Source organism: Zootoca vivipara, chromosome 6 (assembly GCF_965207765.1).
Source record: "Zootoca vivipara chromosome 6, rZooViv2.hap1.1, whole genome shotgun sequence".
In the NCBI taxonomy this organism is placed as follows: domain Eukaryota; kingdom Metazoa; phylum Chordata; class Lepidosauria; order Squamata; family Lacertidae; genus Zootoca; species Zootoca vivipara.
Genome location: NC_142589.1, coordinates 16,836,484 through 16,894,259, shown reverse-complemented (window position 1 = coordinate 16,894,259; position 57,776 = coordinate 16,836,484). Strand labels below are relative to the sequence as shown.

Genomic DNA, 57,776 nt, shown 5'->3' with positions numbered 1-57,776 from the left:
GCAGGCCAGGCCAGGCCAAAGCACAAATCAAGAGCTGAAAAAGGAAGGAGGGGCTGGCACCTTGGTAAGCGGGTTTGGAGATGGCACAAACCATAGAGGCTGGACTCTGCTGCAAAGATGCTTAATTAAACTTGAGAAGACAAGACGGAGCCAGACTTGGGTCCTTTTGAGTGGGATGGAGGATTCTCCCAGGAGCAGCTACCAGCCACTGCTTGGGCAGAAGCTGAGGTTTCCAGCTCCTTCAGAACCAATGGGCATCAAAAGCATTGCTGGCAGCTGCTCTTGATACATTATTTAGGGCCTCTTTTGTGCTTGAATGGCTAGGCAGCCCTGACTCCTAAACAGGAGTTAAAAGGTCAGGTCATTTCTCCTGGGGGATGGGAGACAGGGAGGAATAGTGTTGGCCTGGTTTTTGCCCCACACTTTGGGGGAGGGGTGCTTCCACAGCACTTTATAAAGCAGAAGCAGAGAAGTCTCTGCCCACAGGTTGCTGGCATTGAGCAAGACACATGGCACAATCCTGCACATTTTCTATATGTTGAAATATGTCATAGATGTACAAGCAGGGCCTGCCTGCATTGTGGAGTATTCCTGTTCAACATGCCAGCCAGCTAGCCATGCGCCTCTTCCAGGACACTCCATTACATTTTCCTCTCCCTAGTTTCCCATCATTGACACACCCTAATCAGATGTTCAGCATCTCATGGTCACTAAGCATTCTCAGCTGACTGTTTTGAGTTGTATATTCGTTTCCTCCCCTCTTTGGTCCTTCCCTTATTTTCTCCCTGCCTACTTCTGCAAACCTTGGGGTTTCCCCGAGCAGTGAACCCCCCCCCTCGTTTTTTACTAGTCCCATTTTGGTGACATAACTATCGTAATTCAATACCCCCCCCCCATTTGCCATTTTGATGGTGCTGATTATATTGATGCAATATTTATAATGGATTGGTCTGTTGAATGGTTTAATACTGATACTGATTATTTAGTATTACTTGGTCTTACAAGCTTGTTTTGAATAGTTTTTGAATTGTGATTTGTGGTTTCCACTAAATTGCTGTGCATTGAATTTCTGTATTGGTGCTATTTTGCACCTTAAGAAAATGGAAACTGCTTTGAGCATTTTACACACAGAGAGAAGAGGGAGAGGGAGAGAGAGAGAAAGAAATAGAGAGACTGATGAACCCCTTCTGGAGAAACCACCTTCTTGACTGTTGGACCCACTACAGTCATACCTCTTGTTGCGTTTGCTTCACATTGCAGCTTTTTGGGTTGCAAACGCGGCAACCCCGGAAGTGTATACTTCCGGGTTTCGCCGCACGCACAGAAGCATTATGTGTGCTTTGCACATATGTAGAAGCACTCCATCGTGCTTGCGCAGAAGTGCCTCTCTAGTTGCAGACTTTTGAGGGTACGAACAGCACCCTGGAACGGATCGTGTCCGCAACTAGAGGTACCACTGTATTGGTCTCATCTGCTCAATTTGCCAGAGCCTGTCTTTGCACGCAGGGGAAGTCCCAAGCTCACCAAGGGTTTGAGACCCATCAGCTACCCACATCTGGTTTAGCCAGCCAGTTGAAGCTGTTCCCAGGGTGTGGCCGCTGTCGCATGCCGACAGCTTTTTGGAGCCACAGGTGAGAGCTGAGTGCAGGGTGGGGACCAAAGGTGGACAAACTACCCCAGAAACAGCATAACATGTCTCCCACCAGAAGGTGTTACCCATCCCCTAACACCCCAGGTACCATACACAGCAACAACAACAACCACAACCAGGCATTTATTTTTTTACAATGCATGGGTTCAAAGATTACATTGGAGCCCATGATTCTTCACCTGCCCTTTAAAGCTCCACCCTACTCTTCCCCTCTTTGTGACCCCATGGACCTGGTGTGCTCTGGTCCATGGGGTCACAAAGAGTCGGACAGGACTAAACAACTACTCTTCCTCTCTAGGGAAGAAATAGATGCTTTATACAGAATCTGACCACTGGTTCATCTAGTTCATTATTATTGTCGCAGAGATTCTTAAGCGGGGGGGGGGGAGCTTTTTAGCCCAAGGGCCGCATTCCCTTCTTGGCAACCACCTGAGGGCCACATGCCAGTGACCGGGAAGGCTAGAGGCAAAAGTAGGTGGAGCAATGAGTTGAATGTGTGCTCCTCTGGCGGGACAAAGGTCCCGCCCCCCACCTGCTCTATGACGCTCACATGTGACAGGGCAAAGGCTGCTCCGCTATGCCTGCGGTCTGCACTGCTGATACGCTTTCTTATTCATACTGCAGAGATCCTGCATGGGAGGGTGGGTGGCAGGGAGGAGCTGCCTCCGGCTGTAAATAGCAATGATGTGGAACTTGTGCCGCTGGGCTCTGCCTTGTGGGTGGGGATCAAAGGCAAAACAGCAGCTGCTTCTGCCACCTGCTGCCCAGTTGGAGTATAGCAGTTGTCTTTTTTATTTTTTAAAGAAAGGATAGCTTCTCAAATAAAGATGAATTTGATGTTGTCGTATGACTCTCGTTCACAAATGCCTGTGGGCTTCCCAGAGGAATCTGGTTGGCTACTGTGGAAAAAACAGTGCTGGACAAGATGGATCCAGCAGACCTCTTCTTATGTTTTAAATAAGAACATAAGATGCTCCAAAACCTTGATTACGCTGAAATCCTAACCCCACATTCCTGGGGAGTATGCCTCAGGGAAACTCAGATAGTATTTACTTCTGGTTAGGGTTGTGGGAACAGTCTGCACCACACATTAAAAGCACATTCAGTGCAGATTTAAAGTGTGTGACTTTCCCCCAAAGAGTCCGGGAAACTATAGTGTGCTAAGGGTGCAGGGAATTGTAGCTCTGGTGGGACAAGGGACAGGACTGAAGTTCCATGGATTTTGGGGGGAGAAGCAAGGTGCTTTAAATGTGTGTTGGATGTGCTTTATGGCATGAGCTGCCACAAGATTCCGGCTTCCTTTTACTACAAGACAGGTGAGGTTGCGATTGCTCCCTTATGCCACTAGGGGATGCCAATGCACAGTATTTCTTAACAGTGTGCCAGTATTTGGGTTTTCAAGGGTGGCACTTGTGAAACAATTCTGTATTTTTCTTCCAACATTTCCCCCACATCCAGAACAGAACAATCTCTACTCTGGGTCACTGAGGGGATTATACACATGAAGGTGATAGTGGTTCGTGAAAGACCCTGAGTGAGAGGAAGGGAAGATCTCCAAGGCTGGGAGATTGGAAAGAAGGAAGGGAAACTCCCAGGTGAGAGCCAGGAGGGTTCGCCCCTTTCTGTGTGAGACAAGGGTTAAGATCTACCTTTGAGAGAGGGCTTTGCATTTTTTCCTTCCATTTTCCCTTCATTCCTTTCTTTTAGTTTGTTTTTATTGTATTGTATCATGAAAAAGCTTTTTTAAAAAATTATTTGGGGGGGAGGACTAGGCACCCTGATTAGTCATTTTATCTGGGGTATTTTATCTAAACTCTTGGGCAGGGCTAAGTCAAAGCACCTAATCCTTTTTTCTTGACTCTACTTAGCAGCAAGGATTTTGAGCAAAGCCTTTCCTGCTTCTTTTAGAAACCAGGAGGCAATAAAGGTAAGGTAAGAGGTTTTATTATATTTTGCTTTCTTTTGGACTCTTCCCCCATCCCTTTTGGTTTTGGTCACCCTTTTGGTTTTGGTCAAACCGGGGAGGAGCAGCTTTTTCTTATTTGGGTAGGATTTCTAACGCATCTGTGATCTCGGCCATCTGGACCTGGCAGGGATAAAAATAGGTATAAATGAAAAGAATATTAATCTGTGAGGAGAGAGGCGATGAAAGGGGAGAGACAATCAAAGCAAAGCTATTGATGTTCAGTACATTTGCAGCCTCTCAAATATCTGTTTCTGATAGATGGCAGATGAAAACAGCATCATTTAGCATAAATACAGGGGAAATAGAATTCAACCCAGTTTTCTAGGATCCAGCAAAAAGCAGGACTCTCTCTTCTAAAGCATGATTTCTCCATTTTAATTTTTTCCCAGTTTCAACCCTCATTTCAAGGAATGAGCCCCTTTGGAGAACGGGTGGGATGTCCTTTATAAATTCCAGGAGTGAATATTCTCCAAGTACTTGTGGAAATGGGAGCAGGGAAGGACTTCAACGGTGGCCAAGCATCTGCTTTGCATGCAGAAGGCCCCAGGTTCAATCCCTGGCATCTCCAGGCTGGGCTGGGAATGTCCCCTGCCTGAACCCCTGGTGAGCTGTTGCGAGTTAATGTAGACATTACTGAGTTAGATGAACCAATGATTTGAATCACTATACAACAGCTTCCTATGTTCCTAAAGGCAGTATATAGATACACACACTAAATAAAGGTTTAATCGCCCTTGAAAGCTGTCAGCGTGTCTTGTGAGAAGTGAGTATCATTTTCATTATGCGTTGTGTGTGAAGTGCTTCCTTTTTTGAGAGTCCCGAACTTTTCTATTGGCCTAATTTGGTCTCCCCACCCTGTATTGAAAAAGTTTTAACAGTGAAAGTCTATGAAAAGTGGCTTTCCGATAGGACCATTATGGGAGACATCCTGACCTTTTCCCGTTACGGCTTCCTACAAGATTTGTCCGACCACCAAATCTTGGCTTACAACTGCCCCTAATAATGTTTCTTTCGGATTAAATCCCTTCTTAACTTGGCTCCGATGTTCTTGCCAGTCTTATGAAATAAGTGCAACTCTGCCAGGGAGTGGTTGGGAGGACTGCTCCCCCTGAAGCACACTTCCACCTGGGGCTTGTAATTCTGATGTGTTTGTAACTTTTATTGTTTTTGGTTTTTGTTGTTTATCGTTTAGTTTGTTAGTTTGTTTTCTGTATTGGTTTTAAATTCGATTTTAAGGGGAGGGGTTAATTTTAGTTTGTAATTTTCTGTCTTTGTTTGTATTGTTTTATTGTATTAGTCTGTTTTCTGTATTGGTTTTAAATTTGATTTTAAGGGGAGGGGTCAATTTTAGTTTGTAATTTTCGGTCTTTGTGTTGTTTTACTGTATTTTTTGATTTACATAGGTTTTAGGGAGGGCTTTTTAGTTGGGTGTGGGAATCTGTTAAATTTTAGTGTATTTGTAATTTTTATTGTTTTTGGTTTTATTGTGTTTTTTGTGTTTTTCTTTTTTCTGTTCTTGCTGTTTTTTACAGAGGTTTTATTTTGTTTTTAAGGGGAGGGGTCAGGGCTGCCCGGGAGGGGGTCCCAGCAAGCAAAATGGCTGGGGCAGATTCCACAGGGGGTGATGCACTGGGACAACCGATCTCAGTGGTCACGGGTAGGAGGAGGAGTTACGCTAAGACCAGACCATGTCATTACCGAGGAGGCAGACTTAGTCGTTGTCTGAGGACTATCCCTGCCTCCGGGTCTGGTCCTGACCGGACGGATATTGGAATCAGCAAGGGATACCCACATGACCTGAAGGTGCTGCTGTGCAATGCCAGGTCGATGATGAATAAGACCACTGCCATTCACGACCTGATTGTGGATGGAGGATTTGACCTGGCATGTGTGACAGAGACCTGGTTGGATGAAGCCGATGGGCCCGTTCTTGGCGCTGCTTGCCCACCAGGTTTCTCTTATGCACAGCAACCCAGGCCATCTGGGCGGGGAGGGGGGGTTGCAGTGATTTTTAGGAAGTCATTAGTTTGCACCAGGCGTCCTATTGGTAAGACTGAGTTTTCTGAGTGCATGTTCTGGAAGTTGGGCAATAGGGGCAGTACAGGATTCCTTTTGGTGTACCGACCTCCCCGCTGCACCAAGGATTCCCTGCCCGAGCTGCTTCAGGTCGTGTCGGATGTGCTCCTGGAGACACCTAGCTTGGTTGTCTTAGGGGATTTTAACATCCATGCCGATACGACCTTACAAGGTGCCGCTCGGGACTTCGTGGAAAGCATGGCCACCATGGGGCTGTCCCTGAATAAGTCTGGCCCAACTCATAGCCGCGGACATGCCTTGGACTTGGTGTTTACCTCTATGGATGTTGGTGATCTGACATTAAGTAAAAGCGAAACAAAAGAAGTGCCATGGTCAGATCACTTTCTGGTGCAACTGGACTTCTCCACAACCCTTCCCCTCTGCAGGGAGGTGGGACCGATTCGGATGGTCCGCCCCCACTACTTAATGGATCCAATTGGCTTCCAGAGAGTGGTAGGGGATGTTTTATCCCATGTCGATGGCCTTTCAGCTGATTCCCTGGTGGCCCGCTGGAATGCGGAGTTAACCAGCGCTATTGACTGTCTGGCTCCGAAGCGCCCTCTCAGATTGCATGGAGCCCGGACAGCCCCGTGGTTTTCCCCGGCGCTGAGGGCGATGAAACAGTCATTGAGACGGCTAGAGCGCCGGTGGCGGAAAACTCATTTTGAATCAGACCGGACACGGGCTAGAGCTCAACTTCGAGCCTACCAAGTGGCAATGGCGGCGGCGAAGAGGACCTTCTTCACCGTCTCCATCGCATCTGCAGAAAACAGCAGCAGGAGACTCTTCCAGGTGGTTCGCAATTTAGCGGAACCACCTGCTCCATCCGGGCCCAGTACGGGCCACATGATCTCCTGCAATGATTTTGCAAAGTTTTTTGCAGATAAAGTCGCTCAGATTCGGGAAGAGGTAGACTCCACCGTGGGAGCAGGGCCGGGGCAGGGGAGTGCTAGAGTCCTGTCTAGTCAAGTTTTGTGGGATCAATTTCAATCTGTTACCTCCGAGGATGTGGACAGGCTGCTTCGACGAGTGAAACCAACCACCTGTCTCCTTGATCCTTGCCCATCCTGGCTTATAAAAGCTAGCCGGGAAGGGCTGGGCGATGGGCTTCGCGGGTTGGTAAATGCTTCTCTCCGTGAGGGAGCCTTCCCAGACCCGCTGAAAGAGGCGGTTATTAAACCGCTTCTTAAAAAACCATCTTTAGATCCGGCCAATATGGCCAACTATCGCCCAGTCTCAAATCTTCCATTCTTGGGCAAGGTGATTGAGCGAGTGGTTGCTGAACAACTTCAGGCACGCCTGGAAGAAGCGGACCATTTGGATCCCTTCCAGTCAGGATTCAGGCCTCATCATGGGACTGAAACTGCCTTGGTCGCACTGGTCGATGATCTCCGGCGGGCTAGGGACAAAGGTAAGAGCTGTTTCCTTGTTCTGCTGGATCTCTCAGCGGCTTTTGACACCATCGACCATAACATCCTTCTGGACCGTCTAGAGGGCTTGGGAGCTGGGGGCACTGTCATGCAGTGGTTCCGCTCCTTCCTCCTGGGCCGTGTTCAGAAAGTGGTGGTGGGGGATGAGTGTTCAGACCCCTGGGCTCTCACTTGTGGGGTGCCTCAGGGTTCTGTCCTCTCCCCCATGCTTTTTAACATCTATATGCAGCCGCTGGGAGAGATCATCAGGGGGTTTGGGCTGGGTGTCCATCAGTATGCTGATGATACCCAGCTCTACCTCTCTTTTAAATCAGAACCAGTGAAGGCGGTGAAGGTCCTGTGTGAGTGCTTGGAGGCGGTTGGAGGATGGATGGCGGCTAACAGATTGAGATTGAATCCTGACAAGACAGAAGTACTGTTTGTGGGGGACAGGAGGCGGGCGGGTGTGGAGGACTCCCTGGTCCTGAATGGGGTAACTGTGCCCCTGAAAGACCAGGTGCGCAGCCTGGGAGTCATCTTAGACTCACAGCTGTCCATGGAGGCACAGGTCAACTCCGTGTCCAGGGCAGCTGTTTATCAGCTCCATCTGGTACGCAGGCTGAGTCCCTACCTGCCCACTGACTGTCTCTCCAGAGTGGTGCATGCTCTAGTTATCTCTCGCTTGGACTACTGCAATGCGCTCTACGTGGGGCTACCTTTGAAGGTGACCCGGAAACTACAACTAATCCAGAATGCGGCAGCTAGACTGGTGACTGGGAGCGGCCGCCGAGACCACATAACACCGGTCCTGAAAGACCTACATTGGCTCCCAGTACGTTTCCGAGCACAATTCAAAGTGTTGGTGTTGACCTTTAAAGCCCTAAACGGCCTCGGTCCGGTATACCTGAAGGAGCGTCTCCACCTCCATCGTTCTGCCCGGACACTGAGGTCCAGCTCCGAGGGCCTTCTGGCGGTTCCCTCACTGCGAGAAGCCAAGTTACAGGGAACCAGGCAGAGGGCCTTCTCGGTAGTGGCACCCACCCTGTGGAATGCCCTCCCACTAGAGGTCAAAGAGAACAACAATTACCAGACCTTTAGAAGGCATCTCAAGGCAGCCCTGTTTAGGGAAGCTTTTAATGTTTAATGGATTTCTGTATTTTAATGTTTGATGGATTTCTGTATTTTAGAATTTCTGTTTTGTTGGAAGCCGCCCAGAGTGGCTGGGGGAACCCGGCCAGATGGGCGGGGTATAAATAATAAATTATTATTATATTATTATTATAACTGGTACGGAATGAAGTGTTGTTTCTATTTTCAGAAAGGTTGCACTAAACCTGTCTGCCATAACTGCATTTAATCCTGTTTTAAAATACTAATAATATGCAAATATAACAGAATGAAAAGAAATGCTGGCTACCATTAACAGTAAAAATGAATCCTAATTTAAACCTATCTATTAATCAAAGCAGTCCAATTCCCCCAATTAGATACCCAAACAAAATTGCAGGAAGGGCAATAAGCATTTTAGACTATTTACTAATGATGGTTGGGGTTTAGCCTCCCAACATAGAAGCACAAGGCTCTTTGCAACCATAAAGCAATTGCAAGGTCCTTTTGTCGCCTGTCTGCTTGTCCCCCCCACATCACAGGGATCCACAAACCTGAAAGATTTTTCCAAAACAACGTTAATATTAACAACTGCTGCTGACCAAAAAGAAGATGTCACAGGGCACACCCACAACATATGCCTCAAAGAGACATTATCAGCACTGCATCACCAGCACTTATTGGAAGGTTAGATAAATAAGCACATAATAATTGCCTTGCTTGATCAAGCCAGTGGTCCATCTGCTTCAGGGATGATAAGGCCTTCAGTGGCTGCTAGCCATGATGGTTGTGCTCTGCCTCCACTGTTGGAGGTGGCAATGCTTCTGGTTACCAATTGCTGGAACCCACTGGAGGCAAGAGAGCTCGTGTGCTCAGGTCCTGCTTGCTGGTTTCCCACCAGCCACTGACCTGGTATCAACAGCAGCTCTACACTGGGTAGCTGCACTGGAATTCCCAACAATGCCTGAGAGTGATGTCTGGGGATCGTGGGAAATAAATGTGGCAGCTCAGAATCTGGGACATACATATTTTTGATGAGTGGACCAAGGCAGGCATCATCAGTGGGTTCTTTTGGGCTCCAGCAAATGCCCAGGGAGGCCACGTGCCAGCACTTCTCTGGGGCACAACCAGTACTACTTAATTATTATTGCCTCGAGGTTCAGGACTAGCACGTAACCACTCATGCTCCAGAAAGTAAGCAAGCAAGCGTCCCAAAGTTCATTACCAAGGTCATACCCTTTGGAGGTGGCTACAGAACCATTGAGCTCTCTAAAAATAGGAGTGTGCTTGTCTGCTGAGCCATTGTCCCTAATCGCCATCAATTAGGATAAGTGTTCATCAAACAGCGGAGGTCATCAACGTAGCGGGTCATCTGGTGGTCCTTGTACGAGTAATAAGTGCATTGCACTAGAAATGCATCTCTCCTTGGTTGAGGGAAGCGGGGGAGGCATCCTTCCCCTAAAAGCAGTAGATGTCCTAAAGAAATTGGCTATATAAAAATGTTTCCTCTTAGCAGTTGTAACATTGACCTTGTTGCTTGCTGGAAAGAGAAGGGCAGGAGCATGAATCAAAATTATTTTTCTAGGATGGGGAATTTGCATTAGGTCTGTTTAAATAAAATGAAAGATGCTTCATGAAGAGCTAGTACAAAGCATTTGGGAAGAAGAAGAAAAGTTTGGAATTGATATCCCGCTTTATCACTACCCTAAGGAGTCTCAAAGCGCTAACATTCTCCTTTTCCTTCCTCCCCAACAACACTCTGTGAGGTGAGTGAGGCTGAGAGACTTCAAAGAAGGGTCACCCAGCAGCTGCATGTGGAGGAGCGGAGTTACGAGTCTACCGCTCTTAACCACCACACCACACTGGCTCTCTGGGAGTCTTGATGCAGAAAAAAACACAGGCTTATACTGAGTCAAACCATTGGCTCATCTAACTCAGTACTGTTGACACTAACTGGCAGCAGCTCTCCAGAATTTCAGGCAGGGGACTGAGATTCTGGGGATTGAACTTGGGACATTCTGCATGCAAGTTACAGCCCTTCTCCAATCCAAATGGGTCCCCACCTCCACCTCCTTCATGCTCATTGACACAAGGCAAAATTGACCAGGACATTAACCTGTGTACAAGCCTACTTGAAATGAATGGGGTTTCTTTTCTATGTTTGTTCCATCCAGGCTTGCACAGAACAACAGGAGTCTCCTGCTGGATTATAATGCAAAGGCCAGGACAATCAGTAGCTCATCACGATTCCCAAAACTAAAGCAGCTACCTCATGACAGGGCCCACCTCTGGCTTTGTTGACCTGTTTTCAGTCGACTTTTCGAAATTCCAGCCAACTTTTGCGAAAGGGAAATAGCACCGGATGTTACACTAATGCAGCCTTCAGCAACTGGGTGCCCTCTAGATGCTTTGACTGCAACCCCATCAGTTAAGGCTGCAATTGGCTTTAGGCAAGATGGCCTCCCTAGGTCTCAAGCCCCCATCAGAAGTACTGTTAATATAAAAATGCCTTGCTTTCAGTTGGGATTTCCACTTTTAAAAGCCCTCTCTTGCAAACAGGCTATCTGCATTTCTGATATTACTCAAGCTTGAGGAATCTGGCTTGCACTGGGTTAGTGTTATCCCCCACACCCAACCATTTACGAACTTCCTCATTCAGATTCCTCCAAGCTGGTGCAATAGGAGCATGTGGAAACTCTTGACGGGAACACAAATACATGTTCACCTCTCCTCCCTCAAGCACCTTGCTCAAAGATACTGGTACTCTGAGCTGGAGTGACTCCTTAAATGCCAAATCTCACCCTAACCCTAAATAAATCTTTCTAATGGTTTGGTTTTTTGAGGAGTGAGCTAGTTTAAATCGAAGACCCATCCTTCTGTGCCATTTTGCGGATTTTTACCTTCCCAGACACCTGTTATTAGCCAGAGAGTATGAGTGTGTGTGTGGGGGGGGTATTTGATTGGGAGAACAGTGCAAAGGCTCAATCACCCCCTTCCTCATCACCACATTCCTCTAATGGAAATGAAGATTCCTCTACATCTGCTTTAAAGTTTGGTTTTTTTAAAACACTATGCAGCTCCCCCTCCCCATGTTATAACAGACATAGAATCATAGAGTTGGAAGGGACCACGAGGACCATTTAGTCCACCCCCTGTGCAATGCATGAATCTTCTTGCCCAGCGTGGGATTAAGAGTTGCCTAGGGGCTAAAGGCAGATCGTGTTTTTTTTTTAAGAAAGAGCTAAAGGCTAACAAGTGGGAAAGAGAAAGGAACCCGCTCAGCAGCTGATTGCAAAAGATCAGGAGGGAGATAAGAGAGCTAGCTCCCTTCCTGGCTCCTTGCCTAGGCCTCAATTGTTGTCTGCAGAGGGAGACATGTGACTGGCTGATTAGATCAGTGGTTCCCAACAAGTGGTCCGCGGACCCCCAGGGGTCCGCGAGCTATGCCAGAGGGGTCCGCAAGATCACCTCCCTAAGATGTGTGTACTGAGCAGCGCGCGCGCAGCAGGAGCGCCACGCACTGTTGCCGCGGCGTGGCGCCCCTAGCAATCCGCTCCGCCGACTCGGGAGTCTCCTTGGGTCTCCTCAGAGGAGGAGGCGCCACGCCGAAAGCCCCAGAGCTCGCTTGCCTCCTTCCCGCCCTCTCCCTGCCTGTGGCCAGCAGCTCCAGACGCTGTTCTGTGGAGTTTTTGGCGTGGCTCCGCCTCCTCCGAGGAGACCCAATGAGACTCCCGAGTCGGCGGAGGGCGGCAGACTCGCTGCTGGGTGCCCCTGCTCCCTCAATTCAGGACCCGGTGGGAGGCTTTGAAGCGGGCGCGAGGTCGCCTCTTCACCTCAGCAGCTGCGCCTTCCCCTCCCCCACCCCATTCCACCGCCCACCCCCAGAGAGGGGGCCACTGTTTTTTGGGGTGGTGGTATTACCCCCTCTGTCAGTGAGGGAGCAGTGCGGGCGCCTTACAAATCAGCCCCCTTTGCACAGAGGGGTGACTGGGTGGGAGAAGCCCATGGAATGCAGGCGCTCTAGCCCCGAAGAGGCTGTAGCTCTGCTTGCAAAAGCAACAGCCTCTCCCGGGCTGAGCCGCCTGCCTTCCCTGCCTGCCTTCCGTTGGAACACAGGCACGGAAGGCAGGAGGAGCACTTTTGGGATGCCCCATTCCCCCCTGCTGCCAGTTACCAAGCCTTCTCCGCTTGCTTTGCTGCGAGCTGGGAGGGGTGGTGGTGGACGGGAGCTCCTGTCAGTCCGTCCCTTCTCCCAGCTCGCTGTACCAGCAAGAAAAGCAAGAGCCGCTTGGGCGCTGTGCGCGGCTCTCCCTCCCTCCCTCTCTCCCTCTCTTTATTTCTCTGACTCCTTCCTTCCTCCCTCCCTCCCTCCCTCTCTCTTTCACCCCTTCTTTCCTTAGCATTTGCTAATTTCCACCCGCTGCTTCTTGTCAGCTTCTTCTCTGGGGAACCTTTCCTAAAAATGGTCAACAACTTTGGGGGTCCCCCGCCTAAAAAAGGTTGTCAATTCTTGGGAATTTTTTTTTGGGGGGGGCGCCGGAGGGATCTTCGCACCACGGCGCTGGATATGTTTCACTCAGCCAAAATTGTTTAATAAAAAGGTGCTAATGGAGCCAAAAGTTATTTTCTGCTGACTAGTAGGCAGGTAGAGATTTGCAGTCAGATTTCAGAGTGAAAGTTTCAAGTTTGGAACCTAATATTTCAGAAATAATGAACTCAAAGGACAGATTTAACTCATCTCATTAAGAACTGAAAATTAAAACTAACTGTATACTGATGGAGTACTCTGTTGTAACTGTAAAAAACGTATAAAAAAGACTCTTAATTTGGCTCTCACTTTTTAATTTTAGGATTAGGAATTAATGGGGGTCCTTGTCACAATAGCGGCTCGATGAGGGGTCCTCGAGAAAATTTTGTTGGGAACCCCTGGATTAGATTATCTGTCTGGAAATTAGAAATGGGTCTCTTTCCTAGAGAAGTTGCAGAACTGTGAGTTGAACCCCATAAAAATAGGATTTTCCCCTTTGCAAGGAAACTCAACAACTTTGAGCTGATCCCAAAAAATCGAGCTTTCCCCCTTTGCAAAAAAGATGCACAACTCTGAGCTGACCCCCCCCCCCGGGCAAACGGGGCTTTTCCCATTTGCAAAAAAGCTGCACAACTTTGAGATGATCCTTTTAAAAATGGAGCATCCCCCCTTTACAAAAGAAGCTTCCTCAAATATATATTTTGGGGGGGGGCAAAGGCACCTAGGCCTCTAGGAGCTGGCTGCTATGCCTAGGACAATTCAAGAAAGCAAAATATATTTTTTTCTTGTTTTCCTCCTCTTAAAACTAGGCGCATCCTATGGTCAGGTGCGTCCTATGGAGCGAAAAAATGCAGTAATGAGTGGCCCGTTGCCACTCAGTGAGTTTGAACTGGATTCTTCCCAGTTCTAGTCCAGTACTCTTTAACAAACACACAGGCTCATTCGAATCCTTTCACAGCACAGAAACCTTTTCTACCTTGCCTTGTTTTGAAAAAAAGAATCCCTTCCTCCATGCTGCTTCCTAGGCTTGATCTCATTCTAATAAATATTTCCAAGTTCCATATGCACTACCATAGGTAAAGGTAAAAGTACCCCTGACTGTTAAGTCCAGTTGTGAATGACTCTGGGGTTGCAGCGCTCATCTCGCTTTACTGGTATCCTCGCTGGTATCCTCCTCCTCATAAATTTCAAAGGTATGATCCTGGGCTGCTTTAGTGGGATGGAAGAGATTTACTCTTCATAAACTCGGGAGCTCTCTTGTCTCCATTCTTACATGTTACACTTCGAATCCTGAATTGCACTGTGGGCGGCCCACAAAAGCTTTATTCCAAAATAAACTGCCATATCGCTTATAAGGCGACACAAGACCATTTGCGCATCTTTTGTTTGTTGGACAGCCCACCTCAGGTTTTGAGAGAGAGATGTGGGCCGTGAGACTTCTGCAGAACCCAAGGAAAACCAGGTTGTATCTGAACTTATGCAGAGCGCCTTCTTGTCACAGCGGCGCGCAGCGGGGCCACTGGCACACACTGCGCACGCGCGTTGAAGTCGCTTGGCCTCGCTCTATTTTCGAGCAGGCCTCTTTTTGCGCGCGCAGAAGCTCTTACTTGAGCAGCTTTTTCTTCTGAGCGATAGAGAAAGAAAAGTGTAGAGTGGCCCCGCTTTATGGACTGGATACGGAGTTTCTGGGTTGCCGGAAATTCAACACCACGCTGTGCCACTTGAGTTATGTTTCCGTAATCTTAAGCTTGTTTTAAACTCTTTTTTTGGTATTGTGTAATTATTACGTTTTAATAGCGTTGTGTTTTAAATTGTTGCAGTCCGTCCTGGGATCTTAGGGTGAAGAGCGAGTAATAAATTGTAACGATAATAATGATGATTATCATCACAACACCTACGTTAAAATTCTGGGGTTCTTCCTTAATTTATATGGGTGTCTACAGAGCCCAGAAACTAATCCTGCGCGCCGCTCTAACCTTTTCCTAAGTCTGCGGGCCCACGTCCACAGAAGCGCCCGCCACAAACACAAGCCGCGCATGCTCTCCTCACGGACCGAATCCCTTCCCTCAAGCCCCTCAGGGCTCGCTTGGCCTTGGCCTCTTCGCCGAAGGAGCGCATGCGTAAAAGCGCTCTCCTCGCTTCCAGTCCCGCTCCTCCCTCTTTACCAGGTTTTACCTCCCTGAGGGGAAGGAAGGAGGGACGGGCAGAGGAGGATGGAGGTGGTGCCTGGCGGAGGTTGCCGCTGCCGCCGTCGTTGCCGCTCTTGGCCGCGCTCGCTGGGCTGGAGGAGTTGCCGGTGGGCGGCAGGCTTCTGAGGCCGGGGAGCGGGGGTTGGCCTCGCGCACCTGAGGAGGAGGCGGAGGCGGGGCCGCTTGGCGCGAGAGTGAGAAAGTGAGTGACGCGAGGCGGAGGGGGCGGGGCCGGAGGGCAGGGTTCGGAGGGGGAGGGGGCGCCCCACTAGAGAGGAGGGCCGAGGGGGAGCTCTGTGAGGAAGGTGCAAGAGGAGGGGAAGGGGGCATGGAGGTGAGGCAAGAAAGGCAGGAGGAGAAGGGGAGGGGCCGGGGCAGGAGGGGCCGGCGCAGGCAGAAATGGGGCTGTGGGGCAGGAGGGGCTGGAGAGTGAGAAAGGAAAGTGGCATGGGGCAGGAAGGGCTGGTGAGTGTGGATGCTATGGGGCAGGAGGGGTGGGATGGGATGGGGGGGCATGGGGCAGGAGAAGCTGGTTAGTCTTGGAGGATATGGGGCAGGAGGTGGGGTGTGGGGGGTATGGGGTAGGAGCGGGTGGTGAGTGGGAGTGCAAAAGTAAATGACAGGAGTCAGGAGGCACTGGTGAGCGTGTGGGCGTTATGAGGCAGGAGGGGCTGTGGAGTATGGGGCAGGATACCGGTAAGTGTGGGGTGTTGGGGGTATGGGGCAGGAGGGGCTGGTGAATGTAGTGGGATATGGGGCAGGAGGGGTTGGTGAGTGTAGCAGGGGTATAGGGCTGGAGGAATGAGGGGCTAGTGAGTGAGAGAAAGGAAAATGGAAGTATGGGGCAGGAGAGTGGGGTGTGTGTGTGTGAATTAGGAGGGGATGAGAGGAAAGGTGGCAAGGTGTGAGAGAGAAGTGGGCGTATGGGGCAAGAGGGGTCAGGGATGAAGGGGTTGGTGAGAGAGAAAATGGGGGTATGGGGATTTGAAGATAGAGTGGAGCTGAGGGATGAGCTTGGATATTGAAGAAACTTGAGTTTTATCTAAATTTAACTTTTGGCACTATTGGGTGGATTTTTCATTGTTACATAAATCAAGAGAAGTGGAAAAGAGCCACACAACTGTATATAACTATGTTTTCTAGTCAGCTCAGTTTCTTTCCCCAACTTTTTGGCTCTGGATTTTTTCCCCCGTTCCTGACATCTGTTGGCTGTGCCCATAGAGGGCTTCATATGATGAATAACTGCTTTCTTGTTGTCTGCAAAAGCAGTAGGGTCTTGTGACGAAATACATCAGTTTTTGTTGGTAAATGCCGGTTCAAAGATGGAAATTTGTCAGATTTTTTTCATTTTGACAAGGGTGCAAGTTTTACAGAAAGGCAAAGTAAAAATGGTGACAGATTATCAGCATTTCACAAGTGTTCAGACCTGTCCTGCTTTGGTAATGGCATAATGTTTGTTTGTTTGGTTGTATTAAATGTCTAAACAAACCCACAGCTGTATCCAAAATTCATTCTTGGCTTATTGCTCATGGTTTGTTTGGAGAAAACAAATCATGAGCCTAGGTGCAGACAAAACATTGTTAAATCAAACCATGGTTTAGCTTCTGGCAGTATGGCCATGATTTTCTCTCTGTGCACTAGCACGCTTGCTCATTCATGGTAAGCCATGGTTTGATTTTGCGTTACAAGCAAACTGGGTTGGTGGTTCTTTTCAGACTTTAAGCCAAACCATGGTTAAGGAAGCTTAGTGATGGTTCGGCATGATGTCTGAATAGGCAAACATTGTTTGAGATCAGATAGGAAACCAGAATTGAAAACCATGGTTTGTGCTAGGTTTGTGTGGTTACTCCTTTGATAAGACATATTTACAGCCATAGCTCTGCCTGTGGAGCAAACTGAATTTATTTCAAGGGTGGCTTGCCTGTTGGGCAGCCCAAACCATGGTTTTGCCTGCCTACTGCTCATTTGATTTTCATCCTCTCAGCACTCCTTCTATTGTACAACTTAACTCCAGAAAAAATTCTTTGACTATAACTGGTTTGCCAATTCAGATATTACATCAAACCATTGTTAGCAAAACTATTCTAACTCTATAAATTATATCCATTTCAAACCAAGATGTAATAAGATGTTCAAACAGAGCCACTGACTTGCTTTTGAGATCAGGAAGTGAACTTTGGAAGTCATACTTTATCTTGAAATAGAAGAACCAACCCTTTTTTCCTTTGCCGCCATTCTGGCTTCTAAAGTTTGCAAAAGTCAGTGGTTACATGAATTTAGAACCCCTGATGCTCTTAAGACAACAACACTGGGATACATTTTGGGAAGTTACTTAATTTGAGGAAGGGCAGACTGAAACCTTGGTCTAGTGTTTTCTAGACTATTGCCAGCAATGTTTCCTGTTTCTTACCTCTTATGTAAGAGTTCGGTAAACTGGCAGCAGGAACAGGAAATTTTGAGTCTGCAGTGCGTTCAGAAGAATTGTTTCTATTATGCATTTGGATTATACAAATAGCATGGTCCAGCAAATCCAAAACTTTACTTTAGTTCTTCAAGACCAGCAGTGGTGACTGGTGCCCATTGGGTCTGGTAGGGCAGTAGGCCAGGGAGACCAACAGTAGGTGGCGCTGGAGTTAATGGCAAACAGAACCTCCCCCTGACTGAGATCAAGTTCTGCCTTTGCTGAAATGTTACAGGGTGACCTCAATGTTATTGTGTTTATTTCATCTCGCTCTCAGTGTAAGGTCAAATGTAGTGAAGTCTTGAAAGTGTGGTTTAAGGTAAATTACTGTGATAGAGAGAGACACATGGAAAGAATAAAATAAAAAAGTGTATTTTAGCTAGCATTCTCATATTCTGTGTGCTGAAGAGGAAAAATGTTTGGGTTCCTGAGCATTAGTGTGTTAACTACTGAATAAAACATGTTATTTGCAAAAAGGAAGAATAAGGGTGAGATAAAGTGCTTTCTTGTTCTGCTTTCTGAATGCCCCACTGTCCTCTTGTGTTATATGAGTTATGGTGAGTTCTTAATTGTGTAATTTACAGGCCGACGTCTTACAGAGTAATCTAGTTCTTCTGGCCAATTAATGATAGCATGAGCAAATGGCAGTCAGAAATATTTCGAACCCTCTATGTGGTGCTATAGTATATTATGTGACCTCCACTCTGCAGGCACAACCTGAATATCTTTGTCATCAAGTGAAATTACTGAGGGAGAAAAATGACCTATTTCTTAACACTTCTATATTTATTGTATTTCTATCACACGCTACCTTCAAGGAACTCAGGGTGGCCCAAATAATTCTTCTCTCCCTCTCCCTTTTATCCTTACAGGAACTCTGTGGGTTAAGTTAGGCTAAGGAAGACACAATGACTGATCTTAGGTCACTTCAGTGAGCTTTGAGACTCTGGGGATTTGAATGTAAGACTGCAGGAATGCAGATATAGTCTTATACTCTAACCCAGATTTGGGAACATTTGGACCTCCAGACATTGTTCCCATCAGCCCCACCAAGCATGCTACTTGTAGTTCAGCAACATCTGGGTTTCCTTAATGGGTCACTGCGTTGTTCTTCCAGGTAGCACCTGTTTGTTTTCACACACACACACACATGGTTTTTATTTGCTAGTCTATAAAGCATTCTGTAGAGTGCAGCTGCTGCATAAAGTTTCCTTTTAGTAGGGTAAAGGTATAGGGACCCCTGACCATTAGGTCCAGTCGTGACCGACTCTGGGGTTGCGCGCTCATCTCACATTATTGGCCGAGGGAGCCGGCGTATAGCTTCCAGGTCATGTGGCCAGCATGACAAAGCCGCTTCTGGCAAACCAGAGCAGCACACGGAAATGCCGTTTACCTTTCCACTGTAGCGGTTCCTATTTATCTACTTGCATTTTGACATGCTTTCAAACTGCTAGGTTGGCAGGAGCTGGGACCAAGCAACGGGAGCTCACCCCTTCACAGGGATTCGAACCGCCAACCTTCTGATCAGCAAGCCCTAGGCTCAGTGGTTTAACCACAGCGCCACCTGTTTTAGTAGGGTAGGAAGCCTTAATTCTTCTACAAAGTCCTGTAGGACTGTAGAATAAGCCCTCTCTCTTTAGGTTGTTGGGCCTACAAACTGCTTGTACTGTACAAATCGCACTTGGCAAAGAACTGTCAATGCCTGCATTCTTATCCTTTGTTTACAAAGTGGCATGACCCCCTTGTAGCACCAGGGAACTAGTCTACCTGATCGCCCCTGTGCTTCAGCAGTCCTCCTGTGTAATGCATTATTGGCTTGAAGGCTACTCCGAAAGTTGGCTAGGCTCCATATCCTCTATAATAATATGCAAGTGTCTCTGCGTCCAGTCCGTGTGTCTGTGGGATTGCACTACTGCGCATGTGCCCCACGGACAGCCGTTAGGACTTGGAGCGCAGAGACACTTGCATATTAGCAGCAGCTAACGGGCCTTCCGGCCTGCCCAGGACGGCGCTTACCATCGGCCGTTGTGGCCCCAGGCGCTCAGGGAACCCGGAACCACAACACGGAGCACCGCCACCTGCCGGGACAGGGCCAGAGCTGATATCCGGGAAATGGAGGGAAGCGAAAGGCACTCGGGGTCGACGCCTCCCTCTCGACTCCCGGCTGCTCGGGGCGCCACGCTGAGGGGGAGCCGGAGGAGCGAAAATAAGTGGGGGGGGGAGGAGACTGAGCCATAGCTGCCAAGTTTTCCCTTTTCTCGTGAGGAAGCCTATTCAGCATAATGGAATTTCCCTTTAAAAAAGGGATAACTTGGCAGCTATGGACTGAGCCCAGCTTAAGCCTGTGCGCGTTTACTCAGGAGTAAGTCCCTGTGTTCTGTGGGGTCTACTCCCTGGTAAGAGCGCTCCAGACGGCCCACCTGGGGGTGTTTTGTTTCGTTTGTTTAAGCGGTCACGAAGAGTCGGACACGACTAAACGACTAAACAACAAGCGGGGTCACGAAGAGTCGGACACGACTAAACGACTAAACAACAAGCGGTGGCGGGGCAGCTTCCACCCCCCAAAATCAAGTAAATAATAATACTCATCTGACCAATTGTATTGCAGGTAACTCGGTTCTGCCCGCCCCAAACCTAAAGCCTGCCCCCCCCCATAAATCCTGGTTTCGCCCGTGTGTTTTAAACAATGGGCGGCGGGCGAGCAATGTCAAGCGAGAGCCACTCGGTCAGCTCTGCGCATGTCCCCAAAGTTGCTCCATATGTTCTAGCACCCGTTAATTTAACGGGCTTCATGATACTAGTAGTTATATAATTCTGGCCACATTTGTATGATGTCCTACCTGACCTGAAACTTTTCAAGGCTTTCTCCCATCATCCCTAGCTAACAGGACCAGTGGTCGGGGATGATGGGAATTGTAGTCTCAAAACATCTGGAGGGCCAAGTTTGCCTATGCCTGCCCTCAGATGTCGCCTGCTCCTTGAACTTGGGAACCATCATGCAAAATTTCGTTATGGTATCCGCAGAAATGTCCAAATGCATAGTGAGCAACAACTTTTCAAAATATATTGCAGAAGTATGAAAAGCAGAATTTGGAGATGATCACCTCTCCACTTAAGCATAAAGTCACTTCCAGTATATAGCTGTCAGAGGACTACTTCATTAGGCTCTTTACCGGACAGGGATGAGGAACATCTGTGGCCCTCCAGATGTTGCTGGACTCCCAGCACCCATCAACTCCTGCCAGCATGCTCAGCAGTCAGGAATTATGGGAGTCATGGTTCAGTCACATCTGATCGGTGCCTGGTACACCAGAGTTTGTTTTTTGGCAATCTCAGAAAAATTAACATGACACGCCTCTTTAAGGGACAAATAAAAAAAGAAGCCTTTATTTACTTTGCAGCAGGGATGGCTGTCCTCAGTGGGACCCCTGTCAGATGCTCTCTGAGTTAACACCATACCCTCCAACATTACTCCAGTGAATATAGGGATGTCCCATTCCATAATGATAATTTTACTCTTTATATCCCACACATTTTGCTGGGTTGCCCCAGCAACATACATAAAAACATAATAAAACATTTAACATTTTAAAAAACCTTCCCTATACAGGATTGCCTTCAGACAGCTTGGGGGTTGGATAACTCCATATCCTCCAACATTTCTCCAATGAAAATAGGGACATACTAAGGAAAAGTGGGACATTCTGGGATCAAATCGGAAACCTGGATGGCTTCTCTAAATCAGGGACATCCCTATATTCTTATATTCCCTATATAGGGACACTTGGAGGGTCTGGTTAAGAGAGGACCAGTGGGGCCTCTTTCTTGCCCTACAAGTGGACTTGGAGCCCTTTTTCTTAGTTTGGGGGTTGCTTTGATTTGATGACCCTGTGAAGTAACAGATTAACCCATAAGGCAGGGCTCACCAACCTTTTTGGACCAGTAGGCACATTTTGAAGTTTGAGCATGTGCTGGGAGCCCCAGTCATAACATGGCTGCTGTAGCAGGTGGCAAAACATAAACATTAGAGAAACAGCCATTCCCAATAGCCTTTTGTTTACCATGGGAAGTCAGCTATGTCCTCCTAGTCTTGATTGTGGGGGTCACACACTGTTGATTTTACTTGCAGACACACACACACACACACACACACTCTGTTGCAGATTATTATTATTATTATTAATAATAATACTCCACCCACCTGACTGGGTTGCCCCAGGCACTCTGGGTGGCTTCCAACATAAAAACTAAATATAAAGGATTAAAAAGCAATCTAGGAACAATTGGAAGCGTTTCTCAGTACCAGGATAAATATACAAGGTGGCCACACTAACGGTTCTTTCATTTCACAGAAGTCTCTTTGAAAGTACAGTGGTGCCTCGCTAGACGAATTTAATTCGTTCCACAGGTCTTTTCTTATAACGAAAAATTCGTCTAGCGAATCCCATAGGAATGCATTGATTTTTGGGGGGATTTTTTTTGCCCATAGGAACGCATTAATTGAATTTCAATGCATTCCTATGGGAAACCGCGATTCGCTAGACGAATTTTTCGTAAAATGCATTCGTCTAGCGAGGCAACCTCCTCTATAAAAAACCTTTCGTTAAGCGGAAATTTCGTTAAGCGAGGCACCACTGTACCTGACTTTTTGCCCCATAACTTACTTTCTAGCAGAGCTAGAGACTTTTGGGCTGGTGTGGTTAAAATATGATTAGCTTTCCCTGGTTTAATTTTTGTACATGTACCACCTTCCTTTCTCCTTCGATTTCTTTGAGCTGTAGCCAACCAACATCTACTTGTAGCAGTAGACCCATTGAAATTAATGGACCTAAGTTAGCCATGTCTATTAATGTCAATAGATCTACTATCATTGGATAAAAATGTCACTGTGCCGTTACATTTTTATTGTATTGGTTTTTGGGTTTTTTAAGCTATGGAACTATAGTCAACACTTCCCCACCCCCAAAAAAACCCTAGCATCTGGAGGGCCAAGAACATCTGGAGAGCCACAAACATTCTCACTCCTGGCAACACAGAATATGTGCTCTTGTTGCAAAGTTGACACTAAAGAAAAGCTTTAACCCACTGGAGCAGCTTCATTTTATTGTGATTTATATATGCTGTGTGTGTGTGTGTTCTTAGCATAATTTGTAGCTTCAAAAAGGCTGATGGCTCAATATATTTTGTGCATGTAGCACAGAATACCTACCGGTATTTGTTGTTTTTAAGAAGCCCATGATAGTTATTTCACAAATTATGAGGATGAAACAAGCCATTACAGAACTGCTGACATGAGCTGGAATCACTTCATGGTTAAGCTGTGTGATGATGAAGAAGCATCATCAGCAGCAGAAGAGGAGCAAACATTGAAATAATAATACTTTTGCCTCCCCTGCTAACATAATGCAGTAAATTCCACTCAGGCGTAGCACGGTTTTGCTTGCATTTAAACATACCTTGGCGGCTGCTGCCCTTTCCTTTTTCAAATTATTCATAAGGCTGTACTTCTCAGTCTGTATTGGAGAGGGACCAATCAGAAGAAGGTCAGCTGGTTAAATAAAATGGCAGAAATGCTTTAAAAGCTTGAAATGCACCAATCTCAATGAGGCTAGCACCTGTGTGTGGTCTGACAGTTTCAGAATGCTTATAGCTGAGACCGAAATCCATGTGCTGTTTTAAGAGTCAGAATTTCTACTGCCTCCACCCCTTTTTATTATACTTTGTAGATTTTTGTATCCTGCTTATTGAAATGTCAACAGCACCCACTTCCCCATTTCAAGAGCTCAACCCAAGTAATGCCTTTTAACATGAGGACTCGAAAGAGAGTTTAAGCTTGGAAATGAGAAGATATAGGCTAGGAGGAAATGAATTATCTGCATTTTAACTGAAGTGCACTGGTGCCCCATAGAGATTAAAGAAGCAAAAAAAATCTTAAACCGTCCAAGCGCCAACACTCCCAGCAACACTCAGACTTAGTTATTACTTTATAACCCACTTTTCCCTCCAAAGAGCTCAAGGTGGCATATGTGGTGCTCCCTCTCCCCATTTTATCCCCACAACAACCCTGTGAGGTAGGGTAGGCTGAGAGGCAGCAACTGGCTCAAGGTCACACAGTGAGCTTCATGACTGAGTGGGGATTCGAACCCTGGCCTACCAAGTCATAGTCCAGCACACTAACCATTGCACCACATTGGCATCTCCTTAAGGAGAAGAGGGACATGTTCTGCCTCCATCGTCAGAGGCACTATTCCTTTGCATACCAGTTGCTGGGAATCTCAAGTGGAGAGGGTGGCTGTTGTGCTCAGGTCCTGCTTGTAGGTTTCCCAGAGGCATCCTGCTGGCCACTTTGAGAACAGGATGCTGCACTGGATGGGTTTTTGGCCTGATCCAGTAGGCCTCTTGTGTATATATAGAGTATAGACACGTGACCTAGTAAAGGTGTGGATCGTTGCCTTGTGTAACATCCAGCCAGGCACAGCATCCCTATAACGAGAGAGAGACCCAGAAAACCAGAGGGAGGCTTGCTTTCACCAAAAAAAGGTAAATTGGACAACCAGCTCAGAAGGCATCAGGAACGCCTTGTACCCTTTTCTCATGAACTGTTTTAGGAAACTCAGGGCTGTGTTTGGTGAAGCGAGAGCTGAAATGTATACAAAGCTGTAATAAAAATGTAATTGATATGAATGCAGTTGCGCTCAAGTTGCATTGGAGTGAGAAGGGATGCGGTGAAGGGAGAGAGACAATTCGACAGCAGGCAGAGCTCTATCCACCCAGGCGAGCAAGAAGAGGCATTATCATAGTTCAATGACACAGCCAAGTAAAAGCACTTGAACTGAGCCAGTAAGGGGTGTGGCCTGGGGAGAGTCCTGAGGGCCAGATGGAGATGCCTGGAGGGCCACGTTTAACCCCTAGACTGAAGGTTTACCCAGCAGCGCCTTAAGGCCTCATGGAAGATACAAAACTATATTCTTCTAATATGATGTGTTCGTGGCATGATTAGTACAGGTGGCTGTATCCAACTTAAGTCCTGCTAAGAGCGGACCCATCTGTAATTACTGGATCTAAGTTAGTACTTGTCAGTAATTTCAGTGTGTCTACTCCAAGTGGGACTAATGTTGGATGCATCCTGGAGGCAGCATATCTCTGGGTATCAAGGGCTGGATCCACGTATTTGAGAAAGACACTCGCCTTTATGGGTTAGCTAGTCCTTGGGCTCCAATCCAGCAAAGTAGCTATTCTGTGGGTCTTGACCTGTCATTGGTTTTTAAACCTGACATTCACCTGAACCCTGCTTTTTTTTTCTTTCCAGGAAAGTTATTTTCTGAGGATGGAGATGGAGCCGGAAGCCTTCAGCCCTGGGGGGGACGATGCCAGCTCAGACTCCACCTGCTACCAATGCTCCTCGTGTCGGGCTGACGAAGAGCGGAGCTGCGCCAACTCCATGCGTGGGCGGGCCAAGACACGCAGCTTGTCTGCATCTCCAGCCCTAGGCAACACCAAAGAATTCAGGTATAAAGCCAGAGGCACTGAATTGACTCACGTAAATCTATGCCAGCTGCTGGCTGCTAAGCTACATTTGTGCATATGTGCCAGAGGTTGCCCATTGTCAGAATCCAAAACTAGAACTCATGGACATCCAATGAAGCTGAATGTTGGGAGATACAGGACAGGTAAAAGAAAGGGCTTCTTCACACAGCACGTAGTTCAGCTATGGATGCCCACTAACTTGGATAGCTTTTTAAAAGAATTGGGCAAATTGATGGAGGTTAGGACGATCAACGATTACCAGCTATGATGGTTATTTTCTGGCTCTATGGTTAGATTGCTTCCAAATACCAGTTGCTGAGAGGGGAGAGTGCTCTTGTGCTTGAATCCTGCTTGTAGGTTTCCCAGAGGCATCTGGTAAGAGCAGGATGCAAGATTAGATGAGCCAATAGCCTGATGCAGGAGGTTCTTATGTTCTTACTAAACAATGAAAGCATCCAATAGTTCATGCCTCCTGAATAATGGAGAGGAAGGCATTCCAGAAGTAAGGGGCCACTACAAAGAAAGCCCTGCTTACATGCTTCTGCCAGGTGTCTCTGTAAGTCATGGCTTAGCCAAGGCCCCCTCTGATTACCTTTGTGATCTACTCATCCAGTATTGGGGTAATCTGGTCGCAAGTTGTTCAAAGCTTTATATGTTCATAACAAAATATTGGATGGCTCAATGGGCTAACAGGCAGTCTGTGAAGTTCTTTCAACACTGGTTCTTTCAACACATATGCATGACAAGAGGCACTAGGTGAGTATCCTAGCTGCTGCAGTTTGCACAAGCTGAAATTTCCAGGCCTCAATGGTAGCCCCATATAGAGCTCATTATGAGAATCTAATTGGAAGGTGCCAATGTATGTATCACAGTGGTCAGGCTATCCCCATCCAGGATAGGCATACTAACCATAGCTGGCAATATGTGCTCCTTGCTGTTTGAGACAACGTGTGTCCCAAGTGACAACGCTGAACCTAGGAGGTCGCCCCCACCCAAACTACATATCCATTCAGGACACGCAAACTTCCCAACTTCCAAATCTAGGGAACCAATTACCCACAGAGCCTCCGTCACCCAGCTCTTCACTGCAGACAAGCCCCAGTTCAGGTCATGCACAGCCTCTCCTGATTCAGATGTTGCCCAGAAATAGACCTGGGTGTCATCAGCATATTTCTGGCGCCTCGCCAAAAAAATAACTAAATCTCCTAATGATAGAGAACATAACAAACAGTGTGGGTCAGTGCACAACATAATAGCCTTATATAGCAAAACAATTAAAAGTTAAAATTAATAGTAGTAAGCGGTGCATGTAGTACATTGGTCACTTAATGCATACTTAAGCAGCAGTGTCAACTTTTACACAGTATCGTCCTATCATTGACCTCCATAACGCCTAGAAAATCTGGAGTACAATAACACCAGTTATTACCTCTTTTTGTTGGGTGCAACTATAAAGCAGTATACGGTATCTATCAACAGTATATCTAACCACAGCCTCCTGAAAAATAAGTGAGTGGGCAAATCAGTAGCAGGCTATCTAAACCGTAAGTCCTTCTAAAGTGTATAGTCCTTCTACCATCTCTCTGCCACTTTTATGGGAGTGCAGTTCTTGCCCCCTATTGGTACCCCAGGAGGGGAGACACCAAAGGGGTAAGTACCCTGGGCCATCTCCCCCTTGATTTTTTAAATACAGCTTTATAATTTTGTGATGACCTACACACACACACACACACACACACACACACGACGGAAGCCTACCAACTTGTTCTCAGATAGCTGGGACGGAAAACAGCTTTTTGCCAAGACATACAACCAGGAAAAGAAAGTTGTAAAAATCCACTGTAGCTCAGTGGTCGAGCATCTGCTTTGTATGCAGAAAGTCCCAGGTTCAATCTATGGCAGGCATGTCCAAAGTCCATTTCGGGGGCCTAATCCGGCCCGTCGGCCAATTTAATCTGGCCCCCGTGGCAGTATACGCAAGTTCACTTCATCAAATCTGGCCCTCTTTGAAAAAAGTTTGGACACCCCTGATCTATGGCATCTCCGGGAAGGGTTGAGAATTTCGCCTGTCTGAAATCTGTACAGACACTTCCAGGCAGTGCAGCACTGAGCTAGATGGACCAATGGCTTGACTCAGTATAAGGCAGCTTCCTATAAAATTGATGTTGTTGTTGTTGATGATGATGATAGTGTTGCATGCCACCCCGGTCTCTGAGCAATGCGATTTCAGGGATTCCAGATGCTTACCCAGGGTTCGTGTTTGCTTTGGAAAGAGGCACAGCAGAGGCAGTGGTGCCTTAATGATATATGGTTTATTTAAACACATGTACAACCTAAATCTGCAATGGACAGGTTCACAGCATTAACTCCCCAAGATGGTCTTGCTTCTCCCATAGCCACAGCCCTGGATTCCAGCAGAAATCAGACCTGTCTCTCTCTGCTTCTCCAGCCTGCCGCTTTTGCATCCACCTTCAGCTGTGGCTTTTTGTCTTTCTAATTAACCAGGGAGGGAAGCCCACCCATTCACCCTCTGGTACAGAGCCACTCCCTTTGTTCCCTTAAGGACTTACCTTTAGTGGGCCATTACCAGGCTGGCCTAGCTATTCCAGCAGTTGAATCTGTGCTGGATCCAGGAATTAGAAGGGTTGATTCATGTTATGAGAATTATAGGTCTAAGATATAAAATAAATGTTCATAAATGTACCAGGCAAACACATAAATAAATAAATAAATAAATAAATAAATAAATAAACCACATGTCTGAAACAGTACAGTAAAATAATCCTGAAGCCATTTTGACTCTCCCAGTGACCTCAAATATTCCTCTGCAGTTTGGATGGAAATGGGAAAAGCCTCCCCATTGTCTCTGCGCTCACAAATCCTGCCTTAAGGGCACATTTGGGTATGAATTGGGTGGGACACGGGTGGCGCTGTGGGTTAAACCACTGAGCCTAGGGCTTGCCAATCTGAAGGTCGGCGGTTCGAATCCCAGCGACGGGGTGAGCTCCCGTTGCTCGGTCCCAGCTCCTACCAACCTAGCAGTTCGAAAGCACGTCAAAGTGCAAGTAGATAAATAGGAAGGTAAACGGCGTTTCTGTATGCTGCTCTGGTTCGCCAGAAGCGGCTTTGTCATGCTGGCCACATGACCTAGAAGATGTACGCCAGCTCCCTCGGTCAATAACGCGAGATGAGCGTCACAACCCCAGAGTCTCTCACGTAATGGTCAGGGGTCCCTTTACCTTTACCTTAGGGTGAGCCTGTGACCTGGACTTTAGAATTAAGTATTTATCATCACAAAAGAATGGCCAGGCTCTCCAAGTAAACCCATCAACAGGTTTCCTGCCAGACAGGATTCTGCTGTAGACCACCCCTTCTGTGATGTATGTATGATGTATTGGGGGGTGGTCTTGGGCTCCAGGGTGGGCAATTTCAAAAGTCTATATAAGGGCTTGCACACCGTTGTTCTGGGTTCCTCCTCCCTCCTGCATGTGGTGAGTGAGCACCCTGTTGCAACAGTTAGTAAAGATCAGGCTTGCTAGCTGCTTTGCTTCTCAATATTCTCTGGTTTGTTTCTGTTATTTTCTCCTCTCGATAGAAAACCTACATAAGGACTCTATATGGGCTCTTGGGTACCCCATAAGGGAAAAGGAGCAGTTTTTTCTTATAACAATTAGATTTTAACATTTGCTAGATCCAGGGATTAGAGGGGTCTAGCACACCCACACACTCATAACAACAATAATAATGAGCTTAAAGATAAAGACTGTCTCACCGCATTCAAATGAGGCATCGGGAATTCTATATTTCTTAAAATGACAGCTGGAAAGTTATTTTTTAATAGCAGGCAGTTTTGTTTCCCCACTAAACAGAACCAACAGTTGTATGGTCTCTTGAAGCAGCTTTTTGTGGTTTCAGCTGTATGGTGACTAATGATGGTGCAAAGGTAACTTGCCAGAGGTTGCTTGTTGCTCCACAGTATGCAAGGGCTGCCCATTTTCTATCTGATTTGCCAGACTTAATGGCTCTGAAAGCTTGTCACGTGGAGAACTGGGACTGCTGGTAAATCTGTGCAGGGATCATTGCCCTGGTTGTCATCACAAGAAAGGAAGGTGCTGCATGCTCGATCGCCAGAGTGCCTGCCTGCCTGTCACCTCTGCACAGCTTGAGACCATGGAGTTGCTTAGCAGGTAGAATTCTCTCTCCTCTAGAGTGATAGGCGATGGCTGCAATGTGGAGCTTAGAGCTTAAATGAAGGCAAGTTGAAGCTTGGATCTCTTAGGGTGGAAATCTTAATTGTTTGTGGGCCATAGCCTTGCAACATATCATCTATTAACTTTTTTTTAGCACATCCACCTTTGTCCTGCCCTCTCTGTTTTCCTCTTGTCTTTGGTTCTCCTTTCTTCTTCGTCTGTCTCCAGCTTATCATACTTTAGAGAAGGAAAGGGGGAGGACAGTACTGTTGGTGCAACCCATTTTAGGTGCAAGCTGGTCATCAGCTGATCCCACTTGCTGAAAACCACTAATCTAGCGGAAGAAGGGTTTGTGTGCACATGTGTGCATATACTCTCCAGGGCTCTTCAATGCTGGTTTTAGAAGATAGCGTATTTCCCCCCAACTAATGTAATCAGTTTGGTGCTCTTTAAGGTAGAATTAGCATCTGGCTGGCTTGCTCCAAATGTAGGGTTGCCAGACTCAATAGAGGACAGGATTTATGTGCCTTTAATTGCCCTGCTCTCTTTTGAGTCTGGAAACTTTAAAGAGAAACCAGCAGACCCTTTGTTTAATTTCCAAGCAAAGGGTCTGCTGGTTTCTCTTTAAGGTTTCCAGACTCAAAAGAGAGCAGGGCAATTAAAGGCACAGAAGTCCTTTTCCACTATTGAGTCTGGCAACCCTATGCAAATGTCTTTCTTTACGTGGAGAAACAGAAACAGAAAAGTAGATAGGAGAAATGGCAAGCGGGTGAAAGGCAGTACTGAAATTTGTGGTTGCAGCTGAGGGTGTAGGAAGTTGCTAGATAAGGGAGTGTCTTGTTTACCTTGAAAGTAAGTCTCACTCACTGTGTTTAATCACACTTCTCCCTAGTAAGAGTGTATTACAGTTGCAACCTTAGTCGCCTAACTTGAATAAAACTTTATACTTGGAGAGAGATCATGAGAGATTGTGGCCTGCCTTCACTCTTGGGTTAACTATTTAGTTATTTCCCCCTTAGCTTCTGCTCTCTCTTGTAAAAGTGTAATAGAAAGATGCTCCTGCTGTCTTGTCAGTGCATGCATTGGGGCGGAAGGGAGTATCAGGACAGTTTTGGGTTTTTTTAATGATCTGATTTGTCCTAATCAAACCAGCTTAGCCACCTTTGCAACACCCAGTACATTAAATCTAGGTGAATCTTGCTAGCTGGCACCTTGCAAAAGAATCAGTTTTTCTTTTAGCCTTGGGGTGACACGACTTGTGTCTTTTCCTTTAGTACCTGAATTGCAGGTTCCCAGACTGAGCCTTCGTCCTGGCATGAGTGAACCCACGTTCCATAGAATTGTAGAGTTGGAAAGGGACACTGAGGGTCATCTAGTCCAACTCTCTGCAATGCAGGAATCTTAACTAAAGCATCTGAGGCAGATGGCCATCCAACTTCTGCTTTAAAACCTCCAAAGAAAGATAGTCCACCACCTCCTGAGGAAGTCAGTGGCCGGGCCAAAGCCACCCAGTGAGCTTCATGGCCAAATGGGTATTGCAACCCTGGTTCTTCTACATCTTAGTCTCACACACTAACTACTACACTGGCTGTGAATCTGGAGGTCATTTGGGCTGTGGCAATACATGAATGTCGAGATGAGGATGCAGGCAGAATCGATTTGAAGTTGCTAAAGTTCATGGGACTGTTTAGTCACTGTTCTAGGTACCCGTGATGATGGGGATTACTGCTTAAGTAATGATGACATGGTTATTGCTATAAATACTCAGAAGCCATAACCATGCCCCTGTTACCTAAGGAATAATCTCTGATGATCTTCCTTGGGTGGTGATTAGAAATAATGATGTTACTGCTTTCATCAGTGATTAAGAAAAAATGTTTTTACATCCTGTAGTGGAGTTAACACGATTTTACCTTATGACCATGTTTTTTTTTATTGAGCAAGATTTATATACCACTTGATCGTAATAAAACCTCAAAGCAGTTTACAGAAAGAATAAAGCAACACAATGATGGGGGGGGGGAAACGACACACAGATAAAAACAACTATTTAAAACATTTATAAAATGGTTAAAGTAAATGATGAGCTAAAAAGAGATTAAAAGCATGTCAATATTCTACACAGGTTTGGATAGCCTTGTCTAAAGAAAAAATGTTTTCAGCAGGTGCCTAAGAAGGCGCCTGCCTGGTGTCAATAGGCAGGGAGTTCCGCAGTGTGGGTGTGTTGCCACTGCTTGTTGGCATGCTCACACTTTCAAAGGGGAGATATTGTTACTGGATGCAGCATTCTGAGAATCTATGCTTTCATTCAGTGGAGGGGGGGGGGCGATAGTTTTAAAGGATGCAGAACACTGAGAATCTGTGCTTTGATTTAGAAACAACTACAAAGCATGCAATACTCCAAGAATCTATGTTTTTGTTCAGGAAAACAATTGGTGTTTTAGAAGAGGAACCATGGGCTTTAAGGCAGTCTTGTAGATAAGCTCGCAAAAGTTACCCAGTCTGTGATTTTATTTTACTTTTATTTTTTATTTGTTTGTTTGTTTGTACCCCGCCCATCTGGCTGGGTTTCCCCAGTCATTCCAACAGCTCCAACAAACAGCTCCCCAGTCATTCCAGCAGCTTCCAAGAAAAAATTAAAAATACATTATAACATTAGTCATTAAAAACTTTCCTAAACAGGGCTGCCTTCAGATGCCGTCTAAATGTCAGATAGTTGTTTATTTCTTTGACATCTGGTGGGAGGGCGTTCCACAGGGCGGTGCCACTACTGAGAAGGCCCTCTGCCTGGTTCTCTATAACTTCACTTCTCGCAGTGAGGGAACCGCCAGAAGGGCCTCAGCGCTGGACCTCAGTGTCCGGGCAGAATGATGGGGGTGGAGACGTACATTCAGGTATACTGGGCTGAGGCTGTTTAGGGCTTTAAAGGTCAGCACCAACACTTTGAATTGTGCTCGGAAACGTACTGGGAGCCAATGTAGGTCTTTCAAGACTGGTGTTATGTGGTCTTGGCTTTCTAGCTTTCTAAGAGGTGGTATCCTATGTTACCAATCATTAGCAGGCCCATCTCTAGGTGTAGTCCCGGTGGCCGCGCTGCGAGGGCGGGGGTGCTGGAGCGATCTCCGCGCCAGGGCGCCCGACCTGCTTGAGACGGCCCTGATCATTAGCAAGGGAAGACTTGCCTCTTTCATGAGCTCAACAAGTTCCAGCTCTCCTCAAACCAATTTCTTTGCCCTGGAGGATGGCAGTGGACGCTGTTGGCCTAGCTGAGGTGGCTAAGCCCTTGGTGGTTCAAATCCCCCCTTGGCCATGGAACTCACTGGTGTGACTTTGGGCCTTCTAAATGTTGTTGTACTCCATCTCCCATCAGCCCCAGCTAGCATGATTAGTGTGGTAGGGGATGATGGGAGTTGGAGTCTCAACTTCTGGAGGAGACCTTGTAGAGAGTGGCCTTAAACTTTCATAGAATCATAGAGTTGTAGAGTTGGAAGGGCCTGTGAGGGTCATCTAAGTCCAGCCCCCTGCAATGCAGGAATCTCAACTAGATTATACATGACAGATGGCCTTCCAACTTCTGCTTCAAAACCTCAAAGGAAGGAGAGTCCACCACCTCTCTTGGGAGTCTTTCCCATTGTCGAACAGCTCTTGCCATCGGAAAGGTCTTCCGATGTTTAGTCAGAATCTCCTGTCTTGTAACATGAAGCCATTGGTTCGGGTCCTAATCTCAGGAGCAGGAGAAAGCAAGCTTGCTCCAGCCTCCTTATCATAGCCCTTTAGATAATTGAAGATTGATATTGTGTGTGTGTGTGTCCCCGTGTCCTGCGGTGTCTATATTCATGCATTCATTTCATACTTTTCTGGAGGCAATGTTCATTTGCCCCAGGTGATCAGGGAGGTGTGTTTTTATTTCTGAGACTTCCCTGGTCACCTGTCAAAGTGAATTTGCCTCCAGGTTGCCTGGTTGGGAAGCCAAGGAAGACTAGCCCTCTTATTTAGGTTGTTGCATTATGCCACGTAGGTGTGTTGTGGGCAGGAGGACTAGTAACTTGTGATCGCCAATTTGCAACAGTGCGTTAGTCATGCATTTCTGAAGGCTGAGCTTGTGGCGTATAATAATGTTGTACTTAAGAGAACTTAGGTTGAATAATGTTGAAACTAAGAGCATTTCTTGCAGTGAGGTGTCAGACCGTTCCGACAGGGCATTCTTGGTGGTATTTTAATCTCTGGCTGGTGCAGATACTTCTGGACAGAGCTGGTTTCAGACTTTAGGGGGCTATTAGTATGGGGCTGAAGATCCATAAACCAGGACAGGTGTAGGGTTAGTCCTGTTAAATCTACCCACCCCACAGATCCATGGAACCAGTAAAATATATAGATCTAAGGGCCTAAGCCAGGCATCCCCAAACTGCGGCCCTCCAGGTGTTTTGGCCTACAGCTCCCATGATCCCTAGCTAACAGGACCAGTGGTCGGGGAAGATGGGAATTGTAGTCCAAAACATCTGGAGGGCCGAAGTTTGGGGATGCCTGGCCTAAGCATTACATTTTGTGTCGCTTAAAAATGAATAACGCCTGCCGTTGAGAGCGGGGCTTTGCTCCCGTATGAAAGCGTCACTGCTGAGAAGCAGTCTAGGGGCCCGCACTGCAGGGAAAGTGGCGAATGGCAGTACGGCTGAGTCTGACCGGCATGGGGGGCCCTTCCAAGGCCAGTTCCTGAGCTGGACAACTGCTGGCACGAAGCCTGCTCACGGAGGAAGAGGTTGTTGTCACCATTCACACCACCTCCCTCAGAAGCACTGTTTGCATCGTAAATGTGGGAGACCGTAAAGAGCTCCCCCTGACCCCCGTGGCAGTTGTCTTTCACTAATTAGCATCCCAACCAGGGCTGCTTTGGAGAACCAGGGGTGGGAAACCACCCTCAGGAACTGCTAGAGAGAAAACACTCGGGCTTCCGCTGCATTTTGGAATTTCCTGATTGTGTTGTGCTTGGCTTGGCTTGGCCTGCCTTGCAACAGCTGGGAAGTTCCTCAGTGCTGTGGCGCCATCTCATGCCGTGTTCAGTTTTACTGCTCAGTGCAGGGGTGGGGGTTAGAGGAAGAAGAAAGCTGGGGGATTTTGCTGTCCGTGGCAGGACTCCTATACCAAACTGCTCTACCACCTGGAGATTATGCCGCTCTACTGGGGACTGCAACATAAGTGTAACACCCTGCTGCCTTGGTATAGGTTTGCCTCCAATTTCAGAGGGAAATGGGTAATGTGACCAGAAACCCAGTACCTCCAGTGTGTGTTAAAAGTTGCTACTGTTTGTGACTGTAACAGAAAATTGTATATATTAAAGAAACCCGTATTGCCACACTACCTCTTTTTTATCATAGGCATGTGGTGGCTTATGCATTTGGCTTTGCTTCCTAGCCTGTATGTGTGGCACAGTTTCATGGCAATTTAGAAGCTCACTTTTTGAGCTTCTAGTTTAAAAAGTGAAGAAGGACGTTTCTAGCCCAATTGGGGGCCTTGTAAAAGAGTCCCACCAAGGTTATAATAGCCCACAATAATTTTTACCGGCCTGATGGGAAGAGAGGCTGGCAGAGGAGGGGCAGAGAGCTCCTTCCATGCTGCAGCAGCCCATTGCATTTTTTGTCCTGCCCCTGCTCCACCAGCCAACTCATTCACCAGCCAGCAGTTTCTTGTTGCCTGTGATGACCAGGCAAGCGCTTAGGTAAAGGTAAAGGGACCCCTGACCATTAGGTCCAGTCGTGACCGACTCTGGGGTTGCGTGCTCATCTCGCATTATTGGCCGAGGGAGCCGGCGTATAGCTTCCAGGTCATGTGGCCAGCTTGACAAAGCCGCTTCTGGCGAACCAGAGCAGCACATGGAAACGTTGTTTACCTTCCCGCTGTAGCGGTTCCTATTTATCTATTTACATTTTGACGTGCTTTCGAACTGCTAGGTTGGCAGGAGCTGGGACCAAGCAACGGGAGCTCACCCCGTCACAGGGATTCGAACTGCTGACCTTCTGATCAGCAAGCCCTAGGCTCAGTGGTTTAACCACAGCGCCACCTGGGTCCCTCAAGCGCTTAGGTAACACATAAGATTTGCTTGAAAGAGTGCAGGCCATGCCAGCAGAAATCTCAGAAGCCGAAAGGGGAGTTGCTGAACAAAGCTTCCAGAGTTTGTGGAGGCTTCAAGGCCTATGATCCCTTATACAGTATAGTTAGGTAGAAGAGATTATCAAAATAAGCACAACCGGGCAAATTGGTTCAATATATCCAGGGTGCAAACACAGTGCATTTTTTAAGAGGGGGGGGGGTTGTCACAGAACTTGGATTGTCATGGATGCATAATTTTATAACACAATCATGTTGTGTTTAAAAAACTAAGCCAACTAAGTTCTACTCAGTGTAGGTCCATTGAAACAAATAACCTAAGTGAGTCATGCCTATTAACTTCAGCGGATCTATGGGGCCAGCATTGGATACAACCCTTAAGCATGGAAGATTCACTGTTGCGAATGTACGAAATGTCCCTCTCCAGCTCTAATGATATAATGTCATTCAGGTGGACTGTGTGTGAGTGTGTTAATGATTTACTTGTGGTAGGGAAACGTAAGATAGAAACGCGAAGTGCATCTGTTAGTCATTCAAGATGCAGTTTGCATATTATGCAATTTGTAAGCTTCCCTTGCACAAATCACTCTGGAGGCTGTCATAGTTCGCAAAGGGACATGCTTCAGGGCTTTTAGCGCATATCCTGCACCAGGGAACTCAGTTCGCCTCCATTTGAGGAATCTTAGAAATGCTTTTTAGGAAACGAGGGCCATAGTTGAATATGAATCCTGTTTTATTATCATGATGCTTTTGTGCATGAAGTTGGGGCTGTCTTAAAAAAAACTTTTTGAAAAGTCTCTCCAAGAACCTAAGATAATCCAGCAACTTAACTAAACTGTCTCCTTCTTCTTCCAGGAGGACACGCTCCTTGCACGGACCATGCCCAGTGACCACATTTGGACCAAAAGCCTGCATGCTGCAGAATCCCAAAAGTATCATGTAAGTGCCTCCGCCTTCGGGGGAAAAGTCCTGATCCCATTCATCTGATTCTCTGCTGTTAAATAATTAAACCTATTCATTCATTCCCATACATACTTGTGTCTTCTTCAGCTGCATTGATTCATAGATTTGGCTGCCCATTTATGGCAATACAGGGTGCTGTGCTGAAATGGAGTTATACCGATGTGCTTGCATGTTTGCCGTTACCAATGAATTGCTTATTTGCTTCGGCCATTATTATTATTATTAGTAGTAGTAGTATTTTAAAAAGCCATTATTGCCTGAACTTACCATGGGGTGTTCTGTTTACAGGGGCTTCATTGCTTTGTAAAGCATGAGTAGGTTTACCCTGTTTTGATGTAGCATCTTCATAAATGGGCAGCCGAGGTGCAAAGGCTTTGGAGGGCTCCCAAAGAGGAGAGGAGGAGGCCATCTCTCAAAAGGTAGCAGGTGTTTCCTTGGGAATAGGTGTTGGCCACCAGTGGTAAACAGAGGATGCTCTGCTGCAAAGCTGGTTCAGAAAGTGTTCTAGAGATGTCAGTCCAACTGTGGCCCTACCTTGCAATCTGCTTTGGGGTTCTTAAATCCAGGCCGTATCCTACCAAACTGTGTCAGTTTAAAATTTGGGGTGTGTTAATTGTTCTGTTGTTTTACTGCATCTTACTTATGGATACTTGTATTCTAGTGTTTTAATTTGATTTGTTTTATGGTGTATTATAATCACGGGTGTTTCTATTCTAATGCTTGTGTAATCAGGTGTTGTTGTTGTTTTTAATTAATTTTTATTGAAAAATTTCAGTCGGAAATAATTAACAGCGCTACTTATTTTGGCCATGTCTGCAAGTATTAGTACGCACAATTAATATCTGCATCGGTCTAAGCCATGCATGTCACTTTCAGTCATTGTCCAGTGAATGAAACATGGATTGCACAGAAGAGCTGATCAAAACTGTATGGCAAAGTTCTTCATACAGTTATCCAGGCCTCTTTTAAATTTTTCCTTTGGTTTGTGGGTGTCTTCAGTGGTGTAAAACATGGAGCCCATGTTCTTACTTATTACATTTCACACCCAAATTTCATCTTTTGCATGCAGTGGGAAACAAGTAATGATTTATTGTACTTGTTTGTTTTACCACGTCCCTTTCTAAAGTGTGTCTGCGGGTTTTATAGAATGGGTGACACCTTTGTGACCAGGATGTCAAGGAATCGCATAACATGCGATGGGAAAGGCCATGACTCAGTAGCATAGCATCTGCTTTGCATACAGAAGGTTCAATTCCCAGCATCTCCAGGTAGGGCTGGGAATGAAACCCCAGAGAATGAAAACTGCTGCCAGTCAGTGTAAAAAAGGTAAAGGTATGGACCCTTGGACGGTTAAGTCCAATCTAAGGCGACTATGGGGTTGCGGGACTCATCTCGCTTCAGGCCAAGGGAGCCGGCATTTTTCCACAGACAGCTTTCCGGGTCATGTGGGCAGCATGACTAAATCGCTTCTGGCGCAACGGAACACCGTGACAGAAGCCAGAGCGCACAGAAACACTGTTTACCTTCCCGCCGCAGTGGTACCTATTTATCTACTTGCACTGGCGTGCTTTTGAACTGCTAGGTTGGCAGGAGCTGGGACAGAGCAATGGGAGTTCACTCCGTTGCGGGGAATCGAACTGCCGACTTTCCAATCAGCAAGCCCAAGAGGCTCAGTGGTTTAGACCCCACAGCACCACCTGCATCCATAATGCTAGTCAGTGTAGAAGATAACACTGAACCAGATGGACCGATGGTTTTTATAAGGCAGCTTCCTGTATTCCTCTGTCTTAAGCAAAGGGCTGCTGCCAGTCAGTGTAGACAGCAACTGAGCTAGCTGAATATAAGGCAGCTTCCTACATGTTAGTCAGCTAGTGTAGTGGTTGCTTTTAAGACTAATCATGCTAGCTGGGACTGATGAGAGTTGTAGTCCAAAACATTGAGGGCACCAGGTTGGTGAAGGTTGCTTTAGATCAACTTGGGTTCAGTCCTGATATGGACGTTTAAAACATTATTCCCCTGTTGGCTTTCGGCTGACCAGTGTTCCCCACCCTTCACTTTGCTTAATTCTGGTCCAGAGGGATGGATGGGAGCAAACACCATGCAATTGGATGAGCTAGCTTAGTCAATGCCACCTCGAACGTCACCTGCCAGGAGACACTGTTAATATTTGTCTAGCACAATGCTTATTGAACAGAGCGGTCTGCGCTCTTAATTTTTTCTCTCTTTTTCATGTCCCACTTCTCTTCCTCCTCGGTCCGTACTTTCCAAAACCAAATGAAGCAGGGTGTGGGTGAGTCCACCTCCTCTTCCAGTTGCTTCAAGGTGTGGTTGACGTCAGATTTTCACAGAAGTTGGTCCTTTTTTTCTAAATTGCATTATCTTCTGCTTAGCGCGCCCCTGGCTCAGCCACCGCCCCACCATAATAGCCAAAGGCAAGCTGACCATTCAGGGAAGTCCCATAGCTCAGTGGTTAGAGCATCTGCTTTGCACACAAAAGGTCCCAAGTTTAAAACCTGATATCTCCAGGTGGGGCTGGGGAAATCCCCCAAGTCTGAAACCCCGGAGAGCCACATTCAGTGACTATACTAAACTAAATGAAGCAATGATCTGACTGCATAAGGCAGCTTCTTATTTAAACCAACCCTTAGTTTATCTTTAGGGAAAAGGATATCCCAGTGGTAGAGCATCCACTTAGCATATAAGAGGCAGTGTTAGAAATTAGCCAGGTGCATTTTGTGACTGGCGCGGGTCCAAATGCGACCACGTGGAGATCTCTGGAGGTCAGGTTGACGACTTGGGAAAGTAAAACATCACTTAGAGAAGGATGTGAAATATTTTCCTTCAAATCTTGAATTTGTTTTATTCTGGATTGTTTTATTTGCTTTTTAAATGTGTTGTAAACTACTTTGAGATTTGTTTTTTCAAATATAAAGCTGTAGAAATGAAATTATTATTATTATTATTATTATTATTATTATTATTATTATTATTATTACAACAACAACAACAATATTCAATTGCACAAAACAGCACCCAGACATTCCACTGTGGCGACCGTAAGCTAGGTTTAATTTGCTATTTGGTGATTAGATTAGATAAGATATCTGAGTTTCTAACACTGCTAGAAGGTCCCAGTTTCAATCCCCAGTTAGCGCTGGGGAAAATACCTAGAACCCCAAAGAGCTGCTGCCAGTCAGTGTAGGCAGTACTGAGACAGACGGACCAATAGCCTGACTCTGTATAAGGCAGCTTCCTGTGACCCCTTTCTCTTGCCCCCTCCATTTCTTACTTGCCCACCTGCCATTTCTAGCACACAAGGGAGTGAGGGGAAGAGGTTTGCTGACTGGCAGGTGAGTGGACAAATAACTTGTCCCATGCAGATGAGACCTAACAAATCACCTGCTCCCTGTTTATCACATCCCTGCAGAGAGTATCTTGCAAGCACACTCCTCTTCTGTTGCACCCCGTGAGGATTCAGTCTGCCTCCTATAGCTTGGGAGCCGAAGAGTTAAGGGATGATTGCCACTTACTCAACTTTGGACTTACATCATGCATTTTCATCACCAGATTCTGGCAGCTGAGCAGCCGCTGCTGCTCCTGCTGCTGCTCCTCCCTCTGGGGCGAACAGGGATATAATGACAGCATGTGTTCAGATTAGTCCAGCCCAGAGGCTTTCCAGGAGGCACTTAGAGCTCTTTAATTGCCCAGACAGACAGCAGATCGTAACCCCAGCAGTCTAGAATAGCCTTCAAGCTAGGGAGCCGCTTTGCCAGGCAAGAAGGGAGAAGGCAGCTGAGCTTTTAAAATTCTACCGGGAGATCTTCATCCTTCCTCAAAACTTGACTTTTGAAAAATATATATATATACATGTAGCTTCAAAAAAATTTTTTTTTATTCCCCACCCCCTGCATACACACACACACAAATTGAAAACGGTGCTCTCTCTCTCCTGTTGCCTTTTAATAAGAGGAATTTAACAAAATCCAAGATTAAACTTGCAGTGGCTTCCTAAGTGTTGCATGAAGGCACACTAAGCCGCCTGGTGTTGATTAAACCTCTTTTGTGGGGTTTTCTACCCCCCCCCTTTTTGTAAGTTGTTGTTATGCAGACTGACCTGGCGGGAAAAAACTTGAACATTTAACAAATACGCTAAGTTTTTGCTCCTCCTTTTTCTAATCCGGTAGTTTTCAGGATCTTTTTGTTTAAGCAACTTTTAGCCTCCTTTTTATGGGGAACTGCTTCTTTATGAAATGGCAAGGCTGGTTTGGTTCTGTTTCATTTCTTTTTGACCAAAGCAATCTGAAAACAGAGGCTATCTGAACTTGGCGGGTGCGATGTTTTTTGCAAGTTAGTAGTTCGTCTGCAAAAGATTATTTCAAGGCCTTTTTTTTTTGCTGTTGAGTCTTGCTGTGTGTTTCTCTCCGATTTGTGCAAAGAACAGCAATGAAGATATTTCAACATATTAACGATCGCTCCTTTGGAAGCTCCGCTTGGAAGTGGTGAGTAGATTGGGGGGGGAGGTTTAATCCACCTTTCATGTTATGAGCCAAACCTTTGGTTAGCTTCAATGGTGGCTTAGATTTCTTTAAGTGGGGCATGGCGCTATGTCCAGCGCTAGTCCTATTCAGAGTAGACCCACTGAATGGACTTGGGTCCATTCATTTCAGTTGACTTAAGTAAGGCTTCATTGGATGCAGCCTTTGGTCACCCCAGAGCTGATATGTAGCTCTACAAACTTATCCAGATAGACTGAGCAGATTGTATCGAAATCCTTCATACTTTTCCTGGTCCCCCAGGTATGAGGAAGGGATGGTTTTCTCATCTGAAACCCACTTTATGGCAGCAATGCCAGTTCCTGGCACAGGAAACTGAACTCTGCCGTGGGAATCTCCCTTTCCTTAGGGCATTCTTGTTCTCAGCCTCTGCCATTAAAAAAAATCAGTCGCCAAAGGACTCCTTCCTTCAGTTTCTTCCTCTTTCTTGTACACATTAGGTTTATTTTTAGATGTCTTCATGTGCGTTCATCAGGGCTATTCTGCGGTCTGCCTGGCATTCTGCATTTTGCGCAAGAGTGGGGTATCCAGCAATGGGAGGGGGGGACTGTATAGAGAATAAAAGAATAACATCAACTCTCCCCATATTCTGGATTCAAGACAGAGTTGGCTGGGGTTGTGGTAGTGGTGGCAATTTGCCCCCTTTGTATCCTTAGCCCTTCCTCTGGGGAAGGGTGGGCTAACAGGTGTCCCTCCAGATGATGATGATGAAGAGCAGCACTGGGTAGCTCAGTTGGTTAGAGCTTGGTGCTGATAACACCAAGGTTGCAGGTTCGATCTCCGTATGGAACAGCTGCATATTCCTGCATTACAGGGGGTTGGATTAGATGATCCTTCTAGCTCTACATTTCTATGTTTCTCAGAAGATGGTGATAACCATTTATTATCGGCTCTTCATGCTGAGGTCTCAGGGCAGATCACAACAATTAAAACACAACATTAATATCGAAACACAATATTGGGCTGCAGCACCCATCATTCCTGACCGTAAGGCACACTGGCTGGGTCTGATGCGGAGGTTGGGAGTCCAATGTTATCTAGAAGCCTACAGGTTCCCCATCCCCTGAGCTTGGAGCTTAAGAGCGGCAGTCTCACAGCAAACCTTGTATCACGGTGAGGTTAAAACAGTCGCCTAAGGCTACCTAAGGTTAGGTTTTTTTGCAGGGTGAGAGCTGGTGGCGGATAGGAATCCACCCAGTTTTTCTGCACAGAAGGCCAAGGAGGACTGGCTTCTGCGACGGTGCAGGGTTGCCTAGGTTGACTCCCACTGTGCTCTGTCTCCATGGTCGGAGATAGGAGTTGTTTCTGAATATCAGTTGCTGGAAACCACAAGAGGGGAGAGAACTCTTGTGTTCGGGTCCTACTTGCGGGTTTCCAACAATGGGCATCTGGTTAGCCACTGTCAGAACAGGATGCATCGGCCATTGGCATGAGCCAGAAAAATATTCTTACGTTATGTTCCTATTATTTTTTAACAGCGTTGCTCTTCTCAGAACAAATAAGAGTTTCTTGTAATTAACTATTAACTGCAAATTTAGATACTTATGCAAAATCAAAGTAGTGTAACAGTGGTTTTTGAAAGGAACAATACCAGAATTAAAGCAAATTCCTATACATTTCACCAATGTTCAGTAATGTTTCTAGAAATCTACATGATTCACTGAAGCACTACTTCCCGGAGGCTTTTATCTTGCAACAGCAGGGTCAATTGGCAGTTTTGGGTTTTGTTTTTATTTTTTAAGGGAAAGGAAGCTGGAAATTAAGTAATAAAGACCACAATAAAGACCACGTTCAGGGACCAATTTACAACCAGTACAGGGATACGTGAGTGGACTTTTACATATAAATTATGATGTTCAAGTCAGTTCTTGAGGTTCTTGGGTAAAGATGTCTGCGTATGCTGACCAGAGCTTTAAATATATGTCCTTCCACCTAAGTTTGTGATAAAATACTACTTATTATTGATTATAAAATCTTCCCACCCTTCCTCTGAGGAGCCTCCCTGTTTTTATTTTCACAGCAGCCAGTGAGGTGGGTTAAGGGGAGAGGGAGAGATAGTGACTACTAGCCCACGATCATCTAGGAGGCTTTGAGAATGGCTGGGGATTTTGAACCCATGTCTCTAGCTCGCTAATACTCAAGAGAAATGCCAACTGATTGGAGAACACCCCAATCAACTGTAGAGAGCCCCCCTCCCCTGACATATTCTGGATTAAGGAGGTGCCTACGGAAAGTCGTAAGATCAAGACTCTTTGGCTTAAACCCTACACTAATCTGGTGCTCTCTAGGTGTAAAAGGTAAAGGGACCCCTGACCATTAGGTCCAGTCGTGACCGACTCTGGGGTTGCGCGCTCATCTCGCATTATTGGCCGAGGGAGCCAGCGTATAGCTTTCAGGTCATGTGGCCAGCATGACAAAGCCGCTTCTGGCAAACCAGAGCAGCACACGGAAACGCCATTTACCTTCCCGCTGTAGCGGTTCCTATTTATCTACTTGCATTTTGACGTGCTTTCGAACTGCTAGGTTGGCAGGAGCTGGGACCAAGCAACGGGAGCTCACCCCGTCACAGGGATTCGAACCGCCGACCTTCTGATCAGCAAGCCCTAGGCTCAGTGGTTTAGCCCACAGCGCCACCTGGGTCCCTGCTCTCTAGGTGTGTTGGACTCCAACTCTCTTCAGCCCCAGTTAGCATGGCCAATGGATAGGGACAATGGAAGGCGGAGTCCAAAACTTGCCCCTGCTCTCGACTTAATGTATTGGATGGCTTTCCCCAGTGCAGACGTTTCCCCACCACTATATGGTCTTGGAATTCTCACCCTCTAAAAGCTGGTGGAGAGAACATTAGGGTCTTTGAGAACTAGAAATGGGATAGTGCAGGGACTCCAATACCCATTAGCCCCAGCTGGAGTGTCCAGCGCTCAGGGATGATGGGAGCTGTAGTCTAGCAATGTCTGAAAGGCCAAAAGGCTCCATCCTTGAACTAGGCCATCACTTGCCTTTCCTGCCCCCAGCTACTGCCATCACAGTGCTGCCTTCTTTTAAAGCAGAGATAATGTACCTGTCACCTCCTGGATGTTGCTGGACTCCAGCCTCCATGAGCTTTGCCCATCATGGGATGATGTAAATCATAATCGAGCAACATCCGGAGGGTCACAGCTTTCTGCATTCTTGGGATACTGTGTGTGGAGGCAAGTTCTGTCTTCCTCCAGTTTCTTTGGAAGGTGTTGTGGATAAAATGCAATCAAAAATTGCATGATCTTCAGAATAGCAGGACTGGAGGAAGACCTTATTTGCTTGAATAAGGAAATAACATTGGAGGCGCATATTATTGGGGGGGGGGGAGATATACACACCAAGTATGTATCAGAGGATCGCCAAAGGATGTGCCATCAGGACATAACATCATCAAAGCTAGAAGTCAGGTCATTCGTTATTCAGATCTCGAAATCCCCCACGTTACTTTCTCGTGCATGCACTCTTGGGTTGGGGCAAGTGGCTAAAATGTTTTTAAATGTTTTAAACGGTTCTAATTTTGGTTCCTCTGTTTTGTTTTTGTCGGGTTGATGTTGGTTAAATGTTTAGTTGAGGTTGGCGGTTATTTTAATTTGGGTGTAACTGTAAGCCGTTTATTATTGTTATTATTGTTGTTATTATTATTGGTTTCTATTGATTTATTGGTTTGTTTGTTGACCGTATAGAATATTTTGGGTTTTTTAAATGTTTGGTGCTTTGTTGTGTTTTTATATATGTTATAACCCACCCAGAGTGGCTGGGGAAACCCAGCAAAATGGGCAGGATATAAATTAAAAGGATATTATTATATTATTATGACACTCTTGCAAATTGCATATGGTGCTGGAGTGGTGCAGGAGAAACCCAAGCAGCTGCTTAAGAGCTGTCATATCCTTCTCGCTGCCGGTGACGCATCTTGAAATCCTAAGCATTGACTCCCCTCCCACCAAGCATGACAGCGATACCTTGACAGCACCTCTGGAATTGCATGATGCATCTATCTGGGGTGGAAAGCTTTGCTGCCCTAATAAAAGCCCAGTTCATTAAAGATGGGGAAAGATGGGTGGGAGGAGGAGATTAGGGAACATAAAGTCCAGAACAGCATTGGGACGTCGGTTGATCTGAAGGCAGTTCAGAGAGTTTGGCTGAGCTTAACTCCGTAAGCTCTGCTTGTTGAAGGAGCACTTGCTCTGATCCAACCAAGCAGGTCAGCATTTTGCCTGGGACGAGTAATGCCCCCATTTCTACAGCTTGTTGCACACCAGGCAGCTCAGGTTGTCCGGTGACACATTGGCATTTGTGCTGAGTGGGCCTGCAGTGGTGTCTGCAGGACATAAGGGTACTAAGACTAAGTGTGGTGCATGCCAATTCCCTGCAATTATTATTAGCATTATATCTTATTAAATTTCTGTTCTGCCAGTTCTCCCCAAAGAAGCAAAGCAATGCAATTAAAAACAAAAGTGTCTTAAAAACACATCTGTGAAGCAGGCCTTGGGAGGAGGTGTTCTCATCTCAACCAGCACCCAGGTGGGGTGGGTGAGGAGCAGCTTGAATCCTCTGTGTTGTGCAGAGGAATGTAAAACCAAGCTTTTGAGCATCAGAAGTATGTTAACCCATGGTGGTACCTAAGCAAATAATACTTTGGACCACAAGTTTTAATCTTTGCATCTGTGTAACCGTGGCTTAATGATTTCTGGACAGCTTTCTTTTAGTGTCCCAGAATAAGAAATGAAAGGCGGGTTGTACCCGGGAAACTTCAGCGAAAAGGGTGGGGCAAGGAAAGAAAATACACATTGCGCTCTTCAGTACTTACAGAAGAAGCTGCTGAATTGGACCATTAATCCATCTAGCTCAGTACTGCTTTCACATGCTTGCACTTTCTCTGGGAGACCTACCTGGATAAGCCAGGAACTGAACATACCTTTCTGTATGAAAAGCAGATACACTATTACTGACCTACAGTCCTTTCCTTAAGACGTAGGAACATAGGAAGCTGCCTTCTACCGAGTCAGACCATTTGTCCATCTAGCTTGGTATTGTCTACACCAGTGTTTCCCAAACGTGGGTCTCCAGCTCTTTTTGGACTACAACTCCCATCATCCCTAGCTAGCTGGACCAGTGGTCAGGGATAATGGGAATTGTAGTCCCAATGGTCTACCCTGACTGGCAGTGGCTCTGCAGGGCTTCAGGCAGGGAGCCTCTCAAAACACTAGTGGGAAATTCCAGAGATTGAACCCAGGACTTTCTGCATACAAGGAAGATGCTCTACCATTTAGCTATGGCTGTTCCCTAACATTTCAAATAATATTTTAAAAAATAAAAAAATTGTCCAGTAGCACTTTAGAGACCAACTAAGTTGCGTGCACACAAAAGCTTATACCAAGAACAAACTTAGTTGGTCTCTAAGGTGCTACTGGACAATTTATATATATATATTGACTGCGTCAGACCAACACGGCTACCTCCCTGAATTTCAAATAATACTTAAATATGCCCTAATAGTTTTGAATTGCCTGTGCCACTACCAGGTCATTGGTCCAAGCTGTTTCTTTCTCTGCTTCTGCCCCTGAATCTTGAGCATAGAATTGAGGTATGAAGCCTTCTTCCCTTGCCAAAACGCAGCTCCCCAGGCTGAAGGTGTTTAAATGCTTCCCTTAAGTCCTCTGCACATAGAGAAAGCCGCCTGTCAGGGACAAGGCTATGCCAATCACTTCTTCAGCATCATGCTAGGGCTGCATGGGCGAGGGTCTTGTTTTTGTAGATGATGATGAGGAGTTGTGGCAGTGTTTTATCACATGCAACCAGGAATTGACAGGACAAATACCAGTTCCTGAGACTCACAAGGGGTCTTTTTATGTTCTTATCATCTTCCACCTGCAACCGAAGCAGCACACTCTAGGAAAAGCTTGCTGTCTCTCTGTCGTGCCAAGTGCAGAGCTAAGCTGGCCCGTCGTTTTCTCGTGAGGAGTGCTAACGTGATTTGTCTCAGGAACTTCAACCTGTTTCTTTCCTGGCTTTGTGTTTTTGCAGGCACATTCAGGACCCAGCAAGCCAGCGGTTGACATGGAACAAACCTCCGAAGAGTGTCCTTGTTATAAAAAAAATCCGGGACGCCAGTCTCCTGCAGCCCTTCAAAGACCTCTGCATCTATCTCACAGAGGTAGGCTGGACTTCTCTGCCTTAGTGAGTTCAACCCAGGATGGCCAAAGAATTTTAGTGTGGTAGGCTTATGGGCTACAGAGATGTGTCTTGAAGCATGCTGACAGTGCTCAGGAAAGTTCACCCAGAATCAGGGCTTCCACGACCTATATCTCAGGGATGAGGAACCTGTGGCTCATGTTGTTGGACCCCAGCTCCCATCAGCCTTGGCTGGCTTGGCCAGTGGTCAAGGGAAGCTTAAACCATTTCCAAAACCCATAACAAACCAACCTCGGCTGCAAATAAATGCCAAGAAGAGTTTGAGATGGCTGGCATGTGCCATTTCTATCTATCCAAGAGGATTTCACTTTGGCATGGCGTGAACTGCTTGCTTGGGTTTGCGGTTGGCAAAACACCGCCTCGCACATAGGAGCTTTTTCAGAGTTTCAAACTAAGTCCAGCTGAAATTTTGTATTGCTGTGATCTCCTTGGCAGTGCTCACTTCACTCCTTCACGAAACCGCAGTTCCTATTGTCCCTTCAAGAGGAATATCGGAGTGGTTAAACTGGTTTTGCCCTTGTGCTTTTGCCCATTCATGTCTTTCATCTGCTTTCAATGTTGTGGGAGAGCCAGGCAACCCTGATCTCCTCTCTCTCATACTCAAATGGTCACTCTGTTGATGTGATTCCTCCTTACCTTTTAAAGTTACTGCACCTATTTTATTACTCACAGATAAAATAATATAAGGCAGCTCTTTGCATTAAAGGGGAACAGCCATAGCTCAGAGCAGCAAATGGTTTTGCATGTTGCACAAGGTCCATGTGCAGTCTAGGAAGGGTTGGGGTAAACTCTGTGTGAAGCCTGGGAGAGTCACTGCCAGTTACTCTGTTTTATTACTACATTTCCATCTGGCCTTTCTGCCTAGGAGCTCAAACTGGCCTACACACTTATATATGAAAAATATTTGAAAGTTGATTAACAGCAGCTACAAAGAAATAAGAACACATGTAACTCCATGTCTGGATAGGCTTGCCTAAGCAAAAATGTTTTAAGCAGGCTCTGAAAAGAATGCAGTGAAGGTATCTGCCTGGTGTCAATAGGCAAGGAGTTCCAAAGTGTAGGTAGAGTGGTTTTTATCTGAGATTGTAAGATGCTTTGTAGGTGTCAGGGGCTGGGCTGGATTGGAAGACTGGGGAATGCAATCTCAGGAAGAGCAGCTCCTAACAGAAGAGGAGGGGGATTATCCCCGGCAGGCAGACACAGAAGCTGCACACTTGATAGAGGAGCTGCCCAGCTATGAGATAGTAGCTAAGCAACCAGAAGGGAGGGAGCAGCTGAGCAGTCAAGATTGGGGGGGGGACCCCTCCCTCTCCCCGAACTCAGAGGTCCAAGCATGTCAGAGAACAAAGACGCAGAGAAGGAGGGACTTCCCTTTGGCACACTTCTTGCTGCGGAAGTGAGGAGGAGTCAGAGTAGGCAACTGATAAACTTGCGGAGGGTTGCCTGTTTGTGCTTGTAACATAATGCTGAAATAAAAGGACTATAAATCTACCAAATGCTCATTAATTCTTATCGGTGAGCCAGCAGAAGGGAGAGAGGAACTCCTGTACTTGACCGTAGAAGAATTTCCTCAAAAAGTGGGGTATTTTTTTTTAAAAAAAATTTTTTTATAAAAATAAATAAATACATATTATTGTCTCTGATTAATGTCACTAGTTTCAAGAGGTCATGCTTCTATTTTTCACTCAGTGTTAAGATAGTTTTAATTACATCGGTTTCTTTTCCTCCCCACCCTTCAGGTGAACAACATGATTGTCTATGTAGAAAAGAAAGTGTTAGAAGACCCAGCCATCATGAACGATGATAGTTTTGGACCAGTGAAGAAGAAATTTTGCTCTTTCAGTGAAGGTAAATATGCATGTGTGTGTGTGTAGGTTGTGGTTTTGCATGTAACAGAAGCTAGAGATGCAGCAGAAATTTGGTTTGGTTTGCATTTTAATATACAAACTATCTAGTGTACAGTTCCTGGATAAATCCATGAACCAAAACACAACTAACTGTGTCAAAATCCGCTCTTCTCCAAATTTTGTGATCAGTTCTCCAGTCAAATGAAGTGGTACAAGCATGCCTGTATCAGGCAAAGGTGTGCATAAAATGTATATATTAGTGAAAAGTGGTTGTTGTTGTTTTGCTTAAAAAACCACACTGCACACAAACCACATGCTGGAGCATGCACAGCCCAGCCTCTCCCATTTTGCCCCTTTTCTTGAGTAAGCTTTCTTGCGTTGCCAAGAAAGGGCTAGCATAGCACTGCCTCCAAGCCAGGGGTCATGGTTTGTTTCCTCCTAACAAAGCACAGTCAGTGCATCACAACAAGCCATGGTTTAAGCTTCACCAGCGATCGTGGTTTGTTAGGGCGGAACAACCCACAATCCTGCATTTGGCTGTAATGCTAAGCTATTGCCTTCTTTCTTTCTTTACCTGCTTGTGCCAGGGGAAGAGCGAAGCAAGAGCTCACAGGAGCACAGAAAGCTTCATTATACCAAGTCCAGCCATTGGTCCAGCTAGCTCAGTGTTGTCAACATTGGCTGGCAGCAGCTCTTCAGGATTTCAGACAGAATACATTCCCAGCCCAGCCTGGAGTTGCCATAGTTTGAACCTGGGACCTTCCATGTGCAAAGCAGGCGCTATGCCTCTGAGCTATCACCCTTCTGTGACCTAAAGCAATTGAGCTGGGTGTGCAGTATGGTTTATGAAGCTTGTAACTTTGACTTACTGTAACATGCAAATTCAGGTGCTGTGTCTGTTTCCTTAAAGAAGGAAGGCAAGAGCAGTCAGATAAGAGCCAGAATGAGGATGTAAATGGGTTAAAGGAGGGTGAAGCGAAAAGCCACAATCTTTATACTGCTGTATTTCTGCCCTTTTAAACAGATAGGATTGGAATTTTAAAAAATCGTATTCCATGTTTTCAAACTCTTTTTCTTTCTTAGACTACGATGATATCTCCAATCAGATAGACTTTATCATCTGCCTGGGAGGAGATGGGACCTTGCTTTATGCCTCTTCACTCTTCCCAGTGAGTTTATCTTCACCATCCTTCCCTTGCCTGCAATCTTTCACTTATGAAGTCCACATGGGATGCTTTGTGATGGTTGCGTGTTCTTCCACAGGCCCTTAACACTAACGTTTGGCTCTTCCCCACCCAGTATTCACTTATGTGCTTCCTTTTCTGCCCTGCCCATTTATAAGGGCTTGGTGTGGCTGTAGTTAAATATAAGTTGCTGCTTTTCAACATGTCCTATTGTTATTGTTATCATCATCATCATCATCATTATTTTTTAAAAGAGGGTGGGAGGACTATAGCTGGGCAATATCTGGTTGTCAACATCACGATATATCACCAGCTGAACATCACGATATATTGATATATCACAATGTCTGAAATAAGGATGGAACTATGTAGAGGTGAACAGTAGGGCCGGGCTTTCAACATTGTGATATATCACCAGCTAAACACTGTGATATACCAAAACATCATGATGTCTGCAATAAGGATGGAGCTATGTAGATGCATTGGCTGGCTTCATGGTTTTTCTTGCTTTGGGTTTTTGGTTGTTGTTTTTTGCATAGCACATGCACACGCATATAATGATTCGTGATACATTGTCGGCCAAAAATTATGAAACTGATATCACAATATGGACTTCAAACTGGTTTTTGGACATATTGACATATCGTCCAGCCCTAGGGAGCCCTATGCAGAATTTAATACATGCAGGCTTCTTGACAGCCTGGTGTTGAGTATAGACTGCCCAAGATCCCCCCCTGCCTTTGTTTCTTTCCTTTCCCCCAGAACTCGGACTCAAGGCAGCTCAAAAATATTAAAACCAGCACTATGTATTTCCCGAGGGAAATGGTCTACTGCATGACCAAGAGGGTAGAAAGGAGGAGGCTCTGGTGTCATGCTTTGCAGAGGTAGACCTCAAGGGCACTCTGTTTTAGGCCGCCACTTGTGAACTGGTGGGCTACCAAAAAAATTGTTGGGCTAGTAACATTCGCGGGCTTCTTTGGGGATGCTGATCTATTTTGGGCCTCTATTTTGTGCCTCCACATTTTTGGCACAGAACTGTTAAAAGCGGAATATGTTGAAACTGTTAAAAGCTTTGGCTCCTGAACGCCAAGACCAAGGACAGTTTGTGCCGCTTCTGAATGCTCTCTTCTTCCCTCTCCCTTTTTGCCGCCAGGGCAGCGTACCTCCCGTGATGGCTTTCCACCTGGGTTCACTGGGATTCCTTACCCCGTTCAATTTTGAGAACTTTCAGTCCCAAGTGACTCAGGTTATTGAAGGTAAGGGTTTGTGCTGAGCTGATCACTTGCGCTGCTTATGCAGAGGTAATGCTGGTAGCATTTTTATTTTAAATAAATAAACAAATTATAGTTTGTTAGAGACCTCTGCTGCTTTGTGGGATATCTTGGGGAGAAGAAAAGGCTCAGGAGCAAACACTACACAAATCAGGAGTTGAGTCCTAAGGCGGTTGGATGGTGCCTTGCCGGCCTCCTTCTGGCAACTCCTGCAGCCCAGCTGGTGCCAAACGTATTGCTCTGCTTTCCTTTGGACCACACCAGCAATGCCGAGAGGGGGTTATTGTCATCTGCGCAGCCCAGGACCTCCATACACACTCAGAGAGGTCACTTCAATGCAGCAGTTTCTTCACCCCTAGAGGTGCACTCCATTGTCTTTTGAGACAGACGGGTGCCAACAAAGTTTATTAGGGTTGTTGCAATCAATCAGTACCTCCCTGATGAGATTGAGTACACTTGACAGCTCCAAGCTACTGCTCCCAAATGCAGCCAATCCCTGCTGCAAACTCTTAAGACTAGGGATGTGGGAGGGAGTTAGCAGCTTTGCATGCAGAAGATCACAGATTTGATCCCTGGCATCTCCAGGTATGGCTAAGAAAGACCCTCCCTCACCTGAAATTCCAGAGTGCTAATTCTAGTATTAGCATAGACAAGAGGTGAGGAGCCTTTTTTCAGCCTGAGAGAGCTGCATTCCCTTCTTGGGGGGGGGCTGATGACAATGGTGGGTGGAGCCAGAGGCAAAAGTGGGTGGAGCAACAGATGCAAAATACCTTTGTGTGATAGGCTTGTTTTGACATACCATCTCGCTCCCCTCTAGCCTAAGGTTACCATTTCCCCCCCCCCAATGAATCTGGGGACACTTTAAAACTTCAATGGATTTTCTATGGGGACTGATTTGTAAATCCGGGTCTGGTAACCTTACTCTAGCCTCCTTTCCTGGCCTGGGGAGAGTCCCAAGGGCCAGATAGAGAGGCCAGATAGAGAGGCCTGAGATTCCCCACCCCTGCTGTAGACAATACTGAGCTTGATGTCAGGGATTGAACCTGGGGCCATCTGCAGCTTTCCCCTGGATTTTCTGGGCTTCACAGCCCTTTGGCCTTTATATGTTTATTGTAGCAAATATATTTTTATTATACAGATAAGTCTCTGGGGTTTGTAGGGACAATGTTTACTGTATCTCCTAAATTGATCCCATGTAGGCAGGTCTTTTTAATGTCCTTTTACTTAGAAATGTGTGGTTTTTCACCCTCCACCCACCACAGGCAATGCAGCCCTTGTTCTCCGGAGCAGGCTCAAAGTGAAAGTGCTCAAGGAGCACAAGGAGAAGAAGGCAATGATTCAAAACGGGATCGAAGAGAATGGGCTGATTTCTCCGAGCCTAGAGAAGGAACTGTTCAAGCAAGCCATTCAATATCAGGTGCGTGCATTCGGTGGGCGAGGTTTGCTTTTCTTCCAGTAGCAGCAGCAGCAACAACAACGATGATGAGGTTAATCTTAGTGAGTTGCTGAATTTATGTCCCATCCCTTCCCCCCAAAGGAGCCCAGGGTGTCAAACAGATCCATTGTTTAAAAAAACAAAGCAATAGCAATAGCATTCTGAAACAGTTAAGCGTTATAAAGGCAATGACGGTAAAAAACATTCCAAAAACAGTTACAGTCAGAAGCATTATTCCATCCAGTGTTCTGGATCCAGGAATGGTATGCTTCAGCCACCCAATGCCTCACTGGAGAGGAAGGTTTTCCTCCTGAAAGTTAATAATGATGGAGACAGGCACAGCTCGCTGCGGAGCTCATTCCACAACCAGGAGCCACCACTGAAAAGGCCCTGTGACGGGTCAGTGCCAACCAGGAAGCCCCTGGTAATATAATCATGATCATGACAATATAATATTGATGATTATATTTATAATGGTTATGTAATAATATATTAAACTTAAGAATCCCTTCCCGTGAAGCATCTTGAAGTGTCTGTGTAGATATAGAAAGCCAACGTACCATAGTGGTTAGAGTGTTGGACTATGACCTGGGAAACCAGGGTTCAAATCCCTACACAGCCATGAAGCTAACTGGGTGTGACCTCAGGGCCAGTTCACTCAGTCTCCGCATCTAACCTATCTCAGAGGGTTGTTGTGAGGATGGAATGGGGAGGAGGGCAACTTGAGTTCTTTGAAGGAAAGGGGATATAAATGTAAATTCCATGGGAACCGTTTCTCTCTTCTAGCATTGCTCTTTGAACGTTGGAAAACTAGAAATGTATAGAGCAGTGTGGAGCTGTTTGAAAGCCCTTTTGAAAACAGTCCCACACTGATCTTAGAACCACCAGTTTTCAGAGGATTAAAGAGAAGTATAGGGCTGGTTGCTATTATTTATTTTTAATTTTGGGGTTTTTTTATTTTAAAAAACCAAGCACTTTTGGAAAGTGAAAGGGGGGGGGAATAGTCCACCAGACTTTTTGGATTACAACTCCAAATGACGCTGGCCAACATTTAAGGCTTTCTCTCTGCATGCGAAAAATCGGTCATAAAATCATAAAGTCAGAGCCTCATAAACCCTGTAGAAACACAACAGATTTTACAACTTCCACACAAACACAATACAGTAGATCTTAAAACAGAATGACTCTGGTTCAGAGTTCTAGTCAGCGTCATCAAATATTTAACCTCTTTTGCAATTGTTTCATTCCATCATCTGCATTTCCTGTCGGCAGGTCCTGAATGAAGTTGTGGTGGATCGGGGCCCTTCCTCATACCTTTCCAACGTGGACGTCTTTCTAGATGGGCACCTTATCACCACAGTCCAAGGAGATGGTAGGCACGTTTTTTGTTTGCCAGAAAGCAGAGCGGCCTCCCTGTCCCCTGCCTGCTTTGGGGGCTGGAGAGCATTTTATTTGCATGCCTGGCATCTCGAGATGGGACTGAAACCCCTCCGGAGCTGCTGCCAGTCAGTGTTGGCAGTCCTGAGCTAGATGGAGTCTGTCTCGGGATAAGGGCACTTCCTATGCTAAGGCACCTTCCTGTACCCATTAAGAGCATTCATAGCTGAGCTCTGTTTAGGTCCTTAAATGGTTTGCCCCCAAGCGGTTTATTGGACCGGCTGCACCCTTATGATTATCCTGCCTGTACTTTTATGATCTGCCTGCCCCATGGTAGGTAAGGTGGGTTTGCAAGGTCCTCTTCCTTTCCCTTCCCTTCTATTGCACCTGCATCAAATTCCTACATGACAGGCTTCTCAGAAGGCCCCAAGGCCTTGCAGGCACAATGTCCATTAGCTGGGTGGTTGAACTGCCTCTGCCCCACTCCCCTGCTCTCTTAATAGACTGTTGTTTCCAACTGCTTTGAATGGGTGAGTGTCCTAACAATATTTTAAATGAGTAGGTTGCACAGTCCTGTTGAAAGGGATGTTTCCAGTCCTAAGCCTATAAAGAACAGGCGAGGCTATAATTGCAACTCTTTCCTCTCAGGTGTCATCGTCTCCACACCCACGGGCAGCACGGCATACGCAGCTGCTGCAGGCGCTTCAATGATCCACCCGAATGTCCCTGCCATCATGATCACCCCAATCTGCCCACACTCACTCTCTTTCCGACCCATCGTCGTTCCTGCTGGGGTGGAACTGAAGGTGGGTTCTTAATCAGTTTCCTTTCCCTCTCCAAATTCTGCTAGTCGCTGCGAGATCTCTGCCCTTGAGAATTGCCACCTGAGCTTGCCTTTTTTTTCCCCCTTCTCCCTCCCAGTCCTTTGTTCCTTTTGTGTCGTGTCTCTTAGACTGAAAAGCGGGAGGGATAAAAATGCCTAACAATTAATGAATTAGAAAGCTTTCCTGCCCATCAAACAAACAAGCCTTAAGCTGCTTGTTATGTAACCAAACAAAACATCAGTATAAAATCCAGCTCTATCACACCCGCCTTCCCTCCTGGCAGCCAGAGAGGTTATTGCTTTCTTAAGCAATGTGCCAAAACATGTTTAAACCCTACTGAAAGGTCAGATTCTGCTGAAGCGGTTTGTTGCTTTGTTTGAAAGGCTGCATGGAAAAGACAGGTTGCCTTCCCCTTTTGGAGGTGCCAGTTGCTGGCAATTGCAAGTGGGGAGAGTTGCTGTTCCACCCAGATCGTGCTGGCCGGCTTCTCATGGGCAATCTCTCTGGCCCCTGTGAGAACAGGCCTAGTGGCCTGATCCAGCAGACAGCAAGCTAAAAAAAAATTAGATCCCGGAAATCAATGTGCTTTCCCTTCTCCTCAGATCATGCTGTCTCCCGAAGCCAGGAATACAGCGTGGGTTTCCTTCGATGGGCGGAAGAGGCAGGAGATCTGCCACGGGGACAGGTGAGGATACCCTTCTGAGTTATCTGTGCCACTTGGTGCTCTCTTCTGTCGCTAAATATATGAGGAAGAGCAGGAACGCCTGACTTGAGTCACATCCACACCATGCATTTAAAGCACTCTTATACCGAGCTCCTGCCAACCTAGCAGTTCGAAAGCACGTCAAAGTGCAAGTAGATAAATAGGTACCACTCCGGCGGGAAGGTAAACCGTGTTTCCGTGTGCTGCTCTGGTTCATCAGAAGCGGCTTTGTCATGCTGGCTACATGACCCGGAAGCTGTACACTGACCAGTGAAGCGAGATGAGCACCGCAACCACAGAGTCGTCTGTGACTGGACCTAACGGTCAGGGGTCCCTTTACCTTTACCTATACCACTTTAGCAGTCGTGGAGAATCCTTGGAACTGGAGTTTGCTATTGTACTGGGAACTGTAGCTCTGTGAAATCTTCACCCTTAATTAGTTTATTAAGTTCTTGGGATTCTTTGGCATAAGGGGGAAGCCCTGACTGTTAAAGTGCTGTGAGAGTGCCTTAAACGGTGTGGACATGGCTTCAGCAAACATTCTCTTTCTCATTCTTCATTTAATTTCTATAACACTTCATATTTTTAAGGGGGGGTGGGAAATCTCATTCAAGCATCCAATAGAGCAGTCCGCAATAGAACATTACTGAAGAAAGTCAAATATAAAGTCTACATTCAAAGCAACATCATTAACGGGAAACTAAGATGGTATTTTAGATTCCTGTTAATTATGTTTCTTTGAATATATACTTTATATTTCTCAAAGAAAACTTTACAAAAGGAGGTCAGCTACAAAATGCAGATTTTAACACCCCAAAGTTAACAAGAAGAAGAAGAAGAAGAAGAAGAAGAAGAAGAAGAAGAAGAAGAAGAAGAAGAAGAAGAAGAAGAAGAAGAAGAAGAAGAAGCCTTAAACATTTCAAAAGAAAACATTCCTAAAGGAAGACAATATCTGCTTTATCTAGAAAAGCTAGTGCCCAACAGCCAATCCTGCTTTATTGCAGAGGTGGGGGGGGGGACTGTGGTCCCTCCTGATGTTGGACTCCCAACAACCCCAGCCAGCATAGCCAATGGTCAGGGATGATGGGATCTGTAGTTGAGCAATGTCTGGGGTAGGCACAGCTTCCACCTGCTTTAGTGCAGTCAAATTGCCTTGGCAGCAGGCTTTCTTCTTAGTACCTGCAAAGGCCGGGGATGCCTAGCAGAATTACCAAGGCATTCTCTGTCTAGGATGACACTGACTTGTGTCCACTCACTTCAGTGGGTCTACTTTGAGCAGGGTTCGTGTTGGATACAACCCTGTGCTGCTTTAGGGTTGGTGTCCGTCATTCAGCCCCATCGAGGAAGCGATTCACAAGTGGAATAAATAAGCTTTTATCCTCCGTTGAGCCTGTCCTGAACTGAAGGCCAACCCTAATAACATTTCTGTCTCTTACAGCATCAGCATTACTACCTCCTGTTACCCCCTCCCTTCAATCTGTTTCCAAGACCCCGTAAGTGACTGGTTCGATAGCCTGGCCGAATGTTTGCACTGGAACGTCCGGAAAAAGCAGAACAACTTTGCTATAGACGAAGAAGAGGAGTTTTGAGTGTTGGCACTAGCAGAGGATCATGGGAGGTGGAATCCCTTCTGTACAGAAACATGTTTTTAAGCCTGTAGCTCTGGGGAGTAGACCAATATAATATAATATTATATAAATATATATATATATATATAAAATAACTTTTTTAAATACAGCGATGTACCTCATATCAGTCTGTTCTGCTGATGACCAGATATCATGTCGTTGTTTTTCTGTCTGTCAGGAGGGCTTGAGGTGAGAAACAAGCAGAGATACTTTTTGTCGGGGCATGTTAGAAATGTCCGATGTTTGTTCGTTGATGTGCAATGTGTTTTCCGCACAACGTGTTTCCTAGAAAGAAGGGGTTTTTTTTGCAAAAGCCTTATTAAAAATGAATGATGTTTTCTTGGACTTTTGTTCCCGGTTATCAGCAAATCCCCAGATTCTCTTTATTGGCCACTGTGTGGGTCGGGCAAATGTTGGTTAAAGGGGCGCTAAAACGTTTTCTCTTACGTTTTTCAAATCTTCAGTTCTGTGCACTTATTTCTGGCAATGTAAAGAGTATCAATCCGTTCTTGGTTGCCACTCTTCCCCCCACCCCCCACTTTTTTCTTTTCTTTTCCAGCTCACAAGAAATGTGG

At 46.2% G+C, this 57,776-nt stretch overlaps 1 protein-coding gene and 1 long non-coding RNA gene across 7 annotated transcripts; both read left to right on the top strand.

The window, feature by feature from the left end:
* Positions 1-3,113: 3,113 nt before the first annotated feature.
* On the top strand, positions 3,114-10,497 carry LOC148685259 (uncharacterized). Its single transcript, XR_015950453.1, has 3 exons — positions 3,114-3,246; positions 3,520-3,578; positions 10,384-10,497. It is a non-coding gene; the product is annotated as an uncharacterized LOC148685259 (long non-coding RNA).
* Positions 10,498-14,779: 4,282 nt separating this feature from the next.
* NADK (NAD kinase) lies at positions 14,780-57,546 on the top strand. Of its 6 annotated transcripts, none has more exons than XM_035117959.3 (12): positions 14,780-15,128; positions 24,697-24,896; positions 36,062-36,145; positions 46,765-46,894; positions 48,672-48,780; positions 49,863-49,948; positions 51,117-51,219; positions 52,497-52,651; positions 53,942-54,041; positions 54,695-54,852; positions 55,473-55,555; positions 57,012-57,546. In XM_035117959.3, exons 2-12 carry the CDS (start codon positions 24,715-24,717, stop codon positions 57,160-57,162), a joined length of 1,341 nt encoding a protein of 446 aa, XP_034973850.1. In that variant the 5' UTR covers positions 14,780-15,128; positions 24,697-24,714; the 3' UTR covers positions 57,163-57,546. The 6 variants fall into 6 exon arrangements, with proteins under 6 accessions (XP_034973850.1, XP_060132171.1, XP_034973849.2 ...); XM_060276188.2 differs by lacking the exon at positions 14,780-15,128 and adding an exon at positions 15,202-15,260; XM_035117958.3 differs by lacking the exon at positions 14,780-15,128 and adding an exon at positions 15,376-15,391.
* The last annotated feature ends 230 nt before the right edge of the window (positions 57,547-57,776 follow it).

Excerpts from the sequence above, each read along its gene's own strand:
- NADK (XM_060276188.2), top strand. Across the intron at positions 52,652-53,941 it reads AGCAAGCCATTCAATATCAG|GTCCTGAATGAAGTTGTGGT; the intron begins GTGCGTGCATTC and ends TCCTGTCGGCAG. Across the intron at positions 54,853-55,472 it reads CTGCTGGGGTGGAACTGAAG|ATCATGCTGTCTCCCGAAGC; the intron begins GTGGGTTCTTAA and ends CCTTCTCCTCAG.